This window comes from Symphalangus syndactylus, chromosome 15, assembly GCF_028878055.3.
Source record: "Symphalangus syndactylus isolate Jambi chromosome 15, NHGRI_mSymSyn1-v2.1_pri, whole genome shotgun sequence".
NCBI classification, from domain to species: Eukaryota; Metazoa; Chordata; class Mammalia; order Primates; family Hylobatidae; genus Symphalangus; species Symphalangus syndactylus.
This window is the reverse complement of record NC_072437.2, coordinates 16,766,542-16,838,630: the sequence shown is the minus strand read 5'-3', so window position 1 is coordinate 16,838,630 and position 72,089 is coordinate 16,766,542.

The following is a 72,089-nucleotide window of genomic DNA, read 5'->3' as shown; positions in this document are numbered from 1 at the left end:
TATATATGATATATGTATACATATATGACATATATACATATATACATATATCATATATATGTATATATAGCATATATATGTGTATATATATCATACATATGTGTATATATATGTATGATATATATCACAATTTATCCACTCATAGATTGATGGGCATTTGGGCTGTTTCCATATTTTTGCAATTGAGAATTGTGCTGCTATAAACGTGTGTGCAAGTATCTTTTTTGTATAATGACTTCTTTTCCTCCGGGTAGATAGGAGTAGTGGGATTGCTGCATCACATGGTGGTTCTACTTTTAGTTCCTTAAGGAATCTCCACCCTGTTTTCCATAGTGGTTGTACTACTTTACATTCCCACCAGCAGTGTAGAAGTGTTCCCTTTTCACTGTAGCCATGCCAACATTATTATTTTTTGATTTTTTGATTATGGCCATTCTTTCAGGAGTAAGGTGGTATTACATTATGATTTTGATTTGCATTTCCCTAATCATTAGAGATATTGAGCATTTTTTCATATGTTTGTTGGCCGTTTGTATATCTTCTTTTGAGGATTTTCTATTCATGTCCTTAGCCTGCTTTTTGATGGGACTGTTTTTTTCTTGCTAATTTGTTTGATTTCCTTGTAGATTCTGCATGTTTGTCCTTTGTCAGATTAATAGATTGTGAAGATTTTCTCCCTATCTGTAGGTTGTCTGTTTACTCTGCTGTTTCTTTTCCTGTGCAGAAGCTCTTTAGTTTAATTAAGTCCTACCTATTTATCTTTGTTTTTACTGCATTAGCTTTTGGGTTCTTGGCCATGAAGTCTTTGCTTAAGCCAATGTCTGGAAGGGTTTTTCCGATCAGCCATAAAAAGGAATGAATTAATGGCATTTGCAGCAACCTGGATGGAACTGGAGATTATTATTCTAAGTAAAGTAACTCGGGAAGAGAAAAGCAAACATTGTTTGTTCTCACTCATAAGTGGGAGCTAAGCTATGAGGATGCAAAGGCATAAAAATGATACAATGGAATCTGGGGACTCAGGGGAAATGGTGGAATTCAGGAGGGGGATAAAAGACTACAAATTGGGTTCAGTGTATACTACTCAGGTGATGGGTACACCAAATCTCACAAATCACCACCAAAGAACTTAGTCATGTAACCAATACCACTTGTTCTCCAAAAAACTATGGAAATAAAATAAATAAATAAATAAATAAATACATGCATTACATAAAAGGAAATTGGCTTTAAAAAGACACATGCACTAATATGTTCATCACAGCACTATTCACAATAGCAAATACGTGGAATCAACCTAGATGCTCATCAGTGGTGGACTGGATAAAGAAAATGTGGTACACCACGGTATTTGCAGCAACTTGGAATATTTGCAGCACCATGGAATGTACACTATGGAATACTACACAGCCATAAAAAAGAATGAAATCATGTCCTTTGCAGCAATGTGGATGCAGCTGGAGACCATTATCCTAAGCAAATTAAAGTGGCGACAGAAACCAAATATCCTCACTTATAAGCAGGAGCCACACACATTGAATACATATGAATATAAAGATGGCAACAAAAGACAATGGGGGCTGCTAGAGGGGGGAGGGTTGGAAAACTACCTATTAGGTACTATTCTCACTATCTAGGTAATGGGATCATTTGTACACCAAACCTCAATGACATACAATTTACCCATGTAAAAAACCTGCACATGTATCCCCGGAACCTAAACTAAAAGTTGAAAAAATCTTTTACTTTTGAAAAAATTCAAACTTAAGGAATGTAGAAAAGTGAACATAAAATGCTTCAGTCAAAATTTGTTAAACTTTGTTATTTTTGTTTCTCTTATACACATAGAAATACATACATGCACACACACACACACACACACCCCTAGAGCTTTCAGTTATTTGTGTCTCCTAAGAGTAATCACATTCTCCTACATAGCCAGAATAGCATTATCCTAAGACTATTAACATTAATTTAAAAATATATAATTTGTAGTTCATATCCAAATCCTCCAATTATCTCAAAATATATATGCAATTTTTTCTTTATCCAGATTTAATCCAGGTTTACATACATATTTGATTGTTAGTCTCTTTATTCACTTTGGACTATGAATTGTCTTACGTTTTTCATTCTTCTTACACTGAATTTTTGAAAGACCAGTCAAGTTGTCTGCAATATATCCCTATAAAATTTAAGTCTCTGCATTCTGAATTTATCTGAGTATTTCTTTGTGATAGAAACATGTTAAAGATTAGTTGCAAAATAAAAATGTAAATATTATTGTATCATTTTAGTGATTGCACTTATTAGTGATGTAAAATTTGATCACTAGGTTAAGGTGGCGATCATGGATCTATTTATCGTAAGATTGAATTTCCTTCTTTATGCATTTTAATTCATGAGTTATTTATGCGATGTTAATTTCAGACCATGTGAATATTCTGCAACTGTTTTCCCCCCAATGACTTTAGCACCAATGGATAATCCCTATCTGAACCAATTATTAAATTTGAGTTTGTAATAGAATGATATTCCAACTTTAATTTTCCTTACATATTTATTAGCTTGCATTCTGTTTTTCCTGTTTTTGTTTTTTTTTGTATAAACACTATATATGATATATACATGGTTTTGTTTTTTAATTCACTGTGACGTAACCATTGTCATAAGTATTGTTAATATATACTCAAACTGTTTAGCTTCTGGTTTTTTTTCTCATGATTTGGGAGGTTAATTTTGATATGCCATGTGATTTGTATACAATTAGTTTATGACATTTATTAAAATTTTTTCACATTGATTATTGTCATTAACTGAACAATACAACTAACAAATAACTACCAGTTTTTTTTTAAATGTGTTTTTCAGACTCAACTTTTCGTGTTACAACCTTTGAATATTTCTATGCAACATTTACATCAGTAACAACAATAAGCACCTCCTACTCCTGAGTTATCACGATTTCTAGTGCAGAAAAATATTTGTTTTGTTTTTCAGCAGTTTTTTTTTTTTTTTTGAGACGGAGTCTTGCTCTGTCGCCCATGCTGGGGTGCAGTGGCACGATCTCGGCTCACTGCAAGCTCCGCCTCCCGGGTTCACGCCATTCTCCTGCCTCAGCCTCCAGAGAAGCTGGGACTACAGGTGCCCGCCACCACACCCGGCTAAGTTTTCGTATTTTTAGTAGAGACGGGGTTTCACCGTGTTAGCCAGGATGGTCTCGATCTGCTGACCTCGGGATCCACCCACCTCGGTCTCCCAAAGTGCTGGGGATTACAGGCGTGAGCCGCCGCGCCCGCCGTTTTTCAGCAGTTTTAAAATATTTTTTTTTTTTTTCTGAAGAAGCTTAGTTAGATGTACCCTTTATTTTATTTTTAAAGTAAAAAAATTAAGCACATAATAATTGTACATGTTTGTGGGGACTTAGTAATGTTTCAATACATATAAGGTATAGTGATCGGATCATGGTAGTTAGTATATCCATCATCTCAAACATTTATCATTTCTTTGTGTTGAGAACATTCAGAACAGTTAGATAGGAGGAATACATTCCAGTATTCTATAGCACCATAGGGCAACTGTAGTTAACAATAATATATCATATAATTTCAAATAGCTAGAAGGAGGGTATTGAATGTTCCCAATACAAAGTTTTTAAAGATATTGTAAGCTTTTTTATTTCTTTGTGCAGTATGTTATTTAGCTTGAGGGACGTTTTTCACACGATTTAAAGATTTTTAATTTAATAATTTCAAAGGTTTATGTTTGTGATAGAGGGAATGCTAAGAAACAAACTTTGCTATCTATGCAGTCTGTAAGCTTATTTCTTTTTTAAAAAATATTTTATGGGGGTACAATTTACACACAACCGAATGCATCTGTTTTAGAAGAATAGCTTGAGTAATTTTGACAAATGAATATACTCAGATAACCAGCACTAATCATGTTATAGAATATTTCCATCACCCCAAATCATTTCCTCATGTCACTTTGCAATTAATCTTACCTTCATCACTGGAAACTTCTATTCTGCTTTCTGTCACTAAAGCTTAGTTTGTCTTTTCTAGAATTCACGTGAACATAACCATACAACATGTACTTCTTTCCCTCAGCATATTTTTGTTGAGGTATATGTTGAAAAAAGTATCAGTAGCTTACTGCTTTTTTATTGATGAATAGTATTCCAATGTAGGTACATACCATAAGTCTTTATCCCTGAACACATTAGTGGAGATTTAATTTGTATCCAGTGTTTGGCTACTTTTTATAGAAAGTATTAATAGATAGATGAAGCTGTGGATATTGGAATATCAGTCTGGGTGAATATACATGTTCATTCTTTTGGGAAAATAGCTAGAATGAGAATTACTAGGTTGTATGGTAAGTGGATGTTTAACTTAATAAGAAACAGTTTTCTAAAACACTTGTACAATTTTACACTTTTAAGAGGGTGCCAGTTGCTAGACATACTCACCAAAATTTGGTGTTATCAGTATTTACAATTTTAGGCAATCAATGAATATGGAAAGTATCTCACTGTGAATTTAATTTGCATTTATATGATGACTAATGGCATTTTCATGAGCTTGTGGTCATTTATATCTTCTTTATTAAAATTGCCATTCAAATCTTCTGGTTAAATTTAATTGTGTTATTTGCCTTCTTGTTATTGAGATACAGTGTTTTATTTCAATACGTTATGGATATCAGTCCTTTGCTAGCTATATGAATTGCAAATATTTTCTCCAGAGTAGCTATTGTTTTCATTCTGTCAGCAGTGTCTTGGAGCGCAGAAGTTTTCAATTTGATAAAGTCCAGGTTGCCGAGTCTTTTTATGTTTTCTGCTCTTGCTGTTCTATATGAGAACTCTTTGCCTTCTTCAGGTTCAAAATGATTTTCTTCTGTTTGTTGTTGAAAGTTATAGCATTTATGTTTAGGTTTATGATCCATTTAATTTTTCTATATCGTACAAAATATTTTTCTATATGGTACAGGATTATTTTATTTCATTCTTTCTTACGTGTGGGGCTAGCAGCCTCTGGCATTCCTTGCTGTGTCTTTTTTTTTTTTTTTTTTTTTTGAGACGGAGGAGTCTCGCTCTGTCGCCCAGGCTGGAGTGCAGTGGCGCGATCTCGGCTCATTGCAAGCTCCGCCTCCCGGGTTCACGCCATTCTCCCACCTCAGCCTCCGTAGTAGCTGGGACTACAGGCACCCGCCATCGCGCCCGGTTAATTTTTGGTATTTTTAGTAGAGATGGGGTTTCACCGTGTTAGCCAGGATGGTCTCGATCTCCTGACCTCGTGATCCGCCTGCCTCGGCCTCCCAAAGTGCTGGGATTACAGGCGTGAGCCACCGCGCCCGGCCCTTGCTGTGTCTTTTGATGTGAGCTGGCATGATGGGGGTCCAGGCGTCAGTGTTCCCGGCCTGCTGCTCCGGGGCAGGGGCTAGGAGGAAGGAAGGAGCTTGCTGAACTCCTAGCGACTGTCATCTGGAATATCATCTCTGAAACACAGAGTTGGGGGCATAAGAAATGCTGGTGGTCTGCTCCTGGGGAGACACTGAAGCATTTAGTTGGCAGCTGGAGTGAGAGTAAGTAACGTATTTTTGGCCAAACATGACCAGAATGGAGCTTTCATCATGCTGTGTCGAGGGGGTGGGGAAGGAGTGGATGGTGGCTCAGATGCCAGAGACTTCCTCATTGTTTTTATCAAGATTTAGTAGATTTTCCTGATTATGTTTTTAAAAACTTGTTGTATAGGTTAATTTTCAGAAACTTTATTTTACTTTTTAAGTAGTTGTAACCAATTATGGTTGTTTCACTGGGGAGAAGAAGGCCCGTGGAGATCCTCATTCCATCATTCCAGACATTGTCTTCCACATGTATTTCTTTGTAAGTTATTATTACTAATTTGTTGAGGTTATTTTGTTGCTTCGGTTGCAAATATTTTCTAATCAGTGGTTTGTCATTCATATCTTCTTATGGTCTCTCTTTTATTAAAATAAAAAATACAACTTAGTTTTAATGTGCTTTGCAAATAGCCTTAAAAGATCATTCCCCTTCTCAAAATCTTAATTATGCTTTCATATTTATATATTTAATCTCTCTAGATTTGAAATTTTTATGTCATAGATGAATTGAATTTTATCTTTTTCCATACATAAAACAACGGCCACATCAACATTTATTAAATAGTCTTTTATTCTCCCATGGATTTGCAACTGTCACTGTATCATCCTACATCAAGTTTCTACATATATTTGATCAGTCTCTAGACCCTCTTTTATTCCATTTCAGTAATTTACGTGTCCATTTTCAGTGCCGATTCCACTTTACCTAAATTGTTTTAATTTTATGATGTCTTGATATTTGAAAGGGCAAATTCTAACAATATATTATTGTTTTTCTCTTCGTTTAAAAAAGGAAGAAAAAAACATTATCATGCCATCATCTCTTTTTATCATATTTCTTCTTTCCTCTTCCTCTAACTTCTTTTAACTTTTTCTTCTTTCTTCCTCATTTTCCTCCTCCTCCTCCTTTCTCCCAGTTCTTCTCCTTCCTTTTCTTAGAGTGTCATTCATAACATTACTTGTTCATCTCTTTGGCTCTTTTAAAATAGGTATTTTATTAGCCTTCCATAGGGTTGCATTTTTTTTTTTTTTTGAGTTGGGGTTTCGCTCTGTTGTCCAGGCCAGAGTGCGGTGGGGTGGTCTCAGTTCACTGCAACCTCTGCCTCCTGGGTTCAAGTGATTCTCCTAGTAGCTGAGATTACAGGTATGTGCTATCACACCTGGCTAATTTTTGTATTTTTAGTAGAGATGAGGTTTCACCATGTTGTCCAGGCTGGTCTCAAACTCCTGACCTCAGGAGATCCACCCACCTTGGCCTCCCAAACCATAGGACTGCATTTCAAAGAACTGATGTTTATTCAAAATATATTTTATTCTAGAATTTTCAATAATTTCTACTTTTATTTTTATTTTCTTTCTTTTCCACTTAGTTCAGGTTTTATATAGTCTCTTTCTAGCTTTATATTTTAGATGCATAGCTTGTTAATTATGAGCCTTTTTCTTTTTAAACTAAGCTATTAATCTCTTTATAAGAACTGTTTTAGCTGTATTCTGAAGTCTTGATGTATATTATTTCCATTATCTGTCCATTCTAAATATTTTAAATTGTCCATTATAATTCCTGCTCTGACTCCTAAGCATTTTAAATTTTTTAAAAATTTCCAAATCATTAAACTTTTATAATTATATTTGCAGAAATATTCCATGGAAGAGTGCAAATGAATTGCAGTTTTCTTTATGTCTTCATTAGATCAGGCTTGTTGTGCTAGTTACAAAAATATTGCCTCTTTACTCCAAATCCATGCTCCATAGCCCCCTTAGAACGTTCTTTTTATTATCAGATGGTGTTAAGCTACACTGGGAGCTACATTTGCTTGGTAGTAAGCTATCTTAGCAGAGGCCTGAGGGACATGGAAGGAGGAAGGGCTCTTCCTTCTGGTCCTGGTGAGCACCTCTCAGCAGGCTCCTGCAGTATGTGGGGCTGTGTGTGGGGCACCTGCTCATGAGACAGCTCACCCAGCTCACCACCTCCTTATGCGGCTTTGCAACAAGATCAGTACCATGAGACCTCCTGAAAGTTGGCTTTTCTTGGCCACCCAGATGGAGACTTCCCAGTGGGTTCTGCCAGCACCCAGTGACCTTTGCTATTCTGTGACTCTGTTTATGCCCTCTCAGACAAGGTCTCAATCTTAGCCCTCTGAATTTTTCCTTCTTTAGTTACTCTAGCTCAGTCATAGAAGTAGGGGGTGCTCCTGTATCTGCTATTCCTATCATCTTTAAAGTTAACTGTATCCATCATAATCCTCCAGTTATAGTTAATAATTAGTAATATTAGGATATCCCTGTTCACATTGCCTGTGATTTCTGTCTCTTGATTGGACTGTAATACAATATTGCTGTTCTACTGCATCTTTTTTTATGGTTTGCTTCCACTACTTAGAAAGGGAAATTACAATTTTCCACTCTAATGATAGATTTGTACCATGTTTATACCTCTTTCAATTTCTACTAAATATATTTTGTGGCAATAATATTTCAAATATATAAGTTAAATATTTTTTCTTTTTCTGATTAATGGATTTTTTTATCATTATATAGTTATACCACATCACCTCTACTAAAGTCTATTTTGTATGCTATTATTACAGCTGTATCAACTGACTCTTGTTTAGCATTTACCTGGAATAGATTTTTTCCATCCTTTATTCTTAGACCTCGCTATTCTCTATTCCTTGATACTTCAGAGGATATTGTTTGTTAAATCAAGTATAACTATCTTTATCTTTCTTTCCTCTACTTGTTTGGAAATTTTCCTCATAAAAGTGAGACAGATATAGAAACTAAAATGTCCTTGAAAAGTTTATTTCAGCAGAAAAATTATTTTAGGTGACCAGGGAAAGAAAAAATTTTTACTCATGATCTGCACATGTAGTGGATCCCCTAGATAGTATAATACATAATTAATAATTTCATTGTTTTAAAACATAAAAACTCTTTGTTTCAATTTCAATGATTTTCCTCACGTTATATACTATTGCCAAGTAGTTTGGGTTTATACTATTTTTTGTGTTATATGCACAAGTTAGGCAACATTGTTATATATAATTATTGTCTATATTATTTATATGTTTATAAATGACATACATATAAAGTCTTCTAGGTATTTGTCATTGACTTTACCTTCAATATTGTGGTAATTGGGGGCCCACTGCAGGGGTTTTAACCATAAGTGCCATAATCAGACAATTTTTAAAGTTGGACAACGTTGAAGCCACTGTGAGAATGTAAAAGGGAACATGACAGCAGGAAGACTAATTTACAGGCTATTTACTTGGGTAAGAAATTATAAGACTGCAAGTTAATGGAGTGATCTAGGTTTTAAATAGCATAAGATAAATGTGAGAGATAATATGGGAACTTTTTGGGTGAGTGAATTATTTTAGGTGATCAGGGAAAAAGAATTCAAGATGACTTCCAAGTTAACTATAAATTTACCTGGACAGGAATTGGTACAGAGATTAAATTGGAATGTAATACATAACTAGTTAATTTCTATACTTGTGTTTGCAGTGTTTCTGAAACATCCAGTTGGACATGTATGAGTAGGGGCTGGAAATACCAGTTGGAGGAGCATAGTGGATTGTTGTCGTAGATGTGGAATCATTTGTACAAAAGTGGATATGATCACAGGTCAGCGGCATAAAGCCTGAGAGATTGACTTTGTTGTGTGCAGGAATCTGCTCCCCTTAGCTCTGAATTAGTGCAAGGATTTGAGGGAAATTTGTCTTCAGGTGGACCTTCCAATACTGGCATTAGGATATTACCATAGCCATTCTGCTTTAAAGTTTTGAAACTTACAGAAATGTAGTTTGGGAAACATACACTCCTGTGAATGCCTGATTTTTCATATGCTCTCATTTTTCCCTCCTTTTTGGTCTTGACTCTCAATATTTTCCAAATTGTAAGGTACAATTTTTTCTGTGTATTTAATAGCATTCTTATAAAGAAATAGTCTTTTATTTCTGAGGAAAATGTTTCCTAAGAAGAGTTTTTGAAAATAAATATAAAATCATAGGGATTTTAGTTTCATTTAAGTTTCCAAGTGCTGTAAAGAAAACTGCAAAACTCAAAATGAAGAAATCAGATATTCAGATCTTCTGACTGTAGTAATTTCTCACCTTTCACTTGCTCAAAAAGCTTCCTGTAATTTTAAGTTTTTGCCAAGTACATGTCTTTCAACTATAAACTTTCACACCTACAATATAATCCAGATGGAGAATTTATGCTTCTTGAATACTGAAGCAGATCTATACCATGTTACACAGTGAAGGCATTCAAGACAGCATTTAGTTTGACATGAAGCTGAAACATTTAACAAAATTCTTTCCCCCCCACATGCTTTCATCCTGAAGCAAAACTAGCCAGGATCAGAGCTAGTTAATTTGCTATCTGGGGAATTTATATCATCCCGGTTTTTTTTTTTTTTTTTTTTTTTCAGTCCTGTTTAGAAGTGATGCTTTCTTGAACAGGGACCATTATAGAAAACATTGCTAAAGTTTACAAGCTATGACTGTAAAAGGATTTATAAATTAGATGGATCCCAGAGTAGTAGCAGGAATTGTTGCTTCTAGAATGGAAAACATTTTCTACAATTAAGGACAAAGTTCGAATATGCCTTTCTCTTTTTTGTTGCACTGATAGTATTATATCTAGAGAGATTTTTAGTATTATAATTTACAGGTTGAAAAACAAGTTTTCAAATTATGTTTTTTTCCACAAAATAGATTCCTATGGAGACATATATACATTTAATTTTACTTTCATTAATAACTTTTGTTTATAGAGCCTTTTTGTTGAGAGAATATTGTTTTTTTTTCTAAATATATTAGAAATGAAATTGAAAGATGAAATGAAGTTTAACTAAGTGGTGCTCAAAGAATCACAGTCAGGAACATGGATAACCATCAACCCAAATGTATTTACAATGAGTTACTACCTACTTGTTGAACAAGGTAATGGTGTAATTAAAATGGTGTTTTATGAAGACTATTTCGGCAGTTCTATGTAGGATAGATGGATGAGATCACATAATTTCAGACAGCTACATCCAAAAGATTACTTGCCACATTGGCATGGAATTCTGCTCTTGTATGGAAGTCTTGGCTCTAGGAAAAACTGAAGGTCTGGCTCTGAGAAAAGCTATTCTCAAATTCCCAAAGAAAAAGATACGGGTGAAATAAATCAAATAATAAGTAGGCAGTATTAGGAAGGAAAGCAGCAGCATTTAAATTATATAAAAGAGTAACCCATTGACTTATTTCAGAAAAAGCCAAAGGACAAAGACATGGAAATGATAAAAGAAAACAAAATAGAATATTATGGGTAACTTTAGAATACCTAATACCTAAATAATGAAAATTCCATGACTAGAAAAAGGAATAGCTAACAGAAATATCTATAATTAAATAAATAGAGAAAATCTTACCGAGCTAAAAATGAAAAGACTGACATTTTGGTGTAAAAGATTTCAAAAGGACAAGTCAGGAATACAGAGTGTTAGATAGAGATAGACAAGTATTGAGAATCACTATTTTTTCTTTGAAAATTTAAAACTACCCCATGCACCCTGTGAGTTTACTTCAGCCTGCCAGGCCCCTTGGCATACAGTTTGGAAACTATGAACTTAAATGACTGCAGGTCAGGTCATCTGAGTTTAATATTTAGGTTGTGAATATGCTTTCGAAAAACACTACCCATATGAGCTTATCACTTGTGGACCAGTTAGATAAGGCGTAGGTGTATTAGGGTTCTCTCGAGGGACAGAACTAATAGGATATATGTATATATGAAAGCGAGTTTATAAAGGAGAATTGATTCACATGATCACAAGGTAAAATTCACAATAGGCCGTCTGTAAGTTGAGGAGCAAGGAAGCCAGTGGTGGATCAGTCCGAGTCCCAAAACCTCAAAAGCAGGGAAGCTGACAGTGCAGCATTCAGTCTGTGGCCAAAGGTCCGAGAGCCCCTGGGAAACCACTGGTGTATGTCCAAGAGTCCAAAAGCTGAAGAACTGGGAGTCTGACTTTCGAGGGCAGGAAGCATCCAGCATGGGAAAAAGATGAAGGCTTGAAAACTCAGCAAGTCTGCTCTTCCACCTTCTCCTGCCTGCTTTATTCTAATTGCACTGGCAGCTGATTAGATGGTGCCCACCCAGATTGAGGGTGGGTCTGCCTCTCCCAATCCACTGACTCAAATGTTAATCTCCTTTGGCAACACCCTCACAGACACACCTAGGATTAATACTTTGCATCCTTCAATCCAATGAAGTTGACACTCAATATTAACCATCAAAAGGCTACTCCTTGTCAACTTGAACCCACATACATCTCCAGAAATCATACATAATCTTTAAATAAAGACAATAACATAATATAGCTATCTTTATATTATGTTATGTATGATTATACCTAACATAATATAGCTATCTTTAGTACATCCAGAAGTGTACTAATCCTTAACCTAAATGTTATTACATAGAGTTAACAACACTTAAATGCAGATATGAAGTCAAATCTTATGTCACATGATAAAGGACAAAGAAAGGAAATAAAAAGATATTTTCTTAGTACAGGTGTATACATGCACAACCATATTCTTAACAAAATAAGAAGGAGATACTCCTGACAATTACAGGCCTCATTTCTGCAACTGGTCACATGATTATAGCTGGTAGTAATGACTACCTTTTTCTACTAACCCTTCAGTATTCCCTTTGCCTTCAGCAAGCACCTCAGCAAGTCGTAGTTTTCACCTGGTGGAGTGATGCAAACCTTCATTCCTGAAGGTCTGGGCCATTTGTAGTTCTCCCTGGATTGGGCTGTTGTAGTTTCCCATTGACATTAATCACAGGGCATGGTAATACTAAGAGACACCCTAAGGGATCTCCTGCATTCCATGCATACTCTTCCTTACCTCCATTGTGGTGTAGTAGACTGATTTGATGTTGATATTTCAGGACAATCACACCAGCCAACACTGTAACTCCCTTCCGAGCCTGTTGCCTTAGAGGCAGGAGGAGCACAAAGTGGCCAGGTGGCAATCTTACATTCCAGTGTAATGGAATCATTGTTGTGTCTCCTGGTGGCAGCATTCCTCCATCTGGAACTAAAACGTCTAGGCCAGCAGAATGTTGTGTCTTGGGAACAGGAAGCAAACATTTTGCTAGCAGGTCACTAGGGGTAATGGTGAGTGGTCCCACTTCCACTTCCACCCCTTGATTCCTGGACCCGTGCATCCTGGCTATGGAGGAAACAGTACCATATACGCTAAACATTACTCAATGCAATGATACCTAGTCCTCTAATGTGTCGTGTCTTATCTTCATGTTACAAATAACACTCAGGTGTAATAAACATTTCAGGATGACCAGCGACTTCTGCAACAATGTATTTCTCCTGGATTTTCCAACCATAAGGCAAAACTAAAATAATCTAATAATAAAGATCAAAATAGAATCAGTCCTCCAAGGTCTAACCACTTAGACTTAAAAATTAACCATTTATTTATTTATTTACTTATTTATTTTGAGATGGAATATCACTCTGTCACCCAGGCTGGAGTGCAGTGGCATGATCTCGGCTCACTGCAACCTCTGCCTCCCAGGTTCAACAGATTCTCCTGCCTCAGCTTCTCGAGTAGCTAGGAGTACCAAACCTGGCCAATTTTTTGTATTTTTAGTAGAGATGGGGTTTCCCATTTGACCAGGCTGGTCTGAAACTTCTGACCTCAAGTGATCTGCCCACCTCAGCCTCCCAAATTGTTGGGATTATAGGTGTGGGCCACCACACCCAGCCAAAATTACACCTTTAAAGAAGTCACTTGGATGAGACAGCTCTCAAGCATCATTTTCTTCAATAATGAGTAAGTCAAACTTAAGTTGTCAACCCAAGAAGCTTGTTGGAAAATATGGAAGTTAACAGATATGTGAATTTTCCTCGTTCCTTTCCCATAGAGGAAGGTGAGAGCATAAGAGTATACCTCACACGAAAGCAGAGGAGGACAAACTGTTTCTTGGGCAAAATTCAACCCTTTGCCCACTTTATAAATAAATTTTTGTTGGAACCCAGCCCTGTTCATCTTTTAAATATTTCATAGGGCTCCTTTTGAGCTACAACAGTAGACTTGAGTAATTGCAACAGAAACATACAGCCCTCAGTATTCACCATCTGAAACTTTACAGGAAAAATTTGCTGACACTGCACAAAAGTGTGTGCTCTTTCATGAACTACGCACTATAGGAGTCTATTTATCAATCACGTTGGACCTGGAAGAAAAGTGAACTGGGAAAATATCAGAAACTAAAAAGACAGAAGCACCCATATTAATCATAGTACCAATGAGTAATGCTAACATTGTTTTGTCTTTAGAATGTAACCTCTACTGCTATTCAGATAGAGGTATGACCAATTCTCTGTAAATTCACTTCAAACGAATTATTAAAGTCCCATGGTAAAAATATGTTAGGGAGAGATTAAAAAAAAAGTACAGTTCTGCAGTGTAACCCAACTTCTACCACACATTTCTGAGCTACGTCTCTTCCCCTGAAGCTGGGAATAGATGATTGAGTTTCAGCTTCATTATCAGCATCAACACAGCAAGTTTCTGTTTTGAGTCCTCCATGGCCAGCCTATAGACCATCTAGAATTTCAAGCAGAGTAGGTATATAAAGGCAAGATTGCATCCCAAAAAGGTGAATCTTGTTTGAGAAGACACCAATATTTAGAGAGGGATAATAATTTTGGAGACTTACGGTTGGTATTAATGTTCTTAACATGTAGTGGCTACCTTTGGGTGTCAAAGTAATCAGCTTGTGAACTGGTTTTAAGAAAATATTTCCAGTGTAGCTGATACAAGATTAGTACCTTCTTTCCTGACCCACCATTCCTGTTATGATTTTGAGTAGAAGTTTTCATATTGTGAAACAATTTTGCCTCAGCCTTCAAGAGAATATCTTATCATGAGAAATCTATTGTTTAAAATTCTTATGCAGTGGTTTTGAACCTCAGCGCTCTAAATTGGGTTAACAAGAAATATTATTTCTTTTTCCTAACTCAAGTTCATTTCCAGTTCGTAGGGCCTGTGAATTGCTCACTGACTGCTCCAGCAGAATATTTTATAATAGACATTCTAGGGGGTGCTCCTCTTGAGGGACTCTCTCTTCTCCAGGATTTTACAGTAGTTTCTGTATCTTAGATAAGCAAAACACTTACTTGTGGAAGACACTTTCTGGATTCTGGTTATCTTCTTAACATCGTACAAATAAATTGACCTCTGTTTTAAATAAAATGATTTCAAATAAAAGGTCCTCCATTATTTTTCCTCTTGATATTTTCATTTCTGGCTTAAAACCAACATTCTAAAATCAATAGAAAATCATTAGTTAAAAATGTAACCCTCAGTTAGTGTTTAATGGGGACAGAGTTTCAGTTGGGGAAGATGAAAATTTCTGGACATGGATGCTGGTGATGTTTGCACAGCGTGAATGTACCTGATACCACTGAGATTAAAAATGTTTAATGAATTTTATCACAACTAAACACCTAATATTCAAAGTAAAAAAAAGGACTTAGGTATTTTTACAGTAAGTTATTACATACATTAAAATAGATATTTCTAATAAATACGGTTTCCCACTTTTTGTGACTTTTTATGGGAAACTATCTCAAATTTATTTCATGAAGGTGCTAGATACCTGATACCCAAATCAGATGAAGTATTTTTTTAAGAAAGGAATAATAAAGCATTCTCGTTCATTGTCATAAATGTGAATACCAGGACAAATATTAGCAATCAAAATCTGACAGTGTATGAAACAAATAATCCTTCATGAATAAATTTAATTTTGCTCTATAGGTTCAATAATGTGTTAATATTAGATAGACATTAATATATTTTGCCATAAAAATAAAAACATTTGATGAGGTCACTAGATTCTGTGAAATCAGTCACACATTTGTGATTTCATAAAAATCAAGTTTTAACCAACTCGGAATTGCAAAAATATTTCTTAATGTGATAACCAGTTCCTATGCAGATCTTCCAGCTAATGTGTTACTTAAAATTGAAGCATTGGAAGTATTCTGGTTAAAATTTGGATCAAGACCAGGATGCTTGGCAACATTGCTTCTCTTGAATGCTGTTGTGCAGATCCTAGCAAGAGGAAAAATAAACAAATAAAACAAACTATATATGAATTGACAACAAAGGGAAAATAGCCCATCTTCACAGACAATATAATTTTGTCCTAGGAGGGAAATCTAATAAAATATTCAATGTGATCAATTAAGTTAATGTAATTAATATACTTAATAAGGTGATTAAGTTTGCTAGATATATGATCAATATAAAAACATCAATTGATCTCCATATCTTAAATATGAAACTTTATATAATGTAATTTTATATAAAGATGTTAAAGAGTAACAAAAATTATGTCACTTAGGACATGCTTGATTTAACCAACTTGTGCACAATATTTGAAAGAAAACTAGCATTTTATATTAGACTATATTAAGAAATACTGAATCTTAATATTGTAAAAAAGTCAATTCTCTTGAATTTAATATGTAATCAATATAATTCCAATAAAATATTTAGTGTTTATTGCATGATAGGGAAAAATTGTAAGAATATCTACTTCTTCAGAATACCAATTCTGTGTACATATTATAGGTCAGAGAAACTTTTACATATGTATCCAAGGAAAACAGGCAAGATTTTTTTTATTTTTTTGAGACAGAGTCTTGTTCTGATACCCAGGCTGTAGTGCAGCGGAGTGATCACAGCTTACTGCAGCCCCCACCTCCTGGGCTCCAGTAATCCTCCCACCTCAGTCTCTGAGTAGCTGGGACTGCGGACGTGCACCACAACACCCCGCTGATTTTTCTATATTTAGTAGAGATGGGTTTTCACTTTGTTGTGTAGGCTGGTCTCAAACTCCTGGGCTCAAGCAGTTCTCCTGCCTCGGCCTCTCAAAGTGCTGGGATTACACACATGAGCCACCATGCCCAGCCATAAGAATATTCTTAAAAGAATATTTGCAAACAAAGAAAACTAAAAATATGTTAATCAAAATAAGAATAAAATATGATATGTAATATAAGTTATATCTTACATGACAATAAGAATAAACTTGAGCTACACATGTGAATATGAATGAACACAATATTCAGCAAGACAGAGTTTATACAAGACATGCTATATGATAAGATTTACACATAATTGAACAAATAACATGTTCAAACATAGGTTATATAATTTTATAGTAATGATCACTAAAGTTAGGATGGTGATTAGTTGTAGATAGAAGGGAGAATAGGTCTAGATCAGGTAAAGGATTTCATTTAAACTGGGAATGCTATTGAGAGGCTGGGGTTGAGCACTTACTTCATAGTCTGGGTTAAGTACTTATTGTGTCATGTTTGGAATCTTGCTGTGCCTTAACTCTTTTATAATGAAGTAAAAATGAGCATAATACAAAGAGAAAATTATGCTAATAAACAAAAGGAAAGTCAGGTGACCACAAGAGGTAAACCAGGAAGACTACAGCTTGGACAAAGTTTTCTGAGGCTACTCTGGCTCAGAATGATCGGAAAGGGTCTTGGGGAATAAGGAAGAGCCAGCAGATTTCAAAATAGAAAAGAAAAGTTAAGGGCAGAGAGACAAAGTATATCAGGGAAGACAAAGAGACTAACATGTAAAATGTAGTTTTAAGAGAGATGGCAATCCCTTTCCTGGAACACTGATAAGCATAGGTGTCCAGTGAAACCCAACTCTTTGTTATTTGCTAGATATGAATGATGGATAAGACAGAGACTTGGTCTTAAAGAGCTTATTATAATTTAATGGAGAGACTGACATATAAAAATGATGAAACACATATATGTATGTTGTGTGGTACTGCACATGATGTGACAAGTAATTTTGCTAGGATCTTTGAGCAACAGTGGGAGCCCATCCTCCTCACAGGGCATTTCAATTAATTGCAATAATACTGAGTTTTGCATGGACAGAACTAAGATGTCATTTCACTTGGCTAGAGTTTAAATTACACAGGATAGGCATTGCGGATGTTTGGGGAAATTGGAATGGAGGAACTTTCCACTGGAATGGAGAAGAGACTGCAGAGTTGGTTGAGGTCTGGTTATGAAGTGCCTCAAACTCATTTTGGAATTTTGGCAATGGAAAAGCTGAGGCATGATAATCATATTTGGCTGTGGGATGGGAGAAGATGATTCTAATGGTAATGCACAGGACAAATTAGAGGAAGGAGAGACAAAGGACAAAATTGGTTGGGAGGGCATTGAAATGAGATGCTGCTGGGATTATGTAAGTTTGACCCATCAGAGCAAGCTGGCATTGGGCAGTGTGTCTGAGTCAAAAGACATTCCAGAGGCACAAGGGAAAATAGAACTGAGAAAAGGTACATGCAGAAGGCAAAGTGGTTTTCAAACTTCTGACTTGGACAATTGGGAAGATGCTTGGTAGATCAAGAGACAGAGCCAGATTATAAATGTTTTAAATTTGATGCATTTTGTTATAAGTGCACAGCACAGTGAATTACCACAAAGTGAATGGAATGCTATCACCATCTCCCAAATAACCCTTGGTTTTTAGTGTGTTCTTTTTGGGTGGACAGATGCACTCCCGAGAAAGCCTATTTCATGGGTGAACTTCATGATAGTCTGTCAGGATGTCTAGAAGATTCTTAGTTAAGAATAAAGACCCGATGGGACTCTAAGGTACTCCTATTTGGGAAGTCTATTTGATTTTGGAACACTAGTGGCTGGTGTGTGTGTGTGTGTGTGTGTGTGTGTGTGTGTGTGTGTGTGTGCATATGCAAATACAGATAGAAAACAAGAGAACAGAAAGCACAAAGCATACGAATACAGCTACAAAACTGAACTGAAGGGGTTATTTCTAAGATATTTAGCCTGAATAGAAAAGATTGCAGAATACTGCATCAGATATTTGTTTTTTTCTAAAAGAGGTGGAAGAAAGGAAGGAGGAAGATATGATGGGTGGAAGCAGAGAGGAAGGGAGGGAAAAGAAAGTTTCTTCAGCAGGGACATAGACTGTAAACCATCTTACAGAAAATAGGTGTGAAAAACTGGTTTAAAAAGCTATTTTAAAGATTAGAGAACTAAAGCTCATTGAGGTAAGGTCCGTTTCCAAACAGAATCAGGCAAGAGAGGATATATTTGAATCCAGAATATCTTAACATAGGACACATATTATTTTTTAAAGATTATAGATTCAAGGGGTGCAGGAGGTACATGTACAGGTTTGCTACATGGGTATTTTGCATAATGCTGGGGTTTGGGCTTCTATCCATCCCATCATCCAGTGAATACAGTACCCAATAGGTAGTTTTTCAACCCTTAACTCCTCCCTCTCCTTCCCTTTTGGAATCTCCAGCATCTGTTGTTTCCATCTGAATGTCCATGAATACGTTTTGTTTTGCTCCCACTTGTGAGAATATGTAATATTTTATGTTCTGTCTCTGTGTATAGTCATTTAGGTTAATGACTTCTGGCTGCATCCATGTTGCAGAAAAGGGCATGATTTCATTCTTTTAATGGCTGCATAATATTCCGTGGTGTATATGTATCACATTTGCCTTATCCAATCTGCTGTTGATGGACACTTAGGTTTATTCCATGAACTTGCTATTGTGAATAGTGCTGCAATAAACATACAAGTGCAGGCATCTCTTTGATAAAACAATGTCTTTTCCTTTGGGTAGGTGCCCAGTAGTGGGATTGTTGGGAAAAAGGGTAGCTCCATTTTTAGAAATACATATTCCTTTTTTTTTTTTTTTTGTCGCCAGGCTGGAGTGCAGTGGCGCGATCTCGGCTCACTGCAAGCTCCGCCTCCTGGGCTCACGCCGTTCTCCTGCCTTAGCCTCCTGAGTAGCTGGGACTACAGGCGCCTGCCACCATGAGAAATATATATTCTTTATTATTGCATTATATCACCCTCCCTCGGTGGAATATGTCCCCAAGAAAGACATTTAATCATATTATTTTTGGACATTAGATCATTATTTTATGTCTGTATGCTTGTCTTTTCAATTACAAAATTTAAGTTCATTAATTGTATATATACTTAAACAGCAAAACAATAGTAATACAAATTAAAATAATTATGAAATACTATACTCCTATATGAGTGGCTAAACTCTAGAACACTGCCAACACCAAATGCTGACAAGGACATAGAGCAGCAAGAAGTCTGTTCACTGTTGGTTGGGATGCAAAATGGTACCACCACTTTGGAATACAGTTAGAAGTTTCTTTAAAAACCAAATATATTCGGATCACGGGACAGGAGATCGAGACCATCCTGGCTAACACGGTGAAACCCTGTCTCTACTAAGAATACAAAAAATTAGCTGGTCGTGGTGGTGGGTGCCTGTAGTCCCAGCTACTCAGGAGGCTGAGGCAGGAGAATGGTATGAGCCTGGGAGGTGGAGCTTGCAGTGAGCCGAGATCATGCCACTGCACTCCAGCCTGGGCGACTGACTGAGACTCCATCTCAAAAATAAAAATTAAAATTAAAAAAAAAACAGATATATTCTAACCATATGATCTAGCAATTGTACTCTCTGTCATTTACCCAAAGGAGTTGAAATTTGTGTCTACACAAAAACCTGCACATGAAGATTTATAGCAGCTTTATATGTAATTGCTAAAATTTGAAAGCAACCAAGATGTCCTTCCATGGGCGAGTGAATAAGTTGCACTATATCCAGGCAATGGTATATTATTTAAGGCTAAAAACAAATAAGCTATTAAGCCTTAGAAAGACAGGGAGGAAACTTAAAATGATAATACTAAGTGAAAGAAGCTAATCTGAAAAGACTAGTATCATTCCATATATATGAAAGATGTATTTTAGAAGAGGTTAAACTATGGAAGTAATAAAAAGATCCATGGTTTCTAGGGGTTGGTGGGAGGAAAGAATGAATAGGTAGAGAACAGAAGATTTTTAGGGCAGTAAATGTGCAGACTGTGATACTGTAATGGTAGATACATGTCATTATGTATTTGTCAAAACTCATAGAATGTACGACACCAAGAGTGAACACTTACATAAGCTATGGAATGTGGGTGATAATGATGTGTCAATATAGTTTCATCAATTGTCATAAATGTACCACTCTGGTGGGGGATGTTGATAGTTGGAGAGGTGGCAATGGGGATAGGGGTGGGGGTGCATAGGAAATCTCTACAGCGTATGCTCAATTTTGCTGTGAACCTAAATCTGCTCTAAATAATATAGTCTATTATTGTTTTAAAGCACCTAGTGAAACCTACATTACAGATTTTCAGCATATCCTTGGTAGGATGAATTAATATTACCTGATATATATGATTTGTAATTTCACTTATTACTCGAGAAGCTAAGATGCTATCTATCTCGGTTACATTAAGATAATTTGTCATTGCGAGAGAATATCCAAGTTTCTGAAACTTTCTTTTTCAACATTGAAGGATTAACATCTTAGACCTTCAATCTTTTATTTAGAATGTCTGTCATTTTTGAAAAGATGAAGAACCTTACACCTCAATGCAGAGCTACTTTTTCTTTTGGGACACGACTATGAATGATACATGACATTTATTATCAGTTGGTGAAAGGAAAGGTCTGAGTAACAGCAGACGAAGTTCAGAGATAAATCTAAATATCTTTTCATCACATTTTGGACTATTTTTCTTTAGTTATTTTTGTTAGACCTGCAGCTCACAAAACAAAATTATTTCTAACACCATTAAAATGTTCTTCACACTTCAAGTGTAAATGCTTATTTGTTCTTAGTGTTTCTCTGAACAGAACAATTGTCTGAAAATAATGTCTGGCATGTCTTTTCAGAGAAAGGTTAACAGAATAGACTCAAAGCACAGCACAAAATTCTACTCTTTGCATTCTTCACTTTAGAAAACAGTTTAAAGTAGTTGAATTACTTATAAAAGTACATAGCAACGACAGCTTCCTTTTAATGTACCTAGCTTCATGAAGTTTGTTTAACCAGTGGTGGCACTACTGAATGATGGTCTATTTTCTTTAAAACACCAAAGAGAAGTGTAATCTTCCAGAACAAACTACTATTTAACTTTTAAACTTTTTATTCTTCCGTAACTGTCATAGTTTTGGGTGAAGGCCACAAGTGATTTCTTCCTCTATTACACCTGAAAAGTTGCATTTACATTGAGCTAAACTTCTCCAGAATTTTCAGGAAGCTGAGCTAATGTTATTGAAAAAGTATTACTTAATAAAAAAGGTTTTTTCCTTCGACTGAATGCCTGGAGATCGACATTAAGAGACATTCAATATTTATCACTTAATCTCCAACAGTCAGGGTCTGGGTGGGTAACCGTCCAAAAGCAGAAAAACTGTACCCGATACATATTATTTTAATTCATTTAAAATGCAATAGAATGATATGCATCTTCTAGTGTATGACAATTAATTGTTAAATTTTTATATAACATGAGAAAATAAAAGCGTATAAGCTAAAAGCTTCTAGTGTTTGATGTGTTTAATGATTTGAGCCCCTTTCTCATTTTTTGAACAGTAATTAATGGGCAATTTTGAGAAGATCTGGATATATATTTACCACTGTTGTCTTATCATTGAAAAATCTCTCTATATTATGAAGTATAGGTATTTTGATACCTTTAAAGCAGCACTCATTTACATATTTTGAAGCTGCCTTCAATTAGTCGTTCTAACTTTTAAAATATATGAAATAATACTTATTTATTTGAATGTTTTATTTTTTAAAACATTTATTTTTTTTTGTTTTACAACATAAACAGCCTGGAGACTTGGCCTTGTGTCAAATGCATGATGATCTCAAACTTGTCTCAATGTATTGGATCATAATTCTGAAAACTGAATGGCTCTTCATATCATTTTTGAACTTTTAACAGTGTTATTCTTCAGTCATCCACACTAGACTGTTTTTATTTAACAATGCCAACTTTTAAGAAGAAACTTTACATTGATCAGGAATAAATTCTCAAGTCCAAGTAACACAAACAACTTAAGTTACAGTGACTTGATAATAGGGGTTTATTTTTCTCACATAACAAGGAGTTTTCACATAACAAGGCTTTTGGTGGTATTGGTGGAGCGGTTAAACACTCTTAGGTCCAATGACCCAGTAATTTTGTTGGTATTTTTCTTATGGGAACAAAATGGCTGCTGAAGCTCCAGGCATCACATCTTGAGCAAGATATGTATGTTTCATATACTCATGTTTACAACTCTCTCTCTCTCTCTGTCTCTTTACTGGGTTTCACAGGAATATCCTTTGAAGTCTTCCTTTTACATCTATTTACATTTCAGGTGTTAGAATCAGTCACATTTATACTAAAAAGAAAGGGAACCTAGGTAGGCAGGCTTTTGTGTGTAAGCCCCTTTAGTAAGAAGGTGAAATATGACAAGGGTTTAGGAATGGTTTTCTGGTTGCTGGTTGTATGCCTGCCACTATTGTATTCCTCCTTTGAAATTATCTTAAGGGAAAATTTATTAACCTCATGAAGAATTAGTCACATTTTCCTGAAGTAAGTGTAGAAGATTACTCCCAAAGATTAAATATTTTCATTTTCTTTCTTCTATTACTCTTTTTTTCAACCTCATGAAACTTGTGCTAATTAGGAATAGAGGAAACATGAATAATCATTGTATAATATGGTAGAGAGAGGCAATTTGGTGACTGAGACTCAAACTCGAGATTCTCTTACATAAATTTGTGTGCCTTTGATTGCCATGGTTGGATGGTGTGTATTTTTCAAACTTCCTAAAGTCTCAGTAGCAGAATTAGATGTTATAAGTGCTGACTACCTTAAATAGTGTTTAAAATAACTACTTACCTATTAACAAAATCAAAAATTATCTACTTACCTATTAGCAAAATCAAACGTTATCAGTGTGATGTTCAAAGTTACTCATTGTCTCTACCCACTCACATTTATAGCTGTAACAATTCCGTTTCCCATCCAGTATACCATGATAGACTGGCATGGAGTCCATTCATGCTGAATTTTGGTCCTCTGAATAGGATTGCACACAGTTTTTTTCTTCTTAAATGTCTAAACATTCAATTCTTCCTCTCTGTTTCTCTCTCTCTTTCACATATATATGTGTGTGTGTGTTTGTGTGTGTGCATTTTTAAATATTTTTAAATATCCTGATTGATAACATTTAAAAAGTGTTTAGATTCTTATTTTTTACATATTCTAAAACAAAGGATTTTCAGTTATGTCAAGTTATTTGTATTGATTTATCATGTCAATGAATTTATGAAAATAATCATTTTTAATATTAATATTTTATTTATTTATTTATTTTTAAGATGGAGTCTCACTCTGTCACCCAGGCTGGAGTGCAGTGGTGTGATCTCGGCTCACTGCAATCTCTGCCTCCCATGTTCAGTGATTATCCTGCCTCAGTCTCCTGAGTAGCTGGGATTACAGGCACTTGCCACCACACCTGGCTAATTTTTTGTATTTTTAGTAGAGACGGCGTTTCACTGTGTTAGCCAGGATGGTCTCAATCTCCTGACCTCGTGATCTACCCACCTTGGCCTCCCAAGTGCTGGGATTACAGATGTGAGCCACTGCACCCGGCTGAATATTGATATTCTATGACTTATTTCTAGGCTGTCCATTGCATTCTGTCGGTCTGTATGACTATCTTTATGCCAGTCCCATGTTATTTGATTACTGTAGCTTTGTAGTATGTTTCAAAATTAGGATGTGTGAAGTCTCCATTTTTGTTCTTTCTCAACATTGTTACAACTATTGAGGCTTCTTTGTGATTCCATATAAATTTTAGGATGGTTTTCTTATTTCTATAAAGAATCTCAATGCAATTTTGATAGGAATTTTATTGAATCTATAGATTATGTTGTGTAGTATGAACATTTTAACACTATTAAATTTTCTATTCTGTCAACATGTGATGTCTTTCTATCTAGTCATGTCTTCTTGACTATTATGACACTGATCACTTTTAGTGCCTTCTCTTTCATTTCTGATTTTATTTGCATCTTTTCTTAGTCTAGTTAAATGTTTGTCAACTTGATAGTTTTTAAAAACAACACTTATTTTCATATATTTTGTCTACTGTTTTTCTTTTCTCTGTTAAATTTCTGCTCTAATCTTTATTTCCTTTTTCTGCTATCTTTGGGCTTAATTTGTTATCTTTTTTTAGTTACTATATGATTTAGTTCTTGCGTGTTTAAAGTTACATTATTTATTTGATGTCTTTCTTATTTTTTAATGTAGGTGTTCATCACTATATGCTTCCTTCCTAATACTACTTTTGCTATATCCTGTAAGTTTTGGTATGTTGTATTTTGTTTTCATGTATCTGAAGATATTTTCTAATCTTCTTTTTGATTTTTTCTTAAACCAATTGTTTATTCAATAGTGCGTTAATTTCCACATACTTGTGAATTTCCAGTTTTTCTTGACTTCCAATTGCTTTTTAGTTTTAATGCATTGCAGTCAGTAAATACACTTGATATGATTTCAGTCTTCTTACAATTTACTATTATTTTTGTGACTTAATATGTGATCTGCCTGGAATACGTTTCATGTGTACTTGAAAAAATGATTATTCTGCTGTTTTGTTGGGTGGAATGTCATGTATATATGCCTGCTAGGTTTATTTGATCTCTAATGTTATTCGAGTCTTGTTTCTTTATTGGTTTTTTGTCTGGGTGTCATATCCATTACTGAAATTGGGGTATTGAAATTCCTATTTTTGTGTTCTAGTTCTCTTGTTAGTTTTATCAATGTTTGCTTCATAAATTTGGGTGCTTAGGAGCTATTCTTGATGTCTGGTGTGTTATCTGGTTGTACAAATGCCAGGCTTTATATATCATTGACTGCATGGAATGGATTTAGGATAAATTTTTCTAGATATTAAATTTATTCATGGGGAAAGCCAGCTTCTATGAAGTTAGAGGTGCTATCAACACACTTTTACACATAGAAGAGAACAAAGGCATTTTTCTTTCCTCTTATGACTGACATAATCTGGGAACTGAGTGGAGATGAAAGTGTGTGGTGGAGAAGGGGTGCTCCCAGGCTTGCTGTGCTGTTTGTTTCATTGATGAATTCAGGTTATGTGACCAGGCATACTGCAGCTGCTTCTTAGGAGCATAGCTTTGATTTGGGATATCTGATGATTTTTGTCATGGTTTGACTGTGATGATTGTATTCAGAGTTTATAATTCTTATCAGAGACAATTTTTTTTTAATTTTTTTCTTTTGAGTTTAAAATATCAAAGGTTTGTTTTACATACTAGATAATGAACTGAAATAATAGTCACTTCTTCTTTCCTCTTTTTATTCCACTTTTCTTGAAAATTCAAGTTTGTTTTGATCCTAAAATCAAGTGTCCTTCTTTCTACCAGAAGTAGATTTAGAGTTTATTAGAGAGTAAGAAATAGTGACTAATATGAGGGCAGGTTATACTCCCACAATCAACTCTTAGTGTATCCAGGAACATGTGTTTATATATGGGTTTTTAATAACTTGATTCAAATTTTATGTCTTTCGTTCTTTCCCACTTACATTTTACTAGGGATGTCCCATGGACATTTTATTTTTGCTCTTTACTAAAACTAATTCATCAGGCTGGGCATGGTGGCTCATGCCTGTAATCTTAGCACTTTGGGAGGCAGAGGTGGGTGGATCACCTGAGCCCAGAAGTTTGAGACCAGCCTAGGTAACATAGTGAGACCTTGTCTCTATAAAAAATACAATAAATTAGCTGGGTATGGTCTTGTACACCTATAGTCCTAGCTACTTGGAAAGCTGAGGTGAGAGGATTATCTGAATCCAGGAAGTCAAGGCTATAGTGAGCCATTATGGTGCCACTACACTCCAGTCCGGGCAATAGGATGAGACTCTGTCTGAAAATAATAATGATAATAATAATAATAATGATTGATCATTTATTTTATTTTGACTTCATAACATGAAAATCACATGCCAAGTTTTAATATTTGATATAAACAAACAACTCCATGTGCAACCAGAGAGATGAGGGCTTTGCTAGTATCTGTTTTACTGAAACCCTTTATTATCAGTTGGTGAGATCACTAGATGATAACATGCTTTCACAACTGCTGGCTGTGATGACCACCACCGTAGGGAAATAACATTGCACACATTTTATATGGTATATAGTATAAAAATATTATTTGTTTCAATCATATATTGTGCAAAGTCTAGTGCAACAGATTCTTTGAAAAAATGTTTAGAATGTTATCTTCTAAAATCATTTTTTAAAAGCCTGAACATAAGCACGTCCTGGCACATATTATACCTATATAAATCCCTAACAATAGATTGTTTCAGAAGAGCTATGAAGATGATAACCGAGATTCAGTGAAATACCAGTACAAGATCAAACTCAATAAGAGAAAACAAGGAAAATAGGTATATTTAATTTTGCTTCACCTTCAAATTGGTGATCTTTTAAGACCCCAGTTAGGAAGGGTTTTTCTCAGTAACCAAATCGCTCTTATCTTAAATGCTTTTTTTTTTTTTTTTTTTTTTTTTTTGGTAAATTAAGGTAGGATTGTAGCAGACATCATTTTAAAATTAATCTATTAATTCAAAATAGCTGTCTTTCTTACTCTCCAATACAAATTTATTATAGAGTGAAGCATTTAAAACCTAAACAAAATGATAAACTATAAATGAAGTATTTAAATGCTTCTAGTGTGCAAATGTGTGTGTGTGTGTGTGTGTGCGTGTATAGTTAATGTGCTGGGATGGATCAATGAAGAAGTGTAGAATTCAACAATAACATTCCTCTTCTTGTGATATATGTTAACTGGAAAGAAAGCAGAGAAATGCATAAATGGAAGAAGAGTATTATATGAGTTGGTCTTTGAAAGGGAAAGACACTTATGAGGAGCTCCATTGAATATATCCACTGTGGTCAGATCAGCCGCAAGTGTCATTGAGTACTTGTGTTTGCTAGCGTGCTGCACACTGAACAAAATAAAATGAAGTGAGAAATTGAATTTCTTTCAGCAAGAATCTTACAACCAGCTATCAGATAACTTATTTATATTAAAACACACAAGAAACAAGAGAATGAGAATATATAAAACAAAGTGGTAAAATATGAGAAATAAATGACTAGGACACTAAGAGTTGAAAAATAGGAGAGATCAATATTCCAGATATTATTAAATCTTATCGACTTTTTAGAAAGTAATGGGTATATCTATTTGTAATTTGTTCCATTATTTTTCAATAATCCATGTACTTTACCATATGATTTTTGTTGTTTTACAGTAATAGACTCGAGACAATGAGGGAGAAGATAAAAAACTGATTTTTAGAAGTCAGATTAAAGTAAGTAGTATACAATGGCTTGATTTGGCCCAACAAAAGCTAACATGCAAGAAGATGCATGCTATGGTTCTATACAATTGTTAAGCTCAGGCTACAACAGTGGCCGGCTGATTAAGAAGCTGTTCTTGCATGGTTACATGAAAACACATCAACAGTATCAGTGGGGTTTTCATATTTTTATTATATATTAAGAAGAATTCTCTGTTTCTAAACTCATATAAAATAAAACTATAAGTAGACAGTGTTTCAAGCCCTTCAACCTTGCACATTGGTCATTTGATGTATGCATATCTCCTCCTGTGAATTAGTCTGTGGATATGAGGTGAGGTGTATGCACTGTGGCGTATGAAGATTTCTCTGCTTCACACTTAAAATACAAAGTTCACAAAAAATGAAATGGAACCTTTCCAGGGTGACAAATTGTCAGATCCTTTTTTTTTTGCAAGTAGGAACCATTTTCTTTTACTCCTGAGATTTTCTTGAAGTGCTTACACATCATTTTGTGGTTTGGGACAAATAGCGTGCCAAAAGTTTGAGAAATTCTGCTGTCACACATCCTCTAGAGCTATTAATTCCTCTTTTCAAAGTTGGAGGTCTTGGAAACAGTCATATCATTCCAAGTTCCTACCCCTGCTCCTCTGGGCCGGCATAGCTCTGACCACCACTATTTCCTTCTGTATATCTTCTGGGATTTAAGACATCATTAAGTAAATGTTTGTGTGTGTGTGGATATGCACTTATGCCACACACTTTCACAGTCTTTATAATTCTATAAAATATACAGAATTCAAATTCCACCTCAGTTTCAAACTGGTTTAGTTTCTTAATCATATAGTTAGGCTTTCTGCTGGTTTGTGCTTTACAGTTTATAGCCTTGCAGTTTGTGTGCGAAATAAAAGTACCTAGATGTGTTTAAATCCTCTAAGAAAAGAAAAACTCTCACTAATTAATGATGTCATATGCTTTTGGTCTTTCTCCTCCTGTGTGGACCTTTGAATTTACAGAATATTTTAGGATCATTGTTTTAACATAGTTATGATTTCTAGTAGTGCATTTGTAGGACAGTCTGTGAAAATATTTAGATCTCTACGTTAGTGTTATGGAGAAGTTTTTGACTTTGAAACTACCTTGGAGCATTTGCATTTCCATAGTTTATTTTCTTAACAAACAGCGAATAATAGGGCCCATGTTTGCATATGGTATTAACAAATGAAATTAAAAGTTTTTTTAAAAAAAGCTTAGAAGTCTTAGACAAATGTCTTTCATTTTAAAACATCTACATTTTTTTTTCTCAAAATGTATTGTTTTACCAAGTTTTAACACATTTATTATTTTCTGCTTGTATTGACTTTTTTGGATAAGTCAAACATCTTACCAAATCTTAAAATTTTTTATGTGATCGGATGAAAGAGACTGAAAATAAAGTTAATAAATGGTAACTTTAACCAAATGACTCTCTGATTCTTGGTTCTTGAATAAATCTATGACATGTTATTTCATGTATTTATGCCTGTGATTATATATGACTCAAATTTCTAGCTGATCTTTTGAGGTAAAGTTGAATTTATCTTACTTATTTTTAATATAGCATTGCTATCTGTTTTTTTTTAATATAATTGTAGGTAATTTTATTCTTTTTTTAATTGTCAAGAAAAATTCTAACAGAAACAGCACATCTATTTACCAATATCAGTTTCACTAATGAAAGCATTGAAAACATTAGTAGTGAAATTTAATGTCACAATTCTGGGGAGATACAATTAAAGATTGGGCATAATGATGTAAATTAGCAAGCTAAAAATTGTAATTTTCATCTGTTCTTTGAACATGGAAAATCACGAATAGGTGACAAAAGGGGATGGTGTGTCTTATGTACCGAGTCTGAAACACTCTAACTGTATGGAGGATTCATCACATTTGGCTTCACTCTGCCAGCAGGATCCAGTTGACACTTTTATCTCATTTCCAGCTGGCCCCACTGCTACGTGTCAGGTAGCAAAAGGTAAATAATTGAAACAGTGGTATTACTGAGAACTTGTGGATGGGAACAAGCTAAGCATCATCCCAAACCTGCAAGATTAATTTTCATCTTTTATCTGGTGCTGTGGAGGCTTACCTTAATTAGCCCCAGATGCATGTTTAGACAATACCTATATATATTTCCAAACACAAGTTTCTTCACAGAGCATGGCATGACACCAAGTGGATTCTACAAGCTACTTGGTAAAAATAATTCTTCTTAATGACAACTCACAATCAGTGATAGTTCCATTATTTGGAGTTCTTGAGAAAATCTTGCTGAAGACACTTTTGAAGGACACAGGTGTTCTAAGTGCACGTATTTGTGAGGTTACTCAAATTGGACAATTCTGAGGGCAAATTAGGTTTGAATGTTTACAAATTTCCACAAAACAGTAAAAAATATAACAGCTCAGGGAATTATTAATGCGTTCCTTCCACTGATATTTCAAAGAAGCAGGTGAAAGAACTGAATACATGACATAAACAAGTGTTTGTGAACATGATTCCTTAAATAAATAACACTGTTTAAGACATTAAAGAAGAAAACAAATCATTTCTTGATACAGAAGATTGAGGGTCTCAGTTATCACTAAGATACTGTCCTATTTTAGTTTTTATCTTCATGTGTTGAAAAGCAAACTCATGTTTAAAAGGATTCAAGTTTAAACATAGGTGGCAGTGTCCAAGGGTCGTTTCCAAAATGGTCTAATTTTACATGTAAAATTATCAGAAGAATTCTGAGGTTTGCAGATGGAACTCACATTAGGTGAATCCTAATTATGTAAAGTACTCAGAGAGGAAATGGAAGGGTACCATGTTTTCCTAGTCTGACCTATGAAAAAGGTATTTATAATTTCCTTACTGAGCTTAGGTGATTTTTAGTAGTTTCTCAACAATTTTTAAAGCTAAAGAGTGAGATAGTTTTATTTTGGGGTATGCTTGAAAAATCAGATTAAAATCCAAAGCCTTTAGATGAAATTAATGGTTATTTTTATTTGGTTAGTAAATATTTATTGACTACCTCTTTTTACCTGCCACACATTTTGCAAAATATTAAAGATATAAAATTCAATGAGTCATAAGCCCTAAAAAGGCACAATTTAGTGGGAAAAATTTGAAAACAAAAGTTATACATAATAGTGATTTGAGAATGATGGCATTATATTAATTATGCTAACTGATAACTCTAGGCCACACCATTCTCTAGATGTTCTCTGTATTTGCCATTTCAGCCTCTTAATTGCCATGAAGGATATTCAGGAACTTTATAATACTTGAGTTAGGTCCATGAAGAAAATTATCTGCCCTACCACTTGATTAAAAGCCCAGGAGCCCTGGGATAAAAGATTAAACTCAGATCAAAATAGAGATGTGGAAATAGTCAAACTTACTGAGCTTTTTTTCCTGGAATTTAAAGGGGAGCCAACTGGAGTGAGAACATAGGATTTACGAAGTACAAAGGAGGCCACCTTGTGTGATTAAGTCTGGTCTTTTGGGCCAGAGCAAAAGGCAGATCTGCACAGTGGGAAGAAGTGATGTTTCTAGCAAGGATCTCCACTCCTCTCCCCACCGTCCACCCTCGTGCAGACCAACACACACACACACACACACACACATGCACTTACACATGCACACACACACACACCTAGGTTACTCAGAGTGTCTCTGTGTCCTTGGAAGGAGTAGAGTGTAGCCATAGGGAAGAATTGTGTCATCAGAGAGCAACCCCTTGTCCCGTGGAAAACATCTTTGAAAATGCCATCAAAAGAGGCAAAGCGAGCTTCTTAGGTGGAGATGCACAGCACGCACAGTGAGTGGTCCAGAGGAAGCTGAGATCCATCTGTCTTTACATACTGCAGTACAAAAGCACAGGACTGCTTTGTGCATTGGCTGTTTGGCTGACTGCAGTTTCAGTGGATCCCAATACACGGATTAGTTCATAGTAAGCAGATACTTAATAATTGTTTGTGGAATTAATAAACACATGCCTGAAAGGTGCAATGTTGTGCATGCTTCTGAAACATGGCTTTGATGAAGAATATTATATTCCCCCTTCAGAAATGGTTTTGATTTATTTAGGATTTTCAGTATAATTACATTTTAATATTGTGGATTATATGTCCTTTATTAAAAGTAATCTTTGTTTTAAATTTATTAGGCTGGAGATTTTTTAAAATGTATTTCTTAAATTTTGAAAATAAAGCTGTATTTTTATTAAAATACCTAGTAAATATATATTATGTATATATATGTACTATATACAGAGTATATATTTGTGTATTTTCATTTTATTAATTGTTACTATGACTTATTTTAGTTTTTTTCTTCTGCTTACTTTGGATTTAGTTTACCTTTCTTTTTTGTTTCTTAAGGAGGAAGCTGCGATTATTCAACATTTCTTCTTCCTAATATTGTTGTTTAGTGCTATAATTTTTTCTGTAATGACTGCTTAAGCTGTACTGCTCACATTTTAATATGTTGTCATTTCATCTTTGGTTCAAAATATTTTTAAATTTCCACTTCCATTCCTTTTTTGTTTTGTAATTACAGTGTTTGCTTTGGAGTTTATAGTACACAGTCTAGCTTCAAGGGATATTATGCCACTTCACGTAACTTTATGATATTTTTGTTACACATTTTACTTTTAGGTATATTATAAACCCCATAGTGCTTTGCTATTATATGTCTGTTAAAGATATTTATTTTTTAATTTAATTTAATGATATTTTAAGTTCTGGAGTACATGTGCAGGATGTGCAGGTTTGCTACGTAGGTAAATGTGTGCCATGGTAGTTTGCTGCACCTATCAAGCTATTACCTTCACGTTAAACCTGTTAAAGATATTTAAATAAGAAAAAAACCTCTTATTTGCCAATGTAGTTACATTCCTGGGCTTATGTCTTTCTTTCATAGACCCAGGTGATAATACCGTATCAATTTCCTTCTGTTTAAAGGACTTCCTTTAATATTTCTTATATTGTAGACCTGCTGGTGATGAACTCTTTCAGCTTTTGTATTTCTGAACAAAGATTTTTTTTGCTCTTATTTCATTAAGATATTTTTGCATTGTTAAAAAAATCCGTTATTTTTTTCTTTCAGTACTTTAAAAATGTTTTCCCACTGTCTTTTAACTTAAATGTTTCCAATTAGAAATTTGCTGTCATTATCTTTATTCCTCTATGTGTTATGTATCTTTTGTTTCTGGCTTATTTTAAGCATTTCTCTTTGTGACTGGATGGAAGTAATTTAGTTATGATGTGCCTTGGTGTAACTCTCTTCATGTTTCTTGTGCTTTGAGTTTTTTGTGATTCCCTGATCCATAAGATTACAATTTTTATCAAAGATGGAAAGATTTCAGCCACATTTATTTGAATACTATCTTGCCCTACTCTTCCTTGGGGACTCCAATTATACATATATTTGATCACTTGAAGTTATAACACAGCTCACTAATGGTCAGTTCATTTATTTCAATCTTTTTTTGTGTGTGTGTTCTATTTTGCATGGATTATATTGCTATGTCATTGTAGTAGGTAAAATAATGGCACCTAGTTGTTTGCATCCTAAACACAGAATTTTTGAATATATTATGTTACATGGCAGAGGAATTAAAGGTGACAACAGAATTAATATTGCTGCTCAGGTGATATTGAAATAGGGAGATTATCCTGGTTTATCTTGATGAGACCAATCTAATCACATGAGCTATTTTTTTTTTTTTTTTTGAGATGGAGTCTTGCTCTTGTTGCCCAGGCTGGAGTGCAGTGGCGCAGTGTGGACTCACTGCAACCTCTGCCTCCCGGGTTCAAGCAATTCTCCTGCCTCAGCCTCCTGAGTAGCTGGGATTACAGCCACCCACCACCATGCCTGGCTAATTTTTGTAGTTTTGGTAGAGACAGGGTTTCACCATGTTGGCCAGGCTGGTCTCGAACTCCTGACCTCAAGTGATCTGCCTGCCTTGGCCTCTCAAAGTGCTGGGATTATAGGCGTGAGCCACCATGCCCGGCCGTCACAGTGAAAACAAAGCAGAAAAACAGATCAAAGATGTGCAATGTGAGATGAACTTGACCCAGTGTTTCTGGCTTTGGAGGTCGAAGAAGGAGACCATGAACCAAGCAATGAGGGCAACTTTTAGAAGCTGGAGAGATCCAAGGAACAGATTATTTTCAAAAAGCTCCAGAACGACTGCAATCTTCTAATACCTTTATTTTAATACAATGAATAAGACCTCAGTTGAATTTCTAACCTGGAGAAGCATAAATAATAAATGCATATGTGTGTTTTTATACTATTCAGTTTTTAGTAATTTTTCACAACAGCAATGAAAAGCTAAGCAAAGCTAGTCACTAAGTTAGTTTACTAGTCTCTTCCCCTTCCATGTCTAAGTTATCTGTCTTCAGTCCCATCTGGTGTGGTTTTTAGTTCAGACATCATAGCTTAGAAGTTCAATTTGTGTATTTTAGTATCATCATATCTCTACTTAAATAAACATTTTTCCTCTATTTTCTTCAAGATATAAGACACAGTGATGAACATTATTGTAATATACTGGCCTATTATATAATCTCTATCATTTCTGAATCTGTTTCAATTAACTTATTTTATACTAATTACAGGTGATATGTGTATATACCTTGTAAATTTTAATTGGTTGCTGAACAATGTGAATGTATTATGGTGCTGTCTATATTTTTATATTTCCATCATTCTAGAGCTTCATTCTAAACATGGTTATGTTACTTGGAAACAGTTTGTTTTTCACATGTTCCTTCAAATCTTTTTAGATGGGACTAGATCTTCATTTTCTACAGAGATAATTGTTCCTTCCACTGAGGTAAGACCTTTCATATTAATCTCATATCAGTGCCTTCTGAATAATGGTTTTTACTCTGGCTGTTGGGTAAAGCCTCGATTCCTAGTGCTGTTTGATCTCCAGGAACTGTTTCCTTTAATCTTTCGAGGTGTTTCCTTCCGTGGTCTCAGATTGTTTCCTCATGTGAAGGCACAGATGAGTAGTAGTCAACTAAGCTCTTGAGGCAGGTTCTCTGCAGATCTGTGGTGTTCTTTCCCTATGCTGCTTTGTCTCTAGACACTGCCGTCAGAACTCTATTCACCTTGACTTTACTGGAATCCAAGTTTTGTCACCTCAATTCCTGGATTTGACTGAATTTCCTTTCCCGGCATTGTGGTCTGAAACTTTCCTCAAGCAATAGTCAAGAGAAGTTTTAGGGCTCATCTTATTCATTTCCCATTTGTCAGAAATTACTGTCTTTCCTTTCCTTGTTATCTAAGTCCTGAGGGCTGTTGTTTCATACATTTTGTTTTCATATTTAGTCATTTCAAGTGGGAGGATAAATCTGTTCTGTTACGCCATCTTGCCTGGAAGCAGAAATCTCACATGATATTCTGGTGCACGTCTCCTCAGTATTTTTTCTAGATATTTATATTTGCACATTTGTCTTTTTCAGATTGCTCTTTACTCGTAAAAGATGAGCATGTTTTGTCCTTTTCAAAAAGTTTTTCCTATTATTCTGTCTTCTGGAGATGAAAACTTTTGTTCACTACTCTTTTAGCACATCTCTGATTATTCCCTTAGGTTAAATTGTGAAAATTGAGTTAACATTTTTTATGAAGTTGGTACATGTAGTCAAATTAGCACCACCAACAAAGAAACTCTCTTTTCTCCTATGCTAGTGGTAAAAAATTCGGGCTTAATTTTTTGTTCTGAGAAAAAATTAACTTTTGTCTTACTTAGTGTTTCTTAGATATTGCTGAGATGGAATTTATCATAAGTATGCTCATGTATAGTTCTTTTTGAACTGCGTATGTGTTTCTTCACTTGTTTCTCTATTAGTTGTGCCTTTTTCGTGATAGTTTGTGAAATATTTAATTTTTTTTTCACTCTTGTCACCCAAGCTAGAGTGCAATGGCGTGATCTCAACTCACCGTAACCTCCACACCCCACCCCCGGGTTCAAGTGATTCTCCTGCCTCAGCCTCCTGAGTAGCTGGGATTACAGGCGCCTGCCACCAGGTCCAGTTAATTTTTGTATTTTTAGTAGAGACAGGGTTTCACCATGTGGGCCAGGCTGGTCTCGACCTTCTGACCTCTGGTGATCCATCTGCCTCAGCCTCCCAAAGTGTTGGGATCATAGGGGAGAGCCACCATGCCTGGCGTATGTTTTTTAATTTTAAACATAATATCTTATGTAATATGTATTAAAATGATGTGCCCAATTTGATTTTTATATTTTAAACAAATATTTCTATATTTTATATGTTTATACAAATAAATATTGATATTATTTACATATTTTTATACTGTTAGCTCTATCAACTTTCTATTGTAAGGTTTTCACTTAGAATGCCATTTGATATTTTCCATCAGATAAGTAGATATGTATAGGCTGCTCTGGTTTTTAGTTGAACTTGTATCTTGCTGCTTTATTCCGTTAGATTTTTTTTATATATACAGTGTAGGGTGAGGACCTAATTTTACTTTTTCTATGTAGTTAATCAACTGTTACTCTACATTTTAACATGATCATATTACATGTACAGTATGTATGTCTAATCCAAGTAATGAGGCATGCTCTTTTATAAGTTTTTCTAATTGCATATAATGTCAATATCAAAAAATAAATCTGAAATTGGCAAATGAATGGAATGACCAGTGCGTGTAGAAAAGCATACAGAGTTAATCTCAATCCATGTTGATTCGCTGTTCTATATATGTATTACACTAAAACATCATATAAGATATAAGCCACTATTTGTGTATTTTGTTTTGTTGTTTATAACTGAAAATAGTATGCTACTTTTTTTTTTTTTTTCCACAATCTCTAGGATTAGTGGTTTTGTTATGCCTTGGACCAGTGTAATCTCTGGAACTATAATCAGGTGCCTGGGGGCATCAAAAGATAAGTATTTTTTAGCAGGGTGAGACTCAACTGGAGGAAGACAGGCCTCCAGACCAGCAGATTTAATACATGCAAGCAAGGTGTTTCAGACACTGTCATTATTCATTATTTTAATATATAATCCACAGACAGATTAAATTAGGCAGATAAGCAAAATACTTTCTTTGTACCCTTCATATTCTTTTTAATAAAATAAAATCTTTCACTCAAAGGATTAGGTTGTTCTTCATTTAAATAATTTCTACTTTGTATTAACATAAATTAGGGTACAAACAGTATCACAATTTAATGGGCTTCTGTTCCCATGGATGTTATTTTATGTGTTAAAAATATTATGAGATAAGATTCATAGATTCAGAGATCTCACCAGACTGTGAAAGGAATTATGGCATAAAATATGCTAGTAACACTTGGTAGATATGGATCAATTTCAAATATTTTATTTTCAAATATTTTAATGCCACATATTTTATTCATTAACAAATATAACATATGAACCTTTAATTTTTATTCCAATAAGTGGTTCATTTTTTCAGTGCCTGTTGTGTTAGTTTTGTATTGCTACTATAACTTATCACCACCATGTTAATGGCTTAACATAACAAAAATTTATTATTTTAGAGTTCTGAAGATCAGAAGATAAAGTTCAGTGGCAGTGGGCTAATGCCAAGGTGTGAATAGGACTGGTTTCTGCCGCAGGCTCTAGGGAGAATCCATTCCCTGCTTTTTCCAGTTTCTAAGAAGTTGTTACACTCTTTGGCCAGTGGCTCCTTCTCCACCCTGACAGCCAGAAGCTTATTGTCTTCCAATCTCTCCCACTGCTTCCATCATCATGTCACCTCTATCTTATCTTCCCTTCCGCCTCCCTCTTATAGAGGACCCCTGTGATTGCATCAGGCTCACCTGAGTAATCCAGGATACTCTCCCCATCCCCAAACCCTTTAATCACACAGGCAAAGCCCCTTTTGCTGTGTAGCATAACATATGCACAGGTTCTGAGGATTAGGACGTAGACATCTTTGGGGGCCATTATTCAGTCTGTCACACTAGTCATACAAATAGCAGCTGTAAAACTGAGGAAATAAGAAAGAAACAACCCTCTGAATGAAACAAGCACCAAAGCCTTTCCTAAAATACCTTACTGATGCCATGTTCTCTTCTTCAAAGCTTCCCAGGGCTCGTGGAGACACCGAGTACCTGGATGGCAGCTCTGCTGTTTGTCTCATTTGCATCCAGTGCCCTTTTCTCTCACATTTCCACAGAATTCCAATTTTCTTCAGGTGTTTAACCCCCAGCTACATATTCAGAAGCACTGGCCCATTTCTAGAATAAAACAGAATAAGCCCATCATATTAATAGTATTACAAAATCCAGTTTGACTTCTACTTTTTCCTATTAGTGTTTTACATCATTGAAATGGGGCTTAAATTTGCACAACTTCTCCCTGACAGCAGATTTTAAAACTTGATAAAATCACTTTGAAGAGCTTGTTAAAAATGCAGAGATTCTAATTCGGTGGATCTGCAGTGAGGTTAAGTATCTGTAGTTTTGACAAGTGACCTATGGTGACTTTGGTGCAAGAATTTGAAACAGATTATGTATGATATATTTCTGCAATCTGTGAAACTCACAAGTGATGGTTACGAGGCCTTAAACAATAAGATGTCCTGCATTTGATTGGCAGGATTGATTCCTGAAGATCTGAGAATAAGTTGAAAAATATCTGACTATGCTTCTACATATCATCAGAGTATACGATTATAAAGTTAATATAAATTATACAAAATTCTATGAGATGTAAAAAAAAAATGGAGAAGTCCTGATAAAAAGTCAAAATAAAAGATACAGAACAATGCAGATTAGAAGAGGGGTTTAAAGCTGAATTTTTAGGGGAGTTTAAAGCTGAATTTTAATACAAATTGCAGGATGCTTTGTCAGGGTGGAAAGGAATCTGGAAGCCTAGCACCTGATTATTGTTAGAAGTAAAGTTGCTGGTACAAGTTCTTGTTTTTTTGGCCTTCTATTTCTGCATTGTTTAAAGGAATGAAAACTACAACTTACATACGAGGCAGACATATATCGCTTTTCTCCTACAGACAGTTCTCCTATCAGAAAAAAAAAAAAAACAAACCCAAGAAAATAATCCTTCATTTCTTTCTTGATACCTCTTTCCTTCCCTTCCACCTTCCTTCCCTTCCTCTTCCTCACCTTCCTCTTCCTCACCTCTCCTTCTATTTGTCTGTCTCTTCCTCCTTTTTTTTCCTTCTCCTTCCCTCTTTCCCTTTCCCCTTTCCTTGGTGCCTTTCACATCTAATGACACCTAAATGAAGAGAATCACACAGCAATACCGCTGTTTCATTTGACAATTACATGTCAGTGGATGATTTACTCCTTTTCCTAATTCATATCAAATTCTTTGGGTTTTTGTATGGTTGCATATCTGGTGTTTGTTTGTTTGTTTGTTTGTTTTTTTACTGCTGCTTGACGACTGAGATTGAACTGTTTCCTATTTTCCCCACTCTAAAAACATGTCAAATGTGACAAAATATAGTAAAGTTATCATGATAAATTGCATAATTACACTGTTCTAAACACATATACTGTTATAGCTGTTTTTCTTATGGTAGAGAATATTACTTTTCAAATAGGCTATATTTTTATGCTTTTACTTTCTACTGAATTTTTGTCTTCTATTTAAAAATATTAGAGTAACTTAGGTATTCATTTATTTTCCTCAAAATATATCTGTTATTGCCTGGCATAAGCCAAACACTTTAACAGATTGTGTATATAATGTCCTATTGAGGAGATGAACAAGCAACTATGTGATTACAACACAGTATTATTGTTTATGTTATGGTATAAACAGGCACAGGATTGTGTGGACTACTCAGTACGGGTACTTAGTCCTTTCTCATGGGGTTATTTAAGGCTTGTATGAAGAGATGACATCTAAGTTGATTTCTGAATACAGTAATCAGCCAGGTGAATGTAGACTGGTCAGCGTTCAGAAAAGTTATTCCAAAGTGAGAAAGACATACAATGTGTGTGTACAAAGACACACAGGTGAGACAAGACCGTACCCCAAGGGTATTGCAAAGATTGCTGGTGACCCATTGAGTAGATAAAGAAGGCAAATGATTAGTGAGTTAAGTAGGGAGCAAGATCATGAAGCACTTCGCAAACCATTTCGGAGGATTTTTGCTTTATTCTGATAGCAGTGAATTTTAAGAGCTGATCATTCTTAGAGGAAAATATGGGTAGAAGTGAACTAGGTATGCTGTGGTAATAGCCAAGGAAAGAAAGGATGGCAGATTAAATTTAGTGGAGTAGCAAAAGAAATGGAGAGAAATGGGGATATGGAGATATTGAAGAGGGCTTGGAGACTGCACAGGTCCTCAGGGAGTTGCTGCAGAGAGGAGCAGACAAGCTAGAGTGAGTCCTGGGTTCCTTGCCTGGGCTTCTGGGTGGATAATGCTGCCCTTTACCGATGTTGGGGACATAGGAGAGTGGGGAGAAATGGGGATGAGCTGAGCGTGATGATGAGTTTGGACTCTTGAAGTCACAGTTGAAAGATATTTATTCTGCTGTTTTAATATATTTACCTTTATAAATACAACCTTATTAACATAAAACGTGAATGAAATTCCCAATGAACAGTTTTCTTGTGATTTGAGATTTTTAAAAGGTTCTTTCCACAAGAATTAACTTTTATGATCAACATATATTAAGTAGTAAAAATTTAATAGTCTACATAAGTGTTTCTTCCATTTGGTTTGTCATCAAATAAATAAAATTTGTAATCTTTCCTACAAGGTAGCAAAACACTCCAGGAGATAGTAAGAAATCTTTTTTTTAACCTCCTTTAATCTCACCATGGTCTGTTCATACATATATAAACTTTACTTTGCTGTTTAAAGTTAGCTGGTTTTGCTTTTAAAATCACCTTTTTCGTGTGAGTTTGTCTTGAGTAATTACCTTGTTTTCAATGTGGTGATAAGTGCTTTGCAGCATGTATAAATTTGTTTAAAAGTTACAACAAATCTAAGAGGTATATACTATTAATATTATCATTCCCATTGTAAAGATAAGGAAAATGACATCAGAAGGCTAAGCAACCTGCCCAAGTTTACCCAAAGAGTAAGTGCCTAAGAGAGGAATACACCACAGGCCTTCGTGCCGCACTGACTAATCTCTCAGCAATTATATTGTCTCTCAAGCTTTTTTGCATCCCTGCAATTTTCATCCCAACTGTATTTATTCAAAATTAACTATTTTGTAAATTCCAGATTAAATGCCTCCACAATCCATGTCTATTTTTGTTTGTTTTGCTGCTCTGTCTTTTGACTCACCACACAGTGCCAGGCTCATCAAAGGAACTTGATATATATTGATTGAACAAATAATTGATGTCCACTGCAGTAAGTCCTTCCCTGATACTTCAAACAGAGCTGGTGTCTGTGTCCTTGGTGTCCCCAGATGACTTTGTCCTTATCTTATAATGTACCTGCCACATTTCATTATAATCTATTCTTCCTCACAGTTTGATTTTGGTAAAGGCAGGGATAAAATCTCATTCACCTTTGTATATGCAAGAACACAATAAGTATTTAATAATATGAACTAAATGCGTGCAATTAATGAGTGTAAATTTATTGTATCAGAAAAGTTTAGAAAATGCTATTAAAATATAACATTATATAGGTTTATATTACTGTCCACTTGAATATCATTTTTCTGTTATTTTATTGTTCTATGTAGTCTTGAACTTTGCCCAGTAGGATTATTTATTTCAATTGGTATGTCTATCTGTCTGACTTGACTGAATTATTGAGGGCAAGCCTCATGTCTTATTATTGTAGTATATCTAGCACCTAACCTTTCAGTGCCTGAAACATAGCTGAAACTTTATTTACTAAAGGAACTCATGCGTTGGTTTTCATCTTCTAAATATATATATTATTCAGTTTCACACCTCAAAGAAGTGATAATTTAGCTGTGAGACCGTGCACATACAGTAAGACTTAAATTGCAATACATGTATCATATACGCAAATACCAGAAATGTAGCAAGAAAAATAAGCTGTTTATTGTAAAAAATGAGAGCTGAAAAAAAGCAGATAACCGTGGATTAAATGATCAAATGAATTTTCACATAGAAGGTAATATTTGTGCTCAACAATGAAGAAGAGATGAAATTTGTGCACAGAAAGAAAGATAAGATTATAGAAGGGAATTTAATTTTCTTGTGTTCTGAGTCTGCTGGAAAATTTTTAGCCTTAAATATGCATTTATTTTTTGTCAAATATTTTTACTAAATTTGAAGTGATTATGATTTTTTAATTCTGTTAACCTAAATTGATATATCCCAACTTTGCATTTCTGAAATAAAATTCACTTACTCATAATGGACTTTACTCTTAATATTATATTTAGGATTTTTGAGTCTAATTAAAAAGATTGGCTTTCAATTTTCTTTTCCAGTAATGTTTTTGGCAAGTTTTAGTTTTTGAGCTTATGTTGGCCACCTTGAATGAATCGGTAAGACTTCCATCTTTTATATTGTTCTCTAGAAAAGTTTATGTAAAATCAGAATTATTTATTCCTTAAATGCTAAGATAAATTATTCAGGAAAGTTATATTGTCCTGAAATATTTTCACATGATGCTTTTTGTTTTAAATTATACTTTAGGTTTTAGGGTACATGTGCACAATGTGCAGGTTTGTTACATATGTATCCATGTGCCATGTTGGTGTGCTGCACCCATTAACTCATCATTTAACATTAGGTATATCTCCTAATGCTATCCCTCCCCCCTCCCCCACCCCAGGACGGGGCCCGATGTGTGATGTTCCCCTTCCTGTGTCCATGTGTTCTCATTGTTCAATTCCCACCTATGATTGAGAACATGTGGTGTTTGGTTTTCTATCCTTGCGATAGTTTGCTGAGAATGATGGTTTCCAGCTTCATCCATGTCCCTACAAAGGACATGAACTCATCCTTTTTTATGGCTGCATACTATTCCATGGTGTATATGTGCCACATTTTCTTAATCCAGTCTATCATTGTTGGACATTTGGGTTGGTTCCAAGTCTTTCCTATTGTGAATAGTGCCACAATAAACATACGTGTGCATGTGTCTTTATAGCAGCATAATTTATAATCCTTTGGGTATATACCCAGTAATGGGATGGCTGGGTCAAATGGTATTTCTAGTTCTAGATCCCTGAGGAATCACCACACTGACTCCACAATGGTTGAACTAGTTTACAGTCCCACCAACAGTGTAAAAGTGTTCCTATTTCTCCACATCCTCTCTAGCACTTGTTGTTTCCTGACTTTTTAATGATGACCATTCTAACTGGTGTGAGATGGTATCTCATTGTGGTTTTGATTTGCATTTCTCTGATGGCCAGTGATGATGAGCATTTTTTCATGTGTCTTTTGGCTGTATAAATGTCTTCTTTTGAGAAATGTCTGTTCATATCCTTTGCCCACTTGTTGATGGGGTTGTTTATTTTTTTCTTGTAAATTTGTTTGAGTTCATTGTAGATTCTGGATATTAGCCCTTAGTCAGATGAGTAGGTTGCAAAAATTTTCTCCCATTCTGTAGGTTGCCTGTTCACTCTGATGGTAGTTTCTTTTGCTGTGCAGAAGCTCTTTAATTAGATACCATTTGTCAATTTTGGCTTTTGTTGCCATTGCTTTTGGTGTTTTCGACCTGAAGTCCTCGCCCATGCCTATGCCCTGAATGGTACTGCCTAGGTTTTCTTCTAGGGTTTTTATGGTTTTAGGTCTAACATGTAAGTCTTTAATCCATCTTGAATTAAATTTTGTATAAGGTGTAAGGAAGGGATCCAGTTTCAGCTTTCTACATATGGCTAGCCAGGTTTCCCAGCACCATTTATTAAATAGAGAATCCTTTCCCCATTTCTTTTTTTTTTTTTTGTCAGGTTTGTCAAAGATCAGATAGTTGTAGATATGTGGCATTATTTCTGAGGGCTCTGTTCTGTTCCATTGGTCTATATCTCTGTTTTGGTACCAGTACCATGCTGTTTTGTTACTGTAGCCTTGTGGTATAGTTTGAAGTCAGGTAGCGTGATGCCTCCAGCTTTGTTCTTTTGGCTTAGGATTGACTTGGCAATGTGGGCTCTTTTTTGGTTCCATATGAACTTTAAAGTAGTTTTTTCCAAGCCTGTGAAGAAAGTCATTGGTAGCTTGATGGGGATGGCATTGAATCTATAAATTACCTTGGGCAGTATGGCCATTTTCACGATATTGATTCTTCCTATCCATGACCATGGAATGTTCTTCCATTTGTTTGTATCCTCTATTATTTCATTGAGCAGTGGTTTGTAGTTCTCCTTGAAGAGGTCCTTCACATCTCTTGCAAGTTGGATTCCTAGGTATTTTATTCTCTTTGAAGCAGTTGTGAATGGGAGTTCGCTCATGATTTGGCTATCTGTTTGTCTGTTATTGGTTTATAAAAATGCTTGTGATTTTTGCACATTGATTTTGTATCCTGAGACTTTGCTGAAGTTGCCTATCAGCTTAAGGAGATTTTGGGCTGAGACAATGGGGTTTTCTAGATATACAGTCATGTCATCTGCAAACAGGAACAGTTTGACTTCCTCTTTTCCTAATTGAATACCCTTTATTTCCTTCTCCTGCCTGATTGCCCTGGCCAGAACTTCCAACAGTATGTTGAATAGGAGTGATGAGAGAGGGCCTCTCTGTCTTGTGCCAGTTTTCAAAGGGAATGCTTCCAGTTTTTGCCCATTCAGTATGATATTGACTGTGGGCTTCTCATAGATAGCTCTTATTATTTTTAGATACGTCCCATCAATACCTAATTTATTGAGAGTTTTTAGCATGAAGGGTTGTTGAATTTTGTCAAAGGCCTTTTCTGCATCTATTGAGATAATCATGGGGTTTTTGTCTTTGGTTCTGTTTATATGCTGGATTACGTTTATTGATTTTGATATGTTGAACCAGCCTTGCATCCCAGGATGAATCCCACTTGATCATGGTGGATAAGCTTTTTGATGTGCTGCTGAATTGGTTTGCCAGTATTTTATTGAGGATTTTTACATCGATGTTCATCAGGAATATTGGTCTAAAATTCTCCTTTTTGTTTTTGTTGTGTCTCTGCCAGGCTTTGGTATCAGGATGATGCTGGCCTCATAAAATGAGTTAGGGAGGATTCCCTCTTTTTCTATTGATTGGAATAGTTTCAGAAGGAATGGTACCAGCTCCTCCTTGTACCTCTGGTAGAATTTGGCTCTGAATCCATCAGGTCCTGGACTTTTTTTGGTTGGTAAGCTATTAATTATTGCCTCAATTTCAGAGCCTGTTATTGATGTATTCAGAGATTCAACTTCTTCCTGGATTAGTCTTGGGAGTGTGTATGTGTCGAGGAATTTATCCATTTCTTCTAGATTTTCTAGTTTTTTTGCATACAGGTGTTTATAGTATTCTCTGATGGTTGTTTGTATTTCTGTGGGATTGGTGGTGATATCCCCTTTATCATTTTTTATTGAGTCTATTTGATTCTTCTCTCTTTTCTTCTTTATTAGTCTTGGTAGTATTCTATCAATTTTGTTGATCATTTCAAAAACCCAGCTCCTGGATTCATTAATTTTTTGAAGGGTTTTTTGTGTCTATTTCCTTCAGTTCTGCTCTGATCTTAGTTATTTCTTGCCTTCTGCTAGCTTTTGAGTGTGTTTGCTCTTGCTTCTCTAGTTCTTTTAATTGTGATGTTAGGGTGTCAATTTTAGATCTTTCCTGCTTTCTCTTGTGGGCATTTAGTGGTATAAATTTCCCTCTACACACTGCTTTGAATGTATCCCGGAGATTCTGGTATGTTGTGTCTTTGTTCTCATTGGTTTCAAAGAACATCTTTATTTCTGCCTTTATTTCGTTAGGTATCCAGTAGTCATTCAGGAGCAGGTTGTTCAGTTTCCATGTAGTTGAGCGGTTTTGAGTGAGTTTCTTATTCCTGAGTTCTAGTTTGATTGCATTGCGGTCTGAGAGACAGTTTGTTATAATTTCTGTTCTTTTACATTTGCTGAGGAGTGCTTTACTTCCAACTATGTGGTCAATTTTGGAATAGGTGTGGTGTGGTGCTGAAACAAATGTATATTCTGTTGATTTGGGGTGGAGAGTTCTGTAGATGTCTATTAGGTCCTCTTGGTGCAGAGCTGAGTTTAGTTCCTGGATATCCTTGTTAACTTTCTGTCTCGTTGGTCTGTCTCATGTTGACAGTGGGGTGTTAAAGTCTCCCATTATTATTGTGTGGGAGTCTAAGTCTCTTTGTAAGTCTCTAAGGACTTGGTTTATGAATCTGGGTGCTCCTATATTCGGTGCATATATATTTAGGATAGTTAGCTCTTCTTGTTGAATTGAACCCTTTACTATTATGTAATGACCTTATTTGTCTCTTTTGATCTTTGTTGGTTTAAGGTCTGTTATATCAGAGACTAGGATTGAAACCCCTGCCTTTTTTTGTTTTCCATTTGCTTGGTAGATCTTCCTCCATCCCTTTATTTTGAGCCTATGTGTGTCTCTGCACGTGAGATGGTTTTCCTGAATACAGCACACTGATGGGTCTTGACTCTTTATCCAATTTGCCAGTCTGTGTCTTTTAATTGGAGCATTTAGCCCATTTACATTTAATGTTAGTATTGTTATGTGTGAATTTGATCCTGTCATTATGATGTTAGCTGGCTATTTTGCTCGTTAGTTGATGCAGTTTCTTCCTAGCCTTGGTGGTCTTTACAATTTGGCATGTTTTTGCAGTGGCTGGTACTGGTTGTTCCTTTCCATGTTTAGTGCTTCCTTCAGGAGCTCTTTTAGGGCAGGCCTGGTGGTGACAAAATCTCTTAGCATTTGCTTATCTGTAAAGGATTTTATTTCTCCTTCACTTACGAAGTTTAGTTTGGCTGGATATGAAATTCTGGGTTGAAAATTGTTTTCTTTAAGAATATTGAATATTGGCCCCCACTCTCTTCTGGCTGGTAGAGTTTCTGCCGAGAGATCAGCTGTTAGTCTGATGGGCTTCCCTTTGTGGGTAACCCGACCTTTGTCTCTGGCTGCCCTTAACATTTTTTCCTTCATTTCAACTTTGGTGAATCTGACAATTATGTGTCTTGGAGTTGCTCTTCTCAAGGAGCATCTTTGTGGCATTGTTCGTATTTCCTGAATCTGAATGTTGGCCTGCCTTTCTAGATTGGGGAAGTTCTCCTGGATAATATCCTGCAGAGTGTTTTCCAACTTGGTTCCATTCTCCCCATCACTTTCAGGTACACCAATCAGATGTAGATTTGGTCTTTTCACATAGTCCCATATTTCATGGAGGCTTTGTTCATTTCTTTTTATTCTTTTTTCTCTAAACTTCTCTTCTCACTTCATTTCATTCATTTCGTCTTCCATCACTGATACTCTTTCTTCCAGTTGATTGAATCGGCTACTGAGACTTGTGCAATTGTCACGTAGTTCTTGTGCTGTGGTTTTCAGCTCCATCAGGTCCTTTAAGGACTTCTCTGCATTGGTTATTCTAGTTAGCCATTCGTCTATTTTTTCTCAAGGTTTTTAACTTCTTTGCCATGGGTTCAAACTTCCTCGCCATGGGTTCAAACTTCCTCCTTTAGCTCAGAATAGTTTGATTGTCTGAAGCCTTCTCTCAACTCGTCAAAGTCATTCTCCATCCAGCTTTGTTCCGTTGCTGGTGAGGAGCTGCATTCCTTTGGAGGAGGAGAAGCTCTCTGATTTTTAGACTTTCCAGTTTTTCTGCTCTGTTTTTTCCCCATCTTTGTGGTTTTTATCTACCTTTGGTTTTTGATGATGGTGATGTATAGATGGGGTTTTGGTGTGGATGACCTTTCTGTTTGTTAGTATTCCTTCTAACAGACAGGTCCCTCAGCTGCAGGTCTGTTGGAGTTTGCTGGAGGTCCACTCCAGACCCTGTTTGCCTGGGTATCAGCAGTGGTGGCTGCAGAACAGTGGATATTGGTGAACAGCAAATGTTGCTGCCTGATCGTTCCTCTGAAAGTTTTGTCTCAGAGGAGTACCCAGCCATGTGAGGTGTCAGTCTGCCCCTGCTGGGGGGTGCCTCCCAGTTAGGCTGCTTGGGGGTCAGGGACCCACTTGAGGAGGCAGTCTGTCTGTTCTCAGATCTCCAGCTGTGTGCTGGGAGAACCACTACTCTCTTCGATGCTGTCAGACAGGGACATTTAAATCTGCAGAGGTTTCTGCTGACTTTTGTTTGGCTATGCCCTGCCCCAGAGGTGGAGTCTACAGAGGCAGGCAGGCCTCCTTGAGCTGCGGTGGGCTCCACCCAGTTAGAGCTTCCTGGCCACTTTGTTTACCTACTAAAGCCTGGGCAATGGCGGGTGCCCCTCCCCCAGCCTTGCTGCCACCTTGCAGTTTGATCTCAGACTGCTATGCTAGCTATGAGCAAGACTCTGTGGGTGTAGGACCCTCTGAGCCAGGCACAGGATACAATCTCCTGGTGTGCCATTTGCTAAGACTGTTGGAAAAGCACAGTATTAGGGTGGGAGTGACCTGATTTTCCAGGTGCCATCTGTCACCCCTTTCCTTGACTAGGAAAGGGAATTCCCTGACCCCTTGAGCTTCCCAGATGAGGCGATGCCTCACCCTGCTTTGGCTTACGCTCAGTGCGCTGCACCCACTGTCCTGCACCCACTGTCTGACAATCCCCAGTGAGATGAACCCGGTACCTCAGTTGGAAATGCAGAAATCAGTTGTCTTCTGTTTTGCTCATGCTGGGAGCTATAGACTGGAGCTGTTCCTATTCGGCCATCTTGGCTCCACCCCACATGATGCTTTTAGTTAAAGATTCAAACTTTGAACAGCTACAAGATGTTTTAGGTTTCTGTTTCTTATTATTTTGATTTTAGTAAATTTCATTTGTGAAGATATTTTCCTATTTTGTTTAAACTTGCAAATGTATTGATGTAAAATTGTTCATTATATTTGTATTATATTTTTAATATTTTAGGGATCTGTAATTTTTTCTTTTTTATTTTATTTATTTTTAATTTATAGTATTGTAATTTGTTTTTTCTTTTTTCTCAAATAATCTTGCTATGGTTGTATAAATTTTATTATTTAAAAACCATACTTTTGCCTTTTAGTATTTTTTGATTGAATATTTTTCTATTTCATTGATTTCTAATCTTATTTTTATTAAGTAGTTTATACACCTAGTAATACCATACTTCAGATATATGGGCAAAGTTTAAAAGGGCCAATGAACCAATATGGTTTTGATAGCCCAGTGATTATTATGCTAGATGTAATGAAGTAAATAAATTCAAAATTAGGCTGTTTGGTTCAGAGTTTTATTACATAAATGGTGGAGTTGTGTGGATGACAAGGTCTCTGTTGTGGTAACCTGAGTGTGGATGACATAATTGAATAAAATAGAATAAGAGGCGAGGTGAGGTGGGGCAAGTGAGAGGAGAAGTTTGCAGGAGAGGGGAGGAGAAGTCAAGTGAGAGGAGAAGTTCGCTGGGACTGCTGATGATAAACTGTGTTGGTCAGCATTCATCTGTGACTTTATGTTAAGTTAAACTTCTTGTGTGCAGGGACTGAATCACACTTGTCATTGTATTTTTTACACATTTCACAGAGTTTCTCATAAAGAAGAAGCTCAATACATGTTTAAAGAATAATGTAGTAAAAACGTTTAGTGCAACTCCTTTATTTCACTGTGTCCTAAGGAAGTTAAGTGCCTTCCCCATTGTTGTTGACCTGGTCCATAGAAAACCCAGGACTAGGACCACAGTCATCTGAGAAACGACATGTGCCCACGTTGAAAGTACCATGGTAGGAGATTGGGGATGTGAATTTGACAATGACCGTGACAATGCAAAGTCACAGTTTGAAAAACCAAGTTGGCATATATTCATATTGCATTCATGGAAAAGCAGTGGAAAAAATTATGAGTAAGCCATAGAAATGCAACCTAATAATACAGATTGTGTGTGTGTGTGTGTGTGTGTGTGAGAGAGAGAGAGAATGTGTGTGGTTGTTTATATTTATCGAATTTGTTGCTACCAAATCTTCAGCTTAACAGTATTTATCTACAAAGGCCTTAATTGCTTTAAAAACTATCAGTGAAAAACAAGCACTGATTAGTCAAGCTCTGTTCTTCTTTTTGAATATACAACTGGAGTTTTTATAGTTCTTTAAACAACAAAATTAAGTGACCTGTGTGGAAAAAAAATGTGGCACAAGGAGCCAAGAGAAAGAAAAGAGTAGCAGAGCATTTTGTTCTTATAAATTAAACCAAAGCGCAGTGTGCCCTGGCTGCTGACCCACGTGCGTGGAGGTTTCTGGTGGATGAAGGGTGCAGGTGCACTGTCAATCATGTAGCCCGTTTTGGCCTCTTTTCCCTTTGTCTGGCTTTACATGCAAACTTTATCTTTTAATGAGATCTCAGCCATTAGAAATCCTTTCAGGTGGTGCTAAGGTTTAAGTTCTTTAGGTATTTTCCTTTTTCAATTACTTTGGCCTCTTTCAGCATATTGAATTTTAGGTGTTACGTGGGGTAGCTCACAGTTAGCAGTGAATTACGACAGCCACTCTGCTCCTCCATGAATGAATTATGCAGGCTTGTGGAACCAGAGTACCACGAGTGCTGTAAGAAACTGCTTGGCAGTCCACTTAGTTTGGGTTGGCAAAAGAAAGGAAAGGGAGAGAAATTGGAACAACGTGTCAGCAAAAGTAATAATGTAAATGAGAGAATGGTATGTTTTCAGTCCTTTAACAAAGAATACAAAATGGACAAAAATATTGCCATATTTACATTAATATGCATAGGGATTTGATTTTTTTACTTGTATAATGTAGAGAGCTCAAACATGGCACAGACTCAGCATAATTTTATATCATTAATACGTACTGGCTTATTGTTCCTGTTTATATTAGCATTATTAAGTACTTAAATCTGTAAAGTCCTTTATAACCATGCTAAGGTGATGAGAATCTCATAAAACTGGATGAATAATTTCAAGCTTTTCCTTTTGGATGCCTGGGACCTAAAATAAACCAGAGTCACATAATCATAAGGACAAATCAAAAAGACAGAAACCAATACTGAAAGATATTATTAGAGTAGTGCTAAAACAAAGACATGCACATTTATTTAATGTGTATAGAATTCATGCCGTGGAAAATCAGTCATTAGTTAAAATTGGGGAGTTGGGGAAAGACCAGTCTGTAAGTGAAATTCTGTAACATTTCTGGAAAAAGCAAACAAAGTGGGATAAGAAGGCCTGGGAAAAGGACTGAAGATACGATGACAAGGGGCATTTGTCATATTAATGAAAAATGAACATTTATTTTTACATAGATTTTTTTCATCTTTAAGAAGATTTGTTTTCATGTATGATTTAAAATTAAGCTCCAAAATTGTGTAAATTGACATTTTAAGGGAAATTCTTTTCTATACATATTTGCCAGAGACATAAGTTGTCTAAACTTCCTTTTCCAGGTAGGGTAAATTTAGGGAGGAGCTCCTGTGTCCAAGTACGTGGTTACTAGGCAGTTCTGCAGCCTCCGGAGGTGGGAACTACAATTAAAAGTGTTTCGACCCAAACAAATCTTATGGATCTTGAATATCATAGCAACTCAATGAGATGAATTAATAAAAGAAAAGAAAAATATAAGAATAGACTCAAAATAATTAACAGGTCTTGAGTGATTGTATAAGAACATTATGGGAAATATGGTGCAAGGAGTTTCAGTGTTAGTATGAAGAAACATCAATAATTTGAATTTTACTGTATATGAGCTGCCATATTTGGGGGCTTTTGTTTTCAAAGAATTTTTAGTTCATAAGGAAACATTGGGCCTAATATATAATATCTGGCTAGAATTGAAATTGAAAGGGAAGTATTATATTTTCTATTAAGAAGTTTTCTAGAAAGAAAAATGGTTTCTTATTCTGCTCAATTTCTTCATATTTGGAAATAGGAATCAGGCTAGGAATGAAGAGTGACATTATTAAGAAGACCCCACCCAGAAGGAGGAAAGTCCCACATGCCTGTTCGGAAGGAGAACAAATAAATAGACAGTGTGTGACAGACCTACTGGAGAAGCCAACCCTAGTTCTTATGCCTGGCCCTGCTGCGAAGTATTGAAGAACAGGGAGGAAGGATTTTCTGAATCTAAGCAGAAAGAGGAGGGGTGGCTTAACAAGACCACAAAGATTCTAGCACTTGCACAACTTAGGTGGAGCATTTTATAGGGTCCTAGCATTTTTGTCTGAAAATAAGAGGGGCAGTGGGAGAGAGAGTGTGAGACAAAGAATGAGAATAGAGGAGGATTGGAGGAAGGATGGAAGGAGAGCAAAGAGGAGAGACAGCCCCTGCCTTTGAACTTTTAGAGACCTGTTACTAATACTAGTTAGGGCTTTCTGTGTTTACAGAGAAGTCTAGAGATTTTATACACCGCCTAAGAACCATGTTGTGGGGCCACAGGTGGTGGCTCACGCCTGAATCCCAGTGCATTGGGAGGTTAAGGTGGGAGAATCATTTGAGCCCAAGAGGTTGAGGATGCAGTGAGCTATGATTGTGCCACTGCATGCCACCCTGGATGACAGAGTGAGACTATCTCAAAGCAAAACAAAACAAAAACAAAAACAAAAAACCCCACATACTGTGTGTTTATGTATTCCAGGTTTCTAGGAAAGTCTATTAAGTCAGGAAAATAAAGATAAGTAAATAAATTAATAAATTGAGTAGTCCACAAAACACCTGGCTGTTAAAATAAGATATTCCTTAATCTTATTGTAAAATTTATGTTTGCTGCTACATATATCTTATGGAATATATTAATTAAAGTGCGTCTTTTAAAAAGTTTACTTCTCGTTGCAACAGACCGACATGAGCTGTATCTCAAATCCTTAATATTCACTTGGAGAAATACTGACCATGACTTCAACTAATCCATAAAAGTTTTCCTGCCTAATGAAAGTTATTCTGATTGTATGACAAAGATCTAAAGCTATGATCTGAGACTCTGGGTAGTGCTGAATCACCCTGAAAACTTGCTCAAGTGACTGGTGCCCAGAGTCCAGTCCACTGTTGCCACTTCCATGGTGGGGCAGGACCTCAGAGGTTTGAACAAGCACCCCAGGTAACTCCAAACCACATCACAATTTGAGTATCCCTTTATCAGAGAAAATAATAATAATAATAATAAGAAGTAAATAGACCAGTGTTCTGGCTGGATACCCAGAGATTCTAACTCAGCAGATCTGGAGCTTGGACCAAGAATTGGGGCAAGGTTTGGTGACCACAGTCTTCTAGCCAGGTAGTTCCGTGGCCTAGTGACAAAATGTTCAGAAACGATGACCTAAAAATGAGACTTATTAGGATTGATGTTGGTTATGGATACCTGCTAAATATGAAACTTATTTATCTAAAGTTTTGCAAAGATTCCTTTTTTTGAGAGAGAGAAAGAGGATCTCACTTTGTTACCCAGGTTGGAGTGCAGTGGCCCAATCATAGCTCACTGCAGCCTCCACCGCCTGAGCTCAAGTGATCCTCCTTGGGTGAGCCTCCTGAGTAGCTGGGACTACAGGTACACATCACCAGGCCTGGCTAATTCTTAAATTTGTGGTAGAGATAGGGTCCTGCCCTATTTCTCAGGCTGGTCTCAAACTCAACGGGATTACAGGCATGAGCCACTGCAGCGGGCCTAGTTTTGTGAAGGTTGTTTTTATTGTATTAGTAATTTTAACTGAGCCAGAATCAGCACTGGGAGGTATAAGAAATTAAGGAGAGCTCTTCTGTATTTTATGTGAATGAAATCAATTCCAGAGTCTACCTCTTGTTTTTATTTTTGTTTTGCCTTTCATTTGTGACTGTGGAACTGAGGGGAGGAGAAAAGTTAGAATTGAAATACAAGTCAATAGCCAGGAGGACCAGGACAAGGAACCAGGAGGACCAGGACAAGGAAGAATAGGGAGATAGCCTTGATTGTTTCTAGAGAGCTTTTATGTTTTTAAGCATTTCTCATTAAAGTTAACTGTATTAGACTTAAGTATTTAACCAGGGAGGAGGCTCCCTGCTTTACTATAGGTGCTTTATGTGCCTTACGTTTCAGAGCTTCTTATTCTCTTCTGTTCTAAGCAGCCCAGGAAGTGATTTGCCAATGGAGAGCTAATTTGCCAATGGAGAGCTACTGTCTTTTTTTTTTTTTTTTTTTTTTTTTTTTTTTGCCAATGCCAATCAGACACAGTCTTAATTGCAGATGTACATGTTTTTCTAGATGATTTCTTATTGTTGAAAAGTAGTATAGAAATTAGTCTTTTTTTATGCTGAGTGGAAATGAACAGTTTGGAAAGAGATTGTGGTTTGCTGACCTTTAAATCATCAAAATTCTGTAGGTTATATATTACAAATAAAAAATATTGAAAAATCTTACATTTCATTTTTTGAGGTGGAAATCTCCAGCCTCTCTCCCTGCCTATCTCCTGCCCGTGCCCCCCCCTGCCCCCCACACAGAAGTGTGAGTTTTGGTTTCTGTGGTTGTCCAGTAATGAGAAAGTGCTACTGAGATCATTACTGAGTTTTAAATGTTTGGATGGTGGTGGTAAGGTAATTAGGTGTTTCTGAGTCCAATTTGTTATGAGGGCAAAATCATTTTTCATTCAAGGGGGTTCGTTCTGTTATTCACACTTCATGATGAATTTGATTATTATTAAAATGTCAAATAATACCCTTGGAAAATGCCTTACATGAGAATAAACAACTACAAAAACTCCATTTAGATGCTACCTACCTCCCTTGCCAATCCTTTACTGTAAAAGATTTCATCAGTCTTTTGCATATAATACCCTATATGAGATATGTTCCATCACTGAATATCTTTCTCTGTCACCTGTCCCTGGTGCATTAGGCTTTTAAACTCTGCCTTCGGGTTGATTGGGAATTGCATGCCTCGTTTGGCACCTTTGCAAAACGGCCCATGATTTATTACACATCCTAGGTGGAGTTTGCCGAACATAGTCATCAACCCCCAGAAGGCTCTGGAATCTCTTATCATCCTTAGCATTTTTTAGATGGTCAGATTTGGAGTTTAATACTAGTTTCCAGACATTTTATAATTTTATGCATTTCTCAATAAATATAAATACACTAGATCCATTTAGTCAACCTGGCTCCATGACTTGGATGAATGGAGAAAACTAATAAGTTGCTATTATCCAGGCCAAGATCAAAACTCCACTATGAATTATAAGATCCCAAGCACCCAAATTTGCTTAAGAGTTCCCTAAGTTCACTTTTATTGATAATGCAACACAGTGTATTTAAAATAGTGTGCCATAAAATGTGGGCTACGGAGGGGAATAGGATTCTAAGTCAAATGGATTTGAGAAATGTTGTGTAAAATACAAGTGTAACATGTATCATAGCATGTGCCACTACTGCCCAGAGATGTACTTTCATTTTAGTATATTGAAGACCATAAAAAGTACTCTTATAAATTTAAAATCCATTATATTCCATTTAACTCTTGCTTGTTTAAACTTATTCAATTACATAATTTCTTTTTTCATATGTAATCTCTTTATATCTGGCTGAACTCTTATCACTAGGACAGAATTTGGGAACTGCTGGCATAAAACTATTTTAAAGTTTGATATATCAGATGTACAATTTTCAATATTGTTTCCTGCAGTTGTTCTACTAGCTTAGAGATTGTGTTTACTGATGTAGTGGGTATACTGTACTCTGTGATCTCGCGATGCATTATTTAATAATAGTCAAAATGGAAAATTAAATTAAGACCACTAGACTGTTTCACCTAGTGGTTTCTATATTTTGTCCATTATCAGTCTTTCTCCCCCCACTCCCACCACCTGTGGATTGGAAGAACAACTGCAGAGTTTCTGTATTCTGGGACCTTCACGATCATCTTGATGTTGTGATCTACTGACCTTCCTAATTGTTGCTGATTTGCTGATCACCTCTCCTTCCCATCCTATGGACTTTCAGGCTTTAATTCAAGCTCTCCAGGTTCCAGCCTGCCTGTGGTCTTTCCTTCCTGGACACTGGCCCTGTGGACTTTCAGCTTGCTGAGCCAGTCCTTACAATTGTATAATTTATTGTAATAGGTAAATAAATAATCTATATCTACATATCTGTACATTTCTATATCCATAGCTCTATGTCTACACATATCTCTCTATTTCCATATGTAAAGTCTTATACTGGTTCTGCTTCCTTGGTTGAAGCTCTTTTAGGGACTTCTCAAAATAGAGGCTTGAGGACGAAGGCAGCACCTTTAATCTGAGTTTACTGTTGGGCTGCCTCCCATTGTCCAGCATAGACCTCTCACTGGAAGACACTCGAAAAAGCACTGGACCTCAGTCTCCCACTGAGGCTGCTATTTAAGAGCCATGAAAGACAACTGCTCTGGTTTCAGAAAGAGAAGTGTTTCCCTTCAGATCTGCAAGGCTGCAGTTTATAAGACTCTCACTCTGTTGACACTGAAAGTGCCTTACTGTGCACTCCCATCCCTGAATGCAGACCAGAGAACATAGACAATGCTTATCTCTCCTCAGGGCTTTTTAAAAGGGGCAAGAAGCAGCCAGCAAAAATCAGTAATCTGAGTTTTCTTAGTATTCTTCCTAATGTTGCTGCACAAGTTGAAATGTGATCTGCCTTCTAAGAAACAGCAGGGGCTTCTTTTGTCAAGATTTTGTTAAGGTATGAGAAGCTTTCAGGTTACACTAGCCTACACTGTGAAATACCCCTCCCTACTAATTCCACCAAACAAATGCTATTAGTTTAAGTCCTGCTACCTGTAAGCCCCCTACTTCCTGGTACCTACATCTGTACTAGTTGGGGCCCGGCACGGTGGCTTACGCCTGTAATTCCAGCACTTTGGGAGGCCGAGGTGGGCAGATCACCTGAAGTCAGGAGTTCAAGATCCGTCTGGCCAACATCGTGAAACTCCGTCTCTACTAAAAATACAAAAATTAGCTGGGCGTGGTGGTGCATGCCTATAGTCCTAGCTACTCGGGAGGCTGAGGCAGGAGAATCACTTGAACCCAGGAGGTGGAGGTTGCAGTGAGCTGAGATTGAGTCACTGCACTCCAGCCTGGGCAACAGAGCAAGACTATCTCAAAATAAATAAATAAATAAAATAAACAATAAATAAATACTAGTTGGGCCTAGGTTTGCCTGTGAGTATCAGTGATGGCAACAGCACACAACAAATTAAGAGGGGCTTAAACAAGACCTATGTTTTTGTTCTTATGTTCAAAACGTCTGGTAGTAATCTGGGTCATGGCTGGTATATTTCACCCTGCAGTCAGCAACTTAAGTACCATGTGTGAAGTGATGAGCTGGGAAACAAGCAAACAAAACCGTAGATTCCATAAGCAGCTATTACAGCTGCAGAGCAGATACTGCCTTTCACTTTCAATACGAGTTCTTCTCTAGCTGCACCGTGTCAGCATGGACATACGAAAATGACAAGAACACAAAATGTGTTGGGAGTTTATATTCAACTCTAGGTAATTTCTTTTATATTTGTATTACAAAATTGATGATGTTTAAGAAAACAAAGTTGTAAATGGCTTTCACTTTATGTGTAGACATCATCATTACTTCTGTTGCTTAAGCCCATTTGGAGATTAAAAAAATAAATAAGGAGGAAATCTGGATTTCAACATCAGTGTGAGGCTCAGTTGTGAGAAACAAAGGTCATTTATAGAAAGCACTGTTTACATTTGATTTCCCATGGGAAACCTCTGAGCCAAACAAGGTAATGATTACACCAAATTGGAACTAAATGTGAATGCTTCTTGTTAGAATGGAAGGTTTCAGTTCAGGGTGTCTGGAGGCCACTGAGAATTCTTTCTAAGTATGGCTACACAGCCTTTTCTGAAAGGACAAATTAACTAAATGGAAGCAGCACTTTCAGACTTCCTTAGCATCAGTAAGTAGACACAAGCAGAGTTCAGCTTGAAGATGGAGATTAGTTAAGCGACACTAAAGGACAGACTAGGGAACAGAGAACCAAACAATGGAATGGGGAAAAGATTAGGTTTATACTGCTTGCTGAATTAGTACGGCCTAGTATACTCACCATGTTTTTTAACTATCATATGTATTACCAGAAGAGAAAATAAATTCAGAATATTAACTTTTCGTTTTGTCTGGTGAATTTAAAATCCAGAAATTCCATCTAGTACAAAACACCAAGATAATACTAGATAAAATATAAAACTGCAAGAATATACAGGGAGTCTTCAAATTTCTCAAAATAAAATGAGAAAGCACTAATCCACAGAATTAAACTAGAGCTAAGGCTGGTGATGGTATGAGAAGTGAGCAAACTTGGCATCATTGTAGGAGATTTTTACCACTGTAATTTTTGTTTCAGTTAAATAAACTGGGTATAGCACAGATTTAAATAACACAATTAGTGCACTCTAGTGTTAGCAAATATTTGTTTCGAAGTACACATAGAACCTCATGAAAATTGACCAAATTTTAGTAAAGATCAAAGAATAATTTTCATATAAATCGTTCATTCATTAACTAGAAATTGGTTCCAGAAGGCCTAGTTTAAAATCCTGTGTATTTAGACATTAGAAATAAGATACACCTGAACAAAAACTGTTCAAATAAGCACATAAAAATATTGAAGTAAAAATATAGAATGCATCCTTATTTAACTTTATATGTGCACGTTTAGAGGTATACATATTTATTATCATTAGAAGACAATTTTCATGTGAGAGTTACTTTCTCATGTTCCCATCAACCCCTTCTGAATCTATATCATTACTTCCCTTTTGAAGATGAATAAACAGAAGTTCTTCAAAAAGTTAAGCCCTTCATCTAAGTTGATGCAACATTTAATATTGGAAAGAGGATTTAAACCTTTTGGTTTTCCACCATTTTTTCTCTGTTTTAAACATGTCTTCTTACTTTCTCTCATGCTCAGAATCCCATTTTGTCTTTTTCTTTATCAATCTCAACTAGGCTTTGCTTTTGCAAATCTAAGCATTAAATTAGTTTGCTTGAAATATGCCTCCACATTCAGATTCACACATCAGCAGCTGGGCATAGTAGGGAGAGTATTAGTCCCGATACAAGGAGATCAAGTTCCAGTCCAGGCTCTGCTGGCTCTGTGACCAGGTACAAGTAATTCATATATAATTTCTCAATTATACAAGAGAAACATGGACACTTACTTTGCTGGTTTGTTACAGATTAAAATTCTGTACATAAAGCACCTGATTCATAGTAGGACCCTGTTAACTATTTTGCAGCACAAAAAGTTTAAGAATCACAAATGAGACCTAGTTTTAAATTCTGATGCCATTCCTGATTGGCCCTGTCTTCTACGGCAATTACCTAAATTCCAAATTTTTTTTTGTTTTTAAAATAAGAGTGTTACACTTATTGTTGTGAGAATTGATAAATGAGATACTATGCTTAACAAACTGTAGCTAGTATTGCCATTGTATTGCTTTTGTAGCTGAAAAATGACTTGATGGCTGGGCACGGTGGCTTACGCCTGTAATCCTAGCACTTTGGGAGGTCAAGGCGGGCAGATGACTTGAGTTCAGGCATTCAAGACGAGGTCAGGCGTTCAAGATGAGCCCAGCCAACATGGTGAAACCCCGTCTCTACTAAAAATACAAAAATTACCTGGATGTGGTGATGCACACCTTTAATCCCAGCTACTTAGAAGGCTGAAGCAGGAGAATCACTTGAACCCAGGGGGCAGAGTTTGCAGTGAGCTGAGATGGTGCCACTGCACTCCAGCCTGGGTGACAGACAGAGTGAGACTTCATCTCAAAAAAAAAGACTTGACAACCAAACTGATGAAAATTTGTAATGACAGAATTTCACTATATTTAATTACTTATAAATAGCATATACTTATTGGTGGTTAGGAAAACAGACATAAAAAGTAGCTCATTCTGCATGCATGTGTCTATTGGAATACATTAATGGAAGGGAAAAAAATCTATCCTTTTAAAAATGAACTTGAACTTGGGTAAATTCAAGTGTTGCTCACCCTCCCTGCTCTGTACATTCACTGAGTTGAATTGGTAATTTTCAAACATGAGATATTGGAACAGCAATATTAATTAATGTGTTATTAATTTATCAATGCCAGTGCTTCTACACTTCCTAAATTAACTGCTTTGGACACAGGACTGCAACTCTAAATGACCTCAGATTAATATTTAGAGATTTGATAGAATATAATATCTTGAAATATGCCCAGTTATCTTTCTGATCAATCCTAAATTAATTTTATTTGGTTGAAGAGATTATTTGGATAGCAGAGTTTCTTTGAAAAATAACAGTCTCTGAAAGTGCCTCCAGAATAAATGTTCAGCGAATAATGGCCCTTGAGCCAAATGTGTCTATCTGCCTGTTTCTGCAGATGAAGTTGTACTGACACAATCTCAGTGGCTGTTTTGTGCTAAAACAGCTGAGTTGAGCAGTAGCAACAGAGACTGTACAACTCACCAGACACTTCACAGAGTCAGCCCACCCCAGCTCTATGCTTAAAATTCATGAGAAGATAACATCATTATCATGTTTGACAAAAGACCATTTTTTAACCTTTTCCTTCTTTTACTCTCTTCTATGCCTAGAAGTATATTTGAAATGAATTTCATTGTTTTGTCATCTGTTTGTATGATTTAACTTATAATTTTTTATTACCAAGGCACTATACTTTTATACCATGTGTAATAGAATTCTTCTTGGGAAAAAAAATAATAATTTTCAAAAATGTCACACTTCCTCTTCATTGAAGAGTGTACTATGAAATTCTTCTCAGTCATATACTATCATACATTGTTTTCAACTTGCTTCCAGTGGTCAAGTATCTCTTCCAGTAGTTAGCAGCAGGATGAATGTGCACTGCATGCTGTTAGCTATTGAAGATTAAGAGCATATATATTAAAAAACACTTTATGGTTACAGTATAATTTTGAAACACTTATTTTTGCAGTTGCAAAATATTGCTAAAACCAAATAAATGATGATTTAAAGTGATTAATTCCATTCTGTCCTGATAGGATTAGTAAATGAAATAATGAAAGTGTGCCAATTCGTTGCCTATACCTGCTCCCTTAGGGCATGCATGTGCTATAAGATTAAACCCTAGAGGCAATTATTTTTAATTGTTTATTTTTGTCACAATCCTATTGTTTATTCCATGGTTATATACTATACAAGCATACCTTGTTTTATTGTACTTCATTTTCTTATGCCTCTCAGATACTGCCTTTGTTTTTTTTTTTAAGAAATTGAATGACTGTGGCAATCCTGCTTTCAGCAAGGTAATTGGTTCCATCCTTCCAATAGCATGTGCTCACTTCATGTCTCTATGTCTCATTTTGGTAAACCTCATAATATTTCAAACTTTTTTCATTATTAGTATATCTCTAATGGTAATCTGTAATCCGTGATCTTTGACATTACTATTGTAATTGTTTTGAGGCACCATGAACCATGCCCATAGAAGACGGCAAAGACGACATGTTATGTGTGTTCCGACTGCTCCACTCACTGGCCATTTCTCCATCTCTCTCACTTCCGTTGAGCCTTTCTATTCACTGATATACAATAATAGTGAAATTAGTCCAAATAATAACCTACAATGGCTTCTAAGTACAAGTAAAAGGAAGAGTCACATGTTTCGCATTTTAAATCAAAATCTTAGTGAGGAAGACATGTCGAAAGCTAAGACAGGCTAAAAGCTAGACTGCTAGCATCAAGTTATCCAGAAGATTTAGCTAAGATCATGGATGAAGGTGGCTTTATTAAACAACAGATTCTCAACGTAGGTGAAATAGCCTAATATTGGAACAAGATGCCATCTAGGACTTTGACAGCTGGAAAGGAAAAGTCAATACTTGGCTTCAGAGCTTCAAGGGACAGGCTGACTCTTTTGTTAGGGGCTAGTGCAGCTGGTGATTTTAAGTTGAAGCCGATGCTCATTTACCATTCTAAAAATTTTAGGGCCCTTAAGAATTGTGTTGCATTTTCTCTATAAATGGAACCACAAAGCCTGGATGACAACATATCTGTTAACAGCATGATTTACTAAATATTATAAGCCCACTGTTGAGAATTACTGCTCAAAAAAAAAGATTCCTTTCAAAATATTACCCATTGACAATGCACCTGGTCCCCTGAGAACTCTGATGGAGACGTATAAGAATATTAATATTGTTTTCATGCCTGCTAGCACCACATCCATTCTGCAGCCCATGGATCAAGGAGTTATTTTGACTTTTGAGTCACTGGTTAAGAAATACATTTTCTAAGGCTTATAGCTGCTATAAACAGTAATTCCTTCCTAACGGATCTGGGCAAAGTACATTTAAAACCCTCAGTGAGATACCATCTCATGCCAGTTAGAATGGCAATCATTAAAAAATCAGGAAACAACAGATGCTGGCAAGGCTGTGGAGAAACAGGAACGCTTTTCCACTTTAGATGGGAATGTAAATTAGTTCAACCATTGTGGAAGACAGTGTGGCGATTCCTTAAGGATCTAGAACCAGAAATACCATTTGATCCAGCAATCTCATTGCTGAGTATATACCTGAAGGATTATAAACCATTCTACTATGAGGACACATGCACACATATATTTATTGCTATTTACAATAGCAAAGACTTGGAACCAACCGAAATGCCCATCAATGATAGACTGGATAAAGAAAATGTGGCACATACACACCATGGAATGCTATGCAGCCATAAAAGAAGAATGAGTTCATGTCCTTTGCAGGGACATGGGTGAAGCTGGAAACCATTATCTGCAGCAAACTAACACAGGAACAGAAAACCAAACACCGCATGTTCTCACTCATAAGTGGGAGTTGAACAATGAGAACACATGGACACAGGGAGGGGAACATCACACACTGGGGCCTGTCAGCGGGTGGGGGGAAAGGTGAGGGAGAGCATTAAGACAAATACCTAATGCATGCGGGACTTAAAACCTAGATAACAGGTTGATGGGTGCAGCAAATCACCATGGCACCTCTATACCTATGTAACAAACCTGCATGTTCCGCACGTGTATCCCAGAACTTAAAGTAACATAAACAATATAAAAAAAAAAAACCCTCTGGAAAGGATCCACCATTCTAGATGCCATAAGGAACATTTGTGATCATGGAAGAAGGTCAAAATACCAACATTAATAGGAGTTTGGAAGAACTGGGTTTCAACCCTCATGAATGACTTTAAGGGGTTCAAGGTTTCAGTGGAGGAAGTCACTGCAGATGGCGTACATAGTAAGATAACTAGAATTAGAGAGCTTAAAGATGTGACTGAATTGCTGCCCTCTCATGATACAACTTGAATGGATGAGAAGTTTCTTATGGATGAGCAAAGAAAATAGTTTCTTGAGATGGAAACTGCTCCTGGTGAAGATGCTGTGAATGAATATTGAAATAACAAAATATTTAGAATATTTTATAAACTTAATGATTAAAGCAGTGTCAGGGTTTGAGAGGATTGACTCTAATTTTGAAAGAAGTTTCATTGAGGGCAAAATATTATCAAACAGCATTGCATGTTACAGAGAAAGCTTTCATGAAAAGAAGAGTCAATCAATGCAGCAAACTTTGTTGTTTTCATAAGAAATGGCCACAGCCCACCCAAACTTTCAGGAACCACCACCCTGACCATCAGCAGCCACCAACATGGAAGCAAGATCCTCCACCAGAAAAGAAGATTATGACTTGCTGAAGTCTCAGATGATCATAAGCATTTTTAGCAATATAGTATTTTAAAATTAAGGTATGTACATTGATATTGCACATTTAATAGACTATAGTGTAAACATAAGTTTTATATGCATTGGGAAACCAAGCAATGTGTGTGACTCCCTTTATTATGATATTCATTTTATTATGGTGGTCTGGAAGCGAACTCAACAATTTCTCTGAAGAATGACTCTTTTTGAACACAGAAAAATAAGAAAAATAAAACAATTTTGTACTTTAATAGGGAAATTATTAAAACTTGTTTAAAATTTGTTTGTTTTAGAATTCAGCTTAAGTATACAATATCAGTTTAAATGGTGGGGGTTAAATGATGAAATTACACAACCTGTGTATTAGGAAAGGCAGGTTACGGCTTCACAGGTCCTTTAGTCTATGCTACTAATGAAGCAATTTGCTCTGCGTCCAGTCCCATTTCACTAGCTGTCATCCACGATTAACGAATGCCGTGGAAGGGTCACTCCAGATTTGCAGAGATGCCCATTTAAAGGAGAAGGGTTTTTTTGTTGTTGTTGTTTTCTGCTATGGGTGATGCCACAGGTCAAAGTCATTCTATGGGAGATTTTTCTAAATGTTTTCATTAGGTATCATTGAAAAAGACAAACCTCCCCAGCTAAAACAACCTATGTTTATGGCTAAGAGCTTATTTAACACAGGGCTAGGCTACCTCTACACAACCTCCAGAGAAGAAAGAAATCAAGCAAACAATCAGAAAACAACAATAATAAAAAACAAGCAAACCTGGGAGTTTTAGAGGAGCACTTAATACTTAAGGAAAAGAACAGCGGTTTATTGACTCATAGATTTCCTCCAGAGCTCCTTGCTTGAAGGGAGACATTGTACTGCCTACAGGCTTTTCCAGAAAAGTTCTTAATTAAGATTGAAGCACGAGCAAAACTTTTACATCTCTCCTTCTCCTTCTTATACTTTCTTGTTCTTTTTTATATAACCGATAGCTATTTTGTAAGTCTCTTTTGGAAAAAGTAAACAAAATGCAACACATCACACAATATGGCAACCACCTTGTAAAATGGAACATTACCAACAAATGTAAGACAGTATGGAATTTTTTTAAAGGAAAGATCTATTTAGTCATACAAGTAATTTACATCTTCTATAAAAATAAATTTAGTATTGTGTATACTCGATCTGTGTAGTCTCATTAACAGAAGTGCATACATACCACTATTTGTTTTTAAAAATTAAATAAAAATATACATAATGGTACTCCTGGTGCATAAGAAATCATAAATGATTAAAAATAATCAGCTCAGTTCATAGAATAAAATCCCCACTATATACAGGATTGTATTTTTATATAATAAATAATTATTGACCACCTAATATATGTAAAACATTGCTTATGAATTAATTCACATTTATTCAGCAGTTAATTTAACCAAAGACTTTTCTACTACAAAATGATGATTTTTTAAAAACAAGGACAAAGCAAGTCTGTTTTATTTTTCATTTAAAATTATTTATCAACATTATGGACATCTTTTGGAGGAACCAAATGTAATTTTTAAAATAGAAGTTGTTGAGTTGAATGGCCTAGTTTATTTGGGAAATGTCACATACATTTTTGGGCCACTGTAACAGCCTAAGGAAGCAGTGAGGTATTGGCACTGCTGTTTGTGGAAACAATTTGCAGAGGTTCATAAAGCCATTAGAAAATGTTTATTGCTATAGAATCCTAAGCAGTAAGGCATGAGTGAAGCGACTGAGACAAACACAGGGTTGTAACATACTAATGTTTACTGAGCACTTGCTAGAGAGTCAGCACTGATCTAAGCCCTCTCCATGACTATCTCATTTAACCTTTAAACGATTACATATGGTAGGCTCCATTAATTTTACCAAGTTGCAGAGAAAGAACAAGGATCGATTTAGAGTAGTTTCAGACTTAGGAATTAAATCTCAACTCCAAAGCTCATGCTTTTTACTTCATGTCAAATATGGCAAGCAACTGAAACAAAAAGACTTGCTTTTTGGAACAACATTTGCAGCTGACCTCTAATCTAAGAGGCAGATTTGCAATCAATTTCATGTTCTTTGGAGAGCAGCTGCAGCTCCACTAATCAAAGGGCATGTATTTGCAACTGTAGGAAGGAAGTGAGTAGCACATTTGGTTTTTAGCAGCAGGTGCGCAAATAAAAATTAGCATTAGCAATTTCAGTTTTGAAAATTAAGAGCATATATATGGTGGTCTTTTCATTCTTATGTCTCTTTGACTTAAACTGAAAAGCATAATGCTTTGGTTTATGTTATAGACCTTTAGCAACTGAAGAGCTAGTAATAGAAATATTCTATGCCCATGAATAGAAATATTTCTCTGTTAAAAACATTTGAGAAAGCCACTGGAAAAGACTCAATTCATTATTAAGTTGGAAATATCTCAAAGAAATTAATGTGTGTTTATAGAATAAATTATAATAGAAATGTTTAACAACCAATAACAGTTCTGGCACTGGTTAATCAGAGTGGATTTTGGCTTACACAACACGTGTGAATGTGTGAATTGGACAAATTCTTAAACAATTAGAGATATGTGGGTATTATGGAATGAATTGTGTCTCTCCCACCACACACACACAGACACGCAATTCATATATTAAAGCTCTAACTCCCAATGTGACTATATTTGGCGATAGAGACTTTAAGGAGGTAACTAAGGTTAAGTGAGTTTGTAGGAGAGGGGCCTAATCCAATTGGATTGGTGTCCTTGTAAGAAGAGGACAGCAGGGGGATCAGTATATGAAGGAAGACTGTGTGAAGACGCTGTAACCAGGCAGCTGTCTACAAGCTAAAAAGAGAGACCTCACCAGAAACCAACACTGCTGGCAGCTTGATCTTGGATTTCCAGCCTCTCAACCTGTGAAAAAATAAAGTTCTTTTGTTTGTTTAAGCCACCTAATCTCTGGTCTTCTGTTACTGTAGTCCTAGAAGATAAATATACTGGGAGTAACTATTTATGTTTAAATGTAATGTTTAATTTTTTAAATCAATAATACATAAAATGAGGTGATATGGTGAAACAGTTACATGATTTTCTTAATAACAGTAAGACAACAGCATTAAAAAAATAGTCCTGGATTCTCACTTTCTAGGAAACATTTCTACCATTTAAAATATTTATCCTGGCATACACCTTTATACTTGTAAGTAAACCATGTTTGTCTTTTAAAAATTATGCTTTGCATATTAACTACTAAATTCAAACTCCAAGATTTTACTCTCCTCTCTTACACTGAGATCAAACACGCACATAGACTTCCCTCTCCCTTTGATGGTATTGAAATAGCCATATTATAATTTTAAGTTAAATCAACACTAAGTGTTTATATTATTATGGCTATTGAATAATATGTCATTAAATCACACTAGTGGTCTATGAATATCTATTCTTCTTTTCAAATGTACTTTCTCTAGGATTAGCAATAGGCCTGTTGTTTTCATTTTGCTTAATTATAATTATCTAGTATATATCAATCATCCATTCCCCAAATCTCTTTCCAATATGTATCTCAATTTGCAATATTTTCAAATCATCATCTTTTGTCCCCATTGGAATTACTCTTCTGGATTTAACAGTCTGCTCACTCTCCAGGCCTGCTACCAGGCTAATGTCTTAGTGTATCCCTTCACATTCTTCTGATAATTTCTTTTAATTTTCTCCCAGTGGAATCTTCTGTTTCTGAATTCTATGTTATCCCTTCCCTTTCTCTCATTTGTTCCTTCATTTTGGTAGACTAAATCTTACAGCAGTTTCTTGGGAAAGTGTGCACAGAGGGTAAATTTGAGACTTTTAATGTCTGAACATATCTTTATTATTCAAAAGTTTCATTTTGTTGATAATTTCATCAAATACGATAAAATTATGGAATGCCTAATCCACTAGTGTAATCTAGTGGATTACACTAGACCCTACTAGAACCTACTAGGCCAGACCAAATAAAAATGGAGTTACTCATGCTAAATGCCACATAACCAAACTAAAACTTTAAGGAAGTAGATAGATCCCAAACACACCAGTTTTTCCTGAAAACAAGAAATTCCAGTCTACTTGAGCCAGCATAATAAGAAATTCCTCTCCATTTTAATGTTAAAAAAAAAAGTAACCTGATGTTAACCAATCAGCTTTTCTACCAATGCTCTGCTTTCTTGTTCCCACCCTACAAACCCACTGTTCTGGCACTGTCCAGCGGGAGCCCTCGTGACCTTTTGTAGAATCGAGGCTGCACTGATTCGTGATTTGCAAATAAAAAAATCAATCAGATCTTTAATTTGTTGTAATTTTATCCTTTGACAAGTATAAAAAGCTTCTCTGGAAGTCTTTTTTAATTTATATTTTAAAAACATTTCTCTACATGTTTCAAAGTTACTGATGAATCCAAAAATATCCTGAATTTTAATCCTTTGCATGTAACTGATGTATGTGATAATTTAAAAATATTCTTTATCCTTAAGATTCTGAAATTTTATGAGGATAAAATGTTGTTTTGGTCAATTTTCACTTTGTTGAGGACCATGGCATTTACACCTGTGAAGTCATGTCTTTAGTGAGATATTTAACTTTCCTTTTTCTTTTTTCTTTTGCTTCCTTCTCTTTATTCTTCATTTTTTATTCATTCTTTTTACTTCTGTGGTTTATAAACCTTATTAAGTAAATGTTGGGCTTCCTGGGATGCTCTTGATATTTTTTTTAACTTTTTTTCTTCTTTGTTTTTTGTCCTCCTGTTATGGAAATTATCTCATTTTTCTTACTTACATATGCTATTTATTTGTAAAGCTTTGTTATTCAATTATTTAACTATCAGGATTTTTTTTCTCCCGACTGTTACCTCTGTTCTTAGTTTAAGGATGCAATATATTTTCTTACCTTTTAAAGATAACAATTATAGATGTTTAATGTTTTCTTGGCTCCCTTCATTATCTTTGGTTTCCTCTCAGTTCTTGTGTTTCTGTTTTGGTTTACATGTGTCTTTATCTTTCTGGACACAGGCTTTTCTTAAATGTCTACTAGTTATTATCTGTGTGTTAGTATTTAAGGTTAAGCACTAAATATTTTATCACAATCTTGGACAGAGATTTGATTTCTTCTTCACTTCAGGGATCATATTAAGGTTTTTACTGCCTCCAATTGTTGGTATCCGTATGTCATGTCATACGTCGTTAGGCATATCAGCTTCTCCAGAGTAGAATTTAAATATGTTGCCAGCAATTAAGCATTTCTTAGACTACTGGTTAAGTTTCTACATTAAAGATACATAAGAATGCATTATCTCTAACGATAAAAGTTTTGGTCCTCTCTCATGAAACAGACTCAATGTAAGCAGGTAGTACAGGGCAGGTACAAACCCCTGTTCCACAAAACTTTATTTCTCGATGAGAAGAAAGAAGGAAAGAGTGCAGAGTAAGCAGCTGTCTCATAAAAATGTGATATGCAAATCGTGCACATCATTTCCACTTGTATCCCATTATTGAAAATGGAGGCTCATGGCTTTACCAACTGCAATGGAAACTTTGAAGAGTCATGTTTAGCTGGATGACCATGTGCTCAGATAAAGCTTAGAGCAATGAGCATTTCTATTACTAAAAGGAAGAAAAGGAGAATAGATATTGATTAAAAATTAGCAGTGATGCCCACAGGAGCCAAATGCTGGCAGTTGGAGATCTCACAATTCGGCATGTAGATTTTCGTTTAATTTTGCTTACTTAAGTACCATGTGTCTGACATCAGCTGTGTCCGATGTCATAGTCAAGAATTTCTCTTTTTTCTTTCTTGTTTGCTTCTTAGTTGTCTCTCTCTTTTGATTTTTAAAGTTCCAAATTTCTGCCTCAGAGTTGGGGGTTGGTTGTGTGGCTCAGTAACTTGGGGAAGAAGTACAGTTGCTTAACTCTCAACTATAATTGAGAAGACTCAATTGAGTCTCCCCTTTCTAGCCCTGTGGGAAACTCCAGAGCAACCTAGAGCTTCCAATTCTTGAGCCATCCTCAGATTCCATGGTGTAAACAGGCTCTTTTTCTGGATTTCCGTCAGAAATTTCTGGCCAACCCCTAGGTACAGCTTAGGTTTAACTTTCTCTAGCTCACTAAGTTGCTCATCCAAACTTTGCAGCAGTTGTTTTCTCTCCTATTCCCCTTGTCTTTGTAAATATATGACTTAAAAAAACCTTTATTCTATTTTTAGCAGAGTTTTTAACCTGACAGAGTATCATTATGTTATCTATCTTGGTAGAAGGTAGAAATAATAGAATGCAACAAAATATGACATACATTCTTCTCTGGACTCTTTTCCAGTAAAATCAGACAAGAGAAAATAGAGGAATTGGGACCTAAGGAAAATATATTCATTTCTGTCTGGCAAAAAGATTGCGTTTTTGACCCTAAACACTTTTCATATTAGTTGTGTCTATGTAATTTATTTGCAAAACCATGTAGACTTGAGAGATTGCTAAATGATTCTAAATGCTGATCTAAGTTGAATGGAAAAGGCAGAAACTTCTTTCATAATGCTGAGGCTATACAAGCTTAAGAGAGGAGCCCCATAGGTGCTTACAAGGGAACATATGGCTGCTGGGGGTAGACTATTGGCGGAGATCACAGTAAGAAGTCAGGAAGTCTAGTGGGGCCTGGTGAAATGGAGGAGGTGGTTTTCAGAAGGCTGGGGTGTAGAATCCTGGATCCAGAAGTGGTTAAAGGTAGATCCATATCTTGGATCCATAACTTAAAATCTGCAATTAAGACAACATCGCTATGGACTAGAAGCAAATGCTAGGAACACAACCATTTGTAAATCTGACTTTAGGGAACCACTCTTATTCCCAATATAAATAAAAAGGTAAGACACATTCCAGTACTGAAGAAATTTGGGTATTTGCAGATTGACCCAAAGGGACCAGCGTAATAATTTCAGGCATCCAGAATCTAAGGATGCTTCAGAATTAGATTGAGAAAGCAAGGGAAGTACCCAGTGACTGGACCAGCACATGTGTTCATTTAGGGACCCGTGGTGAAATCTATTTGATGTTAAATCATCAGACTACTGAGGTAAGCTTCTTAAAAATAAGGTTGATACCAGGTTTTAAGAGGCTTAGTTCATAGATAGATATTATGTGGATTTGGAAGTAAAAATTACAGGAAGACAGAGGGTTAAAGTCAAGGAAATTATACATTCTCCATTTACCTGGAAACACTCCTTATTATCTGTGCCTTAAGCTATAATGTATCATGTCAATCTTTATTACATAAAGTCCTAGAAGTAAAGGATCCTGTACTCTAGTCTTTAATCACACTGTTCTTTGTCCCTTTCTGTAAAATATAAGGCAGTAGGACCTCTGGGTCAGCAGGAAATGCCCCAAGCTGGGACTGTCTCCATTTTTAGAGAGCAAATAACTATCAAAGTGACTGGAAGTTTTGTGATAAGACCCAATAAACACCAAAGGGCAAAAAGGGTTTTTATTCTAATATATTTTTAAGAAGAATAAAACAGACACAGCACATTTTCCTTCTTTTCTACATATCAAACTTGTCACCAAATTTGTTTGTTTTTATCTTTAAAACTTTCTTAATTATACCCCTTCATCTCCATTTCTATAGCTACTTTCTTAGTAAAGACTCTCATCATCTTTCTTTGTGTTGCTTCAAATGACTTCTGCCTTATCTCACTATTTCTAATTCATCCTCTGGTAAGAGAGCTATCTATCTGAAATCTAAATATAGCTATGTTGTCATTGCAATGCTAAAGATATTTTAGTGGCTTACTGCACAATAAGTCTAAATTCCACCACATGTCATATGGTCTATTTCACAATCCGTTCCATATTTACCTTTCTAAACTTCCTCAATCAACTCTAGTCTTTACAATATTTTGGAAGTCCATGAATATCCATTGCTCTTGAAAACCTTCAAGCCTTTTCATCTTCTAGCCTGTCTATTGCATGCTTTTACAATCACTTGTCCATCCCAAGAATTGGGATGCAAAGGGAAAGATCTGAGAATACGGAAAAGAGCGCCCTTTCTACTGAGTACTTCCTAGTGAGAAATAGTATTTGAATTGTTGGTTGTTCTCACTGATTTTGTGTGTGTGTGTGTGTGTGTTTGCCATCAGAATTCTTGGAAAGATAAAGATGATTCCAAACTCTAGAAAAAAATGCCTTTCAAACCTGTCTCCCCTTAAAGGAAGGAAGCCATTGAATGTTTTTACCAGATTCCTCCACTTGAAACTCTAAACTTCTTTATCATATGTATATAAAATAAATTATTGGCTAAAATATGGTATATATCCAATCTAGCACAGAAT